Genomic DNA, 71,928 nt, shown 5'->3' on the forward strand with positions numbered 1-71,928 from the left:
CGGCTTTGGTTTCACGTTTTTTCGTTTTTGATTTAAAACAAAAAAAGGCTGGTATTTTCATTTTTCTCATTTTTTGGTTCAAACGAAAAATCAAACTAACAAAACGTACACTTACCTTTTTTTAATTAGGTTTTCTCGTTATCGGTCTTTTTATTCAGACAACAACAACGGAAAAACGGCTTTGGTTTCCCGTTTTTTCGTTTTAAATAAAAAACGAAAAAACGGAAAAAGGCTGGTATTTCCGTTTTTTGGCTTTTGTTTAAAACGAAAAATCAAACTGACAAAAAGTACACGGACCCATAACTTGTTGTCACATCAGTGGGTTGTTTTGTGGACATGTGACGCAGTGACTGACGTACACCTGTCCCGCCTCAGAGGGCGTGGCTTGGTGACGTTTCAGGACACAGGGAGGACTCTCCGAAAAACAACTTTGAGATCAAAACAATCTCTGAATAACAAGCAACACAGAAGGATCATTTGGGTATAACGGCCACACCCGAGGAAATAATTTATTTTATTTAATCAGGTGAGTCATGATGTAGATATCTATGCAGCACGGTAAAAATACTGGCCTGTTTTAATGTTTGGATGTCATTTGTCTTTTGTTCTCGAAGTGCAATCCTCTGGGCAGTGATATGTCTTTGGTTTGTAATGCATGTTATCGTTTAATTTCCACCTCTACAAATCCACCCAATGCTATTATTATGATAAATAAAAGTGCGTCGACGTGCAATCAGCTGTTCGTCCTGTAGATATCAGGTCAGACAGGGATTATGTGTGTGTTTATAGGGAGGGGGCTGGTGACATTAGATTCCGGGCAAACACTGAAGGAAGGCATCCAGACACTGACACGGGTAAACACGGGTCTGTTTATGGAACTATGTTTGTCTTGAACGATGATAGCAGACATGTACTTGTGATATAATGGTGTATTGTAGCCAGTATACATTTGATATATTCCTGTGATTATACTTTTAACCGATAAGGACATGTTGATGTCGGCATTTTATACGATCAGCTGTCATAAGTAAATATTGGACCTACATTTAACATTCTGCATTGGATAAATAGGATGATATCATAGTAATATAATACTTTGACAACTTTTGCTCATTATTTGCTCAAATAATAATGTTAAGTGTGTTTTTAATTATATTTCATGAATTGTAGCCCGTATATGAAGAGTGTCTTTGAGTACCGTAAAAACATATTTTTAAATAAAATGTATTATTATTTGTTATTTAATAAGCATTCTCCCTAAGAAGAACATGGCGTCCTCCACCAGGGGACTTTATTAACAAACATGCAGTGTATATATCGTTCACATAACACTAGAATTAATGTAAAACAGGAGAAACCCAAAAGTTATTTTTATTTTACGTACTGTTTTTTTGAGTATACTTGAAAATCGCTTTTTAAATCAAATGTATTGTTATTATTTTCCTTATTTAATAAGCCTTATTTATGTTGCCTAAGAAGGACAGGGGACTTATAAACAAACATGCAGTGTACATAATACACTTCCATAATGTTCCAGGTTCATTGTTTAGGACAAAAGGTCAGCGAGCTGCGGTTTTAGGTCACGCCTACAACTTTTCTTCATGGGAGGAGTTTAAAGCAGTGTCGCAGATTGTATCATATTTTTGAAACCAGTCAAATTCTAGCGTCTTGTATCATCATGTTCCCTCAGCTGTAACACTCGTGAGTCTGCGTCATGAAGCGACCTATAGCAGCTCAGGTTCCTGTGTTGGCGCAATGGAAACATTGTTGATGCAGAGCAGGAGTTAGGTGATCACTGGAGAAGATCTGTGGGGTTTTATTAGCACAGCCTCACCGGGGAGCCCCCTGCTCTGCTCATGTGGACACATATCCAGGCAGAGAGGAGCTTCAGGTGGAAGAGGATTCAAGGAATACACCCACAAAATCACAATTTGTATATCAATTACCCTCGCTGTTTTACCTTGAATTATTCTTGCATGAGAACAAAGAACCCAAAAACAAATAGTTCACAAACATGAGATACTTTGATATAGTTTAGCTGTATCATTAAAGAAGACATAAACATTGTTTCTTTTTTTCCGTTCACCATACAGACATTTATTTAGACCTTTTTTGTCCAGGAACCTTTGAGTGAGTAATTCATATACAAATAGTTATTTATTGTTTTGTATTCCTTCATTCAAATGTGCTAATTCTTAACATCTTGTCCCTAAATACATATTTGTATTCTATTTTTTAAGTGGACCTTCTGCTATAACTTCATAGGTTAATAAAAACCTCTGCTTTGTATTGTATTTGTATTGCCATTTTTGATATATATTTGTAATGTTTTATTTTAATTGTATTCTGATTGAGGATTGTGAACTCAGAACTCACCATCACATCCAACATATGGAGTCATCCCGCTGCCAAAACCCTTCCAAAAAGTGTGTTTTGTGCATTGCTTGATATTCTCACTATTGTTCATTCCCAGATAGCTGAGTTTGAAGATGTTCGGAAAGCTTCTCTCTCAGCTGCTCTGGAACGCTGGGGAGGATTTGGAGGCAGCGGACTCTTATGAGGAGCTGATGGAGAGTGAGGAGGGAGGATGGATCATCGTTAATCTGCCAGGTAACAAATGAACCCTTCAGAGTCTGTGGTATTCACTTCTACATCATCCACTCAGCTTGGGTGCAGTGTGTTCTGGGATGTAAAGAGAAGATGTCCTCATTGCAGAGAACGAGCCCCTGTCGGCCCCCCCGGCGGGCCCCCTGGAGAACCTGCTGATCGAGCACCCCAGCATGTCCGTGTACCAAATGAGATGCATGATGAGCGGAGAGGAGGAGGTTGGCTCTGACGAAGAGGAAGAGGAAGAGGACACCTCCAGGTTAGTCTTCATTCAGACACACTCGTCTTAGGCATTGATGTATTTATTAGTTACCACGCCTGGATGTCATCTTCCACTGAAACCTGTGACAGTCCCAAAGTGTGTTGTGTTTTCATTTTAAGAATCAAGGCAGGATTACAGAAGCTAACAATGTGTACACAGTTTCAAGAGCTCCTTTCACTTGCATGAGTCAAATACAGAAGATGAATTAGCAGCATTTGTTGAAGTAATGACCTTAAGGTTTTTGTATGTGTAGTGGTAGAAGGAGCATTCTGCGGCTTTATTTCATCAGTGTAAGTACTGCACTGTTAAAATACTCCATTATAAGTTCAAACATATCAATCAAATGTACTTTAACTATCAAACGTAGTCATTGTGTATTGCATTCATTGTAATATTAGTATATATTGTTATTGATTATGCTGATCATTTTTTAGGTATGGTTTTCTGTTGTAGTTAGTCGATATAGAACTATTAACCAAATCAAAGTATAAGTGTGCAACCCTTCATTGACTCAATAGAGTGGCACAGTGACGCGTCCTAAAACCCGGAAGTGAGTCAGCATGGTGAGTTCTTCGACAGCAAAGCAATGGGATCTCTCCATAGGGTTTAGGAAAAGAGCTGGAAATCAGGTCAGTGGTTGAGACACATTGAAGAGACGGATCACGTTTTGTTCAGCCGGATAATCTCCACATGTCTACCCTACTTTTATCATTGTATTACTACTTTTATTTATAATTATAAATCTAATCGATAGATTTATGATTTGAAGTAGGGTAGACATGTGGAGATTATCCGACTGAACAAAACGTGATCCGTCTCTTCAATGTGTCTCAACCACAGACCTGATTTCCAGCTCTTTTCCTAAACCCTATGGAGAGATCCCATTGCGTTGTTGTCGAAGGAACCCATGCTGACTCACTTCCGGGTTTTAGGACGCGTCACTGTGCCACTCTATATCGATTTTGATGTTTATTAGGATGCTGGATAACGTAACATTCCTGTGAAGGCTCGATCTCAAGAACAATTTTAGGGATCTTTTCAAATTTCTCCACAAACATCCACGTTGACTAAGTGATGAACTAAATGGCTTTTGGTTGATGAAGCTCAACGTCACTCAAACTGTACATTTTCCCACCAATGTCTAACAGTATATAGATGACGTCGCAGATATGCATGTAAACTGCAACTTGACTGGTTACAGGTGGCAAGATGTTCTAGTTTAACATCGAATCTTAAATAAGATACTTAAAGCGATGACAAATATTTAGTGAAATAAAAGGTAACATTTGTACTACTAGTGAAAAGAAGTTTAAAGTACCACACAATGGAAATACTTAAGAACAAGTGTTTCAAAACTATAATTGGGTAAAGTTGAGTAAATTGAACAGTGTTGTAAACATTATTCTAAACTATTAAACTATTATAAACAGTGTTGTATTAGTATGAATAAGATATGAACACTGGATTGCACAGAGAGCTTTAGCTGGTGAATGAAGTTCAGTGCCCGTCTATTGAAGCTCTTGGGAGAAGCGAAACAGTCTGCTGGCCACAGGCAGGAGGAAGGTTCCGTGGTGCGTCTTAGTATCCTATCAGTGAACCTACCTACTACTAACCTATCATCTAATATGCCATCAACACACGCTCTAACCCTCCCTGTGTGTGTGCAGGCCGGTGGTGGTGAGGCGGCACATCTCCTGGCGCCTGGCTGCCTGGGGGCTCCCTCTGCCCGGCCACCTCCAGCTGCTGGCTGTGCAGAGGGCCGGCGCCCAGGCTGAGAGGAAGAAGCTGAGCCGCGGAGGCCTCCACAGGCAGAACCTCGCCAAGATGCGCTTCTCCCCCACAGAGAAGCGCTACGGACACTTCAAGCAGCCCTGCCAGCGCCTCTGCAACAACTAAACAGGAAAGGGGGGGGGGGGCTTCAAGGTGCCTCCACCACAGCCCAGTTGTGCAGCACAGTGCCTTGACTCTGACATACTCAGGTTTTCAAACCATTGTTTCACCTCACACAGATCATTTAGCATAAAGCAAAGCACAATCAGATTCACCACTTCCTGTGCAGTTTGATTTAAATGTCATTATCAGCAACCTGCACTGCAGCTGAAACCACTGAGAACAATCATTCTTGAACTCCTGATGACAGTCGGTCCCTCAGGTTGGAGAGCATTAGTTTGGATTCCTTAGGTAGGGCTTTTAGGAAGTGTGTGTGTGTGTTATTCTAAACGTGTTGTAACTGAGCGAGGATTCACATATGAAAACTTCAAACCTGTAGAGTGATTTTTAATGCAATATCTACGATGCCGTTGGATTATCATGGCACAGTTTGAATGTATTATTTCATGTGCCTTAGTTTTAGATGTAACAAGTGTTTTAAAGCTCGCACCATGCCACGGTGAGCTGTACAGTCATTATGTCGGGTGAAAACCCCCGGGTTTGTGTTTTGATTACCCACTATTTTCATGTCACACAAATTGTTCATTTTAGACGAGTGTAAATACAGTCGAATATTATGTTTTTCTATGAGTGTATTTATAAAATGTACCAAAAAATGAAAGTCTTGTTTTCTTAAGCTAGTGTCTGAAGGTCTTTAATGTGGCAGCAGACACAAGACAAACACCTTCTGTTATTGTCGAAGCTCACGTATCTTTCCCATGAACCTCTTCACTCGCTCCGGGTCGACAGCGTTGGCCCAGTGGCCCCCCTCCTTGAAATGAGAACCGATGATCATCCCATTTGCACCAATGTAGCTTTCAATGTTGTCATAGGTTACCCCAGAACCAATCAGCACTGGGATCCTCACAGACTTGGAAACCTCTGCAAAAAGCAAAGAAACATCTGAACAGGGGTAACTACTCCAACTCTAAGAAATGCACATATTTAATGATACACTTGAAAAAATAAAGAAAACAATAAATGATGACTTATGGATCTTTAAAAGGGACAGTTGTTTTGAATTGAGCTTATGTAAGGTAGGTATCCATAGTGTATCCTGAAGATGTTTTTTATGCTGTCTTCAAATCCACCAGATTTTATGAATCTTTTTGAAACAATGGTTACTTTACCTTGCAGAACCTGTGAGTCGCTAGCCTACAATAACACAGACAAACAAACTGGTCAAAGTAGCCTTAGACCAGCAACCCTCGGGTTCTGTTAAGTACAACTATTTTTTTTTTTAATGGAGTTTAGTGGCTTTTGCAAGAGCACATTAGAGACAAATAACAGCTTTAGTTTCCCGTCAGAAAGAGCTGTCTCCATGCAAGTTACAGAGGTGATAATCATTTGAATATAACATACTCTTTACCCATTTATTTTTTAAGGGTGGGCCTCTTTTGTTTTTTGATGGATAAAAGCAGTACATTGCGTTGCTCTGCAAACTACGGGTGTGCTGACGCAATTTACTGCAGATAATACACCGACTATAAACAAGTACCTAAAATAACCCCACTTCAAAACATCCAAACTATTCCTTCAAAGCATACAACAACTTGATTTCCTTTCCTCACCATCACATGCACATGGATGCATCTCAAATCCACACAAACAGTTACTGTCAAATGTGGTAATCTGAGATGATTTATTATGTAGATGCAGCATGCTGTTTTTTCAGATCTGGATCCTATCCATATATGATAATGTTAATGAATGTCAGTTGCCATGGCGAGAGGAGGCTGTGGCACACCCAGGGAACTTTGGACACTTGCATGTGAGCTCCAGTATCATTCTGTCTGACCCTTGTCTGCGTGCTTGTGGTCCCGAGATAGAGCATGTGTGTGAGGGGAACAGATGGGGTGAGTGTGTGCATGTGTGTGCATGAAACCAATGCTGTGTGTGTGTTAGAGTGTTTAGAGTCGAGTTAGAGACTAAAATAGCAGGCCTGGTATCGCTAATATAAGAAGGACATGGTCCAGATTTACAACCCTCTGACTCTCTGCAGATACAAACGGCAGGGCCTTCAGCTCCCCGTGGTCACTGATTAAGCCACTGATGGAAGCAGTATTCAAATTCTAAATATATATGGTGAACATGTTAACTATAAATATCTAAATGAATCATCCCCAGTTGTTTTGTATTTATAAAAATATATGTTTAAATCTGCATATGTGGCATTTTCTTATTATACAGTCGTTTGCATACATTTCCAGAAAATAGATCTGGAAATTGTAAAAGACAGTTTCATAATACTTAATATATAAGTGTAAGGTTCTTCCAGAAGATATTTGAAAACCATGCATAAAATACATTAATCTCAAAAATAGAATAGATGCTATATGCTAGATTATAGCTAAAATCTCATTTCCATCTGCAGCTATGGGCAGGTACACACATAATAATCAACACACATTTACTAGTGCCGTAGGATGTTTTCAGCTGTATTCTTATTGTATTTTGTTCATTCTAATTGGATGTTCTTGACCTTAACTTTGCCTTTATATGATTTCCTCCGCATGTAACTGTATCCACCAAACAGCATATCAGATTGGCAGTGAGTCACCTACCTGCCAGTAATCCTTGTTCTGAAGCTATATTAGTAAAAGGTCAGCGTGAGTTGGGTATCACTCCAGGACACACAATGAGTATGATACTAAGAACATATTTTCATAGACTTTGAGCATAGACTGTTTATATATAAAGGGCTTTACTAAAGGTGAGGGTGACCTCTGCTGGACGGATGAGGCAATGACTAAAATGACTTAACATTACGGTCGACAGCACAAAATGGTTATATTATATGGTGGAGAATATCTGAGAAAGTAACTAATTGTTATTGTAATTATTTTTGACTGACACTGCGGTTGAGATATGATTCACTATATTTGAGGGATTGATCATTTTTGTATAGTTTTTCTGTACCAAACAATTTTGTTATTTTTTAAGTCTGGGGAATGTGATTTATAGGCCGGGATATCTCTGCTGCTCCACAAAACTTTATTCAAAATGGTATTTGAACACACGCATTACGACACCATGTTGATTAACTGTGCAGCCCAAGGATAGTATTTTTCAAATCTGGGGAGTTACTGCATTTAACATCAAGTAGACTCAATGATCCATTGACAAGATTAACGTCAAATCAATCCAATGGATGTTGCTAACAGATTGTGTTTCAGCCCTGTGTTGTTAACTTATAGGATGATTAGGTGCTAGGCAGCGCCTGATAAAGCGTTGATGTGCTCCTGGCAGTCTGGAGGGTGCGGTACCTCTGAGCTCCCGCGGGTCAGCCTGCTGTCCTGTAGCTGCTCCTGTGATGATGAGTCCGTCTGAGAGGAAGAACTCTGCTGCATGTGCCGTCTGTTCAATGCTCACGTCTGAGGTCAGGGCATGGGAGCTGGGGAAACAAACACACAGTGTACATAAACAAGCAGGACATGGCCGAGTAAAACTGGCTGGAGATAAAACTTTGACTGGGAAGACCATAGTTACATGAATTCCATTATACTGTAAAACGTTCTTTATAGAACAACATAGAACAGGTTGTCAATTTACTTCATCAACTGTAACTTAAGCTACACTAGTTGCAGCAAAGTGTAGGAGTAATCGATAACTTACACCTGCCTCATTCTCCACTCTTTAACAAAGAATCCTATATATACTTATATAGAATTCTAAATAAGCAAATTATACAAATTGTATTACCAAAATAATTCATATACATTACAAGAAGTATATCATTTGACTATTTTAATATATTTTCACCCTTTTTTGCTATTGTTTGTTTTTCGTTGAAGAGGGGAATTCAAATGTACAAACCTGCAGCTTCTTGACCTCTCCTGTTACATCAGGTATATTTTTGATATTTCTATAGATTTGGTTTTTTTAATAAAATATGAGTGACATGTTATCCTGTACAAGTCTTAATGGCTTTCCCTTTTTTAATTAGTTTATTTGACAACCAATGGAACGCAGATTTATCAAGGCTACTAACAAACTGAAACACCTCAAATCTCCAGATCTAATATTTATCCATCTAGTCACTATAAATCCTCTTTTCTAACAGGGGGGCTTGGTTAGTAGTTGGTCTTGCCCTTGCCTTTTATTTCAGCACACTCAGAGAAATGTTTAAGTAAACCACTAAAGTTGTTGCAGCTCTTTTTTGCATCTAAGCGGCACTTATGGTTCTAGTTACTAATACAAATGGAGAGATGGGGATCTCACCTGTGCTTCTTCTTGATGTCGGTAAAGATCTGCACATGCTCAGCTCCGATCTGTTTGCGGTACCTCAGTAAGTCCCCGGCGCAGGCGTTCAGGAGTCCTTCATCAGCCACGTGGGAAAAGACGAAACCCTCGGCCCTGATGAAGTCCAGACCTGTGAACATAGAGTAACATTTGAACACTATGATCCACTAACAAGCAGCCTCTGTGTCAGATACAGGTTCCTTTCAACCAGAGGTTCAGAAATCAAATACATTTACTCAAGTACTGTACTTAAGTACAGTTTGGTCTGCTGCACATTACTTGAGTATTTCCATTTCATACTACTTCCTACTTCTACTTTCCCCTAATCATTTGTATGATAGTTTTAGTCACTTAGAAACTATACTAAATATAATCAACATATAATTGATCATGTGTTATATAGACTATATGGATCCCTTGGGGAAATTCACAAGCTATAAGGCAGTATATATTGTAAAATGATAAGAATACAATTGTCCGTCTTGATTAATCAGTAATGTTTTTTGTACTTTAACTATATTTTCATGATGATACTTTTAATACTTTACCGCAAGTACTGTGGTATTCCTACTTTTATTGTTTTAAATGTTCTTACATAAAACACTAAAGGACAAACACACAGCATCTTATTTGACTGATAAACACACCTTAAATCATGAAACCCGACCAGACCGTAATGAGCTGATGTTAGTCAGAAAATCAGTTTACAGTTGATCTGATACATGATCGATATACCTATGTTCTAAACACTTTTACTGCAGATGGTTATGGCATTATATACACAGCACAACGATCATTCAACGATGTAAAGACTGAACCTGAAGCCAGGGCGACTGCCAGGGCCTGCTGGTTTGCAGAGGACAGTATTTGCACTCCGAGCGGCAGCTGTGGACAGATGTTCCTCACAGCCGAGCACACTGCGGTCAGACAGGCCGTCACCTCAGGGCCCACAGAGAACGAGTAAGGGATGTCATGCATGTTCTCGATGACCACAGCATCCTGAAGAGGGGTTCACAAGTAACTGTACTGGCTCGCTTAAGAAGACTTAATGTGTTTGGAATTCACACAATGTACAATAACTTACAATCCCTGCATCACGGTAGATTTCTGCCTCCCTGCAGGCTTCTTCTGTGATTCGGGACATTTTCATACAGCCCAGGGGGGTGCCTGTGATAGACATCAAATATGGAAACAATAAGTAAGAGATATGACAAATAAAAGCTCCCAAAGGTAACCAAATACCTTTACCTGAATACTGCATACAAGTATACATTTGAAATATTTGTACTTTTCTTAAATAGATTATTACTCTAATTTGCTACAGTACTTCAACAGTCAGCTCCAAATAATATGCTTTTACCTGACCATGTTAATTTGACATATGGGATTTCACAGACAAAATGATATGACAGTTTTGAAAGGAGTATTTTTTACGAAGTGGTATTGCAACCTTTACTAGATCCTGAGGCGCCCAAAGAAAATACAGTACGACCCAGAAAGTGGAAGGCAGATGTTGCCATTGTAAATAGTCTGAATAATATAATAGGCCTAAACCCCATGTTTCAGGAGTGTCTAGGTTGTCACATAAATTCATCATTGCTGGCAAAAACTTGTATATGCAGCTGGATTTTATAATGATTTGCATTAGTGCTTACAAAACAAAACACCCCTGGGAAAATGTGTAGTTTCTACTTTTCACCAGCTGAAGATTGATCTGATTTATGTGTGGGTTTTGAAATACAGACAAATGACCTTTACAACCTTTACTAGAGTCAATAAACTGAATAGTTCATTTACAACTGCTAAAATGTAAATCTTAAGGGTCAGGTCAGTCTTACCTGGTAAAGCTTTAACATGAATCATTCCAATAACCACAGATTTCAGTCGCCCAAAAAGGTTAAAAAACTTCATGTTGTCGTTTTTGTGGAGCAACCAGTTGAGCAGAGACAAATAATCTTGCTTTTTGTCTTTCTAAGCATGTGGATCACGTGACTGGCCAAGGGTCAGTTTTGTTTTTGAGCAAAATCAGTGATAATAAACTATCTTTAAAATCCATATCAAACCAGTAGTGCCTAAAACAATTATTTATCTTACATAACCCCATCACCTGAAGTAAAAAAGTATTTAGCAGTGCAGAGAGTGTGTTAAAACAAAAAGCTTTACGTGGATATAATACGGAGATAGCTGGAAATGGGCGGTAGAAGCATCCGCCGGCTAACATAGTTCTTTTTTTTACCTAAATAACTGATGCGCCAAGCGTGACAGCGCAAGACAGCCATATTTGGGGTTCACGGAACAAACGTACCTAGTTACCTCACAACATTATGGTCGTATTTCATTGTATTTTAGGCTTAAATCTAAGCACTACGGCTTTGTTTACATCTGACAGACTAGCCACGCGGTGCCCGGGCACTTCCTCTTTGGAAGCCCCGCCCCTGCAGCTGTCACCGCGGCAGACACGCCTCCAGTTTTGCCGGCAAATTTATAAACTCATTTTCCCTCCTCTTTGTCATAAAATATATCGATTATATACAAAACACGAACTCTGTACACGATAAGGATGCGAAACGATGGTGAATTGGGAGAGAGTTTGATTACAGAGAGGCGGTGAAGCTGTGAGTTTAGCGCCAAGTGAAATCCACTCCTCTCTGACGTTGATGCTTCAAGTCATCTGTTCACTACAAGGCGCCAGCTCAGAGGAACTAGCACGGCCTGGGTACACGCACACTCGGACACAGAGAGCACCACTGCATCCGAACAACAGGCTGTGAAGTTATACATTATACATATTTAATTTTGGACAAGAGTGAACTTCAAGGGCAGCATCTTGAGGTGAGTGGATAATACGAAACTGTACCATTGCATCGTGTTTGTGAAGCTAGGTGCAACTTTTATTGCTAAGCTGAATTGAATGCTAACTAAACCGCAGCAAGTTAGATACTGGATTCAAGGTTTTTATGGCTTCTCGTACTTAAATGCCTGGTGTTATTACTGTTAATGTTAAATGTTAAATTGGGATAATAGGCGTCTCAGCTGTGCCTGTCGTTCGGCCATTATGTGGCAAGCCAGCTGTCCATATTTAGTGGGGGAAATAATCGGTTTCCCATCCAAAATGCGCGAAATAAAAAAACCCGGGGGGCTTATAATACATCTTGTGTTTTCCACCGAATAGTTTCGTGAAGAAATAGCATTGTTTGGTACTTTTAAGCGACTTTTTACATTGAGTACTGTTTCCATTTCCCCGCGCCAGGCTGAGTTGGGCTTTGTCAGAAGGAGGGAGTCGAGAGTGGGGGTTGGGAGTGTATGAATGTGTTGTTTTAAACCCCAAATAACAAACGTTTTAAACACTTCTCATTCACAGGTTTACTCTGAAACTGACACATACCCCTCTGAGTATAATGCGAAGACAACGGTGAGTTTTATACGCATTTCATTCATGTCTATTTTAAGCGCGTCAATCAAAGTGTGTGACGAGAGAAAAGTTGATGGAGCTTTAGCCATCCGGCTAGTTAGCTTGTTGCTATTTGTTTTAGCCCGTATTAACATATTAGGCCAAGCATGTTAAACTGTTTATGTCGGCTCCGGAGACTAACTGCCAGTACGTGTTTGTCTTTTGTTGTTCTAGGGAAGACACAGAAGCGAAGTCTGTAGCTCCCGGGGCGTTCAAAGAAAATACAGTACGACCGAGAAAGAGGAAGGCAGATGTTGCCATTGTAAGTAGTCTGAAAGGCTCACAGAGCAGCCTGTAATGGGCCTAAACCCCATGTTTCAGGTGTGTCTGGGTTGTCACAAATGTTCATCATTGCTAGCAAGTAGTGTCTGTGCTTCATTGGAGTATTTCTTATACAACTGATATTGCTGGATTTAATAATGATTTTCATTAGGGCTTGCAAAACAAAACATCCCTGGCTGGGACAATTAGCAGTTTCTACCTTTCACCAGCTGGAGATTGATCTGATGTATCTGTGCTTCGAATCAAAGACAAATTGAACTTTAAAATATGTCCATCTTTGATCCTCAGTATTTACAAGATCCTGATGAGGAGGTAGCAGAGATGATGAAGAAGAAGCAGCGTGAATGTGAGGTAGGCATAACCCACCCCTAACTAAGTTCACCTTATATACATTTTGGTTACTAAATCTTGCCACTTGGCTTGTATTTGATCAAATGCACAGCTGGTATATAAGTAGGTTGCTCATTCCCAAAGTAATTTGTTGGGGTTATTCTGCCTTACGATCATACTTCATCAATTAAACCCATATTAAGGGTATCTATAGTTCATTTTTTGTCTGTAATGTAAACCATCCGGCTTATTGAGTTGCCCGGGCCAATACTGTGTCCTCCCCCTCTCATTTTCCATTCCTCACATCTCTGCTCTCCCTCTTTCCTGTAAAGCCGGGCTGGAGTCCTGATGCTGGTTACACAAGTCCACAGAGGTGCATCCCCACACCTGATCAGGAAGAGGACCCGCCCGTTGCCCTGATTAACGCAGGTTTCCCCCACTACAACTTCCACAACGTCTATGTAACGCCTGTACGGTGCGCGCCGCTTCCTGCCCTGTGGTGAGTACTGTTTTTAGAATAATTATCTTACAGCAACCTGTTTGATATAATATAGCACTTGTCTTTCTCTGTGGTCCCTTTTCTGAGGTTGTGGCTAATAGTTGTTGTTGCTGGCCTTGTGGTTAACATGTCTGCCCATAGAACATCATACTACTGCTTAGCACATGTTGCACAACAAGGGGGACGGTCATGAGTTAAATATTTGATGTTTTACCAATTTATTTTGATCCATCTCTGTTTTGTTATCAGCTGGGCCAGTAAGGATGTGGTGTGGAACAACATGTTGGAGAAGGACAAGACGTACGCCAAGGATGTCCATGTGATGGAGAAACATCCTCACCTACAGCCCAAGATGAGAGCTGTTCTCCTGGACTGGCTCATGGAGGTGTGTACTATGTCCTTGTAACTAGTCTAGAATTTGTCTCCACCTGGCTTCCATTTTGATCATTTACGCATTATAGGTGGTGAAAGGAAAGGCTGTGTGTATAACCAACTACTGACTTGCCTTTTCTGATTGAATTGGCTAGACGGCAGGATAATACAAAAGCTAGAACCTTAAAGAACATCATACAATAAGTTTCATGACTGTAAAACGCCCGACAACACTAAGGCCTCTTACTGGTTCTGAGCTGGACAATTAATCGAATTATTGAGAAAATACAAATGTGTTTTTTGTGTTATCTGTAAACACCCTGTGGCACAAACCATCGAGTAAGTAAGGGATAATCAAGGTCCCTCTGCTTCGTCCCGGGCTCCGTGTTCTTTTTCCAATAATGACTGCCTCGCTGCGCATTAACCCGCTACACGGCCACAGACCAACGACTTGGCTCCCAATATTAATTGAAATTATTTTATTGACTTGAAAATGATCGTATTGCTTACGCTAAGAAAATAAAACTCCATTCCACGGTGCACCAAAAGCTGGAACTCCGACAACAACTTAATTTAAAAATGAAGACGGCTCTGATTGATGTCCAAGTCTGTTTACAGATTATTTTCCACAAACAAGTCCTTAAACACTACAGAGCACATAATGTGTTCCCGTCACGGTTTTTCTGTCGATTTATCTGACGTCCAGCGCTCCGTCTTTTAACCCCTTTCCTTTCTCTCTTCATCTTCCTTAGCAACGGTCATTATAGTGCTTAACAGCAGTCTGTACACCTGTTATATTCACCTCTGAAATGTTCAAATTGACCAATCAGAATCGGGTATTCAACTAAGCCATGTAATAATATTCAACAGTAGCTTGCCAGGCAGGAAAAAAAAACAACCAACTGTGGCTTATGAACATCAATGTAATGGAGGTAAATAAAGAGATGCAATGACTGGACTCCAGTCTCTGAAAGAGATTAACCAATCTGATTGGATCTTTATCGAGTGCGATTAGGCCGATCTGCTTTAGATTTTAGATTTCTCCTCATATCAAAGTGTGTGTATATATATATATATATATATATATATATCTCATTTATGGTGCATGTCCTCCAAAATCTAAATGCTTTTCAATCACTTCTAAATCTTGCTTTTGTTTGGGTGTTTTTTTTTTTTTTTAAATAAAGGAAAATAGAATAGTAAAGAGGTAAACATGGCTGTTCCATCTTACAGTAACAAAACGTTGTCATGAGATGAGCTTCTCCTGATGGGTACTATTTCATCTTCCTGATGTCACTTCATGTCCATAGTGCCATCACATACATCTCTAGTGGTTAAAAGTCATGGGGCGGCCCTATTCCTGCATTAATGTTCTGTTTGTGTTTTTAGGTGAGTGAGGTGTACAAACTGCACAGGGAGTCTTACCACCTCGCCCAGGACTACTTTGATCGCTTCATGGCCACCCAGAGAAACGTCTTCAAAACCACGCTGCAGCTCATAGGCATCACCTGTCTCTTCATAGCTGCTAAAGTAGAGGTGAGAAGGGTTGGAGAATCCAGGAGAAAATCAAACCCTCTGCTTCTATAAGAACCCTGTGGTTATTTTTGGCCTTTTGTTGTGGGCATGTGTTGGATATATCATTGTACTCTCACTGCCCCCCAAAGTCTCCTGCAACATCTTCCACTCGTTGGTTTGGTATGAGTGGTTCTTATAAAGGTCGTCTCCTGTGTTTTTGTGTCCCTCAGGAGATGTATCCTCCCAAGGTCCACCAGTTTGCCTACGTTACAGACGAAGCCTGCACCGAAGATGAGATTCTCAGAATGGAAATCATTATTATGAAGGTAAAAACACACACACACACTTAGCTCACTGACATCAGTAGGATCTGCTCTGTATTTGTCCAAATATCATATAGCCAAACTAACCAACTGATGATATTTTGGTTTATTTCGCGAACATAATAAGTGTCTTGTTAAAATATGCCTTGGTTACCCAACAGGGTTCGTACGGTCATTGAAAACCTGGAAAAGTCATGGAAATTCAAAATGCAAATTCCAGGCCCTGGAAATGTTATGGAAAACAATATTTTTCCCAAAGTTTTGGAAAAGTCATGGAAATGTAACTAAAGTTGTGTCAAATATAATTTACATTTTATCTAATCGCCGAAATAATCTGCGGTCGCGGGCTGTTATGTGCCATCATGACGCGCATGGTGTTATTTTTTAATATATGAAGTCTTCCTGCCTGTCGGCTGAACTCTGCTGCTCCGGGATGAGGGTCAGCTACATTATCTACGGTGCGTTCGTTAACTGTGCGGAGTCACTGTGGCACAGACTGCACTGTGGCACAGACTGAGCCGCTGGTGAACAGCTGTTAGAACGGGCTGTTCAGGTGTTCAGAGCAGAGCGGCAGAGCGTGATGTGAACTGGAACGTTTTTCTGTCGCAATATTATTTAAGGAATCGTTGAGCTAGCTAGCTAGCATACATTGTCACTATCTGCTAACGTTAGCTTTAGCCTTCGTTTTCTAATAGTTTTTTTCATAGGGTATAAACAGAGGTGGTATAAATATAGATATTTACTAGAGTAAAAGTAGAAGTACTCAGATCTTGTACTTAATAAAAGTAGAAGTACTCAGAACTTGTACTTGAGTAGAAGTAGCCTACTCAGATCTTGTACTTTAGTAGAAGTAGCCTACTCAGATCTTGTACTTGAGTAAAAGTAGAAGTACTCAGATCTTGTACTTAATAAAAGTAGAAGTACTCAGAACTTGTACTTGAGTAGAAGTAGCCTACTCAGATCTTGTACTTTAGTAGAAGTAGCCTACTCAGATCTTGTACTTGAGTAAAAGTAGAAGTACTCAGATCTTGTACTTAATAAAAGTAGAAGTACTCAGATATTGTACTTGAGTAAAAGTAGAAGTACTCAGATCTTGTAGTTGAGTAAAAGTAGAAGTACTCAGATCTTGTACTTGAGTAAAAGTAGAAGTACTCAGATCTTGTACTTAAGTAGAAGTACTCAGATCTTGTACTTAAGTAGAAGTACTCAGATCTTGTACTTAAGTAGAAGTACTCAGATATTGTACTTGAGTAAAAGTAGAAGTACTCAGATCTTTTACTTGAGTAAAAGTAGAAGTACTCAGATCTTGTACTTGAGTAAAAGTAGAAGTACTCAGATCTTGTACTTAAGTAGAAGTACTCAGATCTTGTACTTAATAAAAGTAGAAGTACTCAGATATTGTACTTGAGTAAAAGTAGAAGTACTCAGATCTTGTAGTTGAGTAAAAGTAGAAGTACTCAGATCTTGTACTTGAGTAAAAGTAGAAGTAGCCTACTCAGATCTTGTACTTTAGTAGAAGTACTCAGATCTTGTACTTGAGTAAAAGTAGAAGTACTCAGATCTTGTACTTGAGTAAAAGTAGAAGTACTCAGATCTTGTACTTGAGTAAAAGTAGAAGTACTCAGATCTTGTACTTGAGTAAAAGTAGAAGTACTCAGATCTTGTACTTGAGTAAAAGTAGAAGTACTCAGATCTTGTAGTTGAGTAAAAGTAGAAGTACTCAGATCTTGTAGTTGAGTAAAAGTAAAAGTACTCAGATCTTGTACTTAAGTAGAAGTACTCAGATATTGTACTTGAGTAAAAGTAGAAGTACTCAGATCTTGTACTTAAGTAGAAGTACTCAGATCTTGTACTTGAGTAGAAGTACTCAGATCTTGTACTTGAGTAAAAGTAGAAGTACTCAGATATTGTACTTGAGTAAAAGTAGAAGTATTCAGATCTTGTAGTTGAGTAAAAGTAGAAGTACTCAGATCTTGTACTTAAGTAGAAGTACTCAGATCTTGTACTTGAGTAAAAGTAGAAGTACTCAGATCTTGTACTTAAGTAGAAGTACTCAGATATTGTACTTGAGTAAAAGTAGAAGTACTCAGATCTTGTACTTAAGTAGAAGTACTCAGATCTTGTACTTAAGTAGAAGTACTCAGATCTTGTACTTGAGTAAAAGTAGAAGTACTCAGATCTTGTAGTTGAGTAAAAGTAGAAGTAGCCTACTCAGATCTTGTACTTTAGTAGAAGTAGAAGTACTCAGATCTTTTACTTGAGTAAAAGTAGAAGTACTCAGATCTTTTACTTGAGTAAAAGTAGAAGTACTCAGATCTTTTACTTGAGTAAAAGTAGAAGTACTCAGATCTTTTACTTGAGTAAAAGTAGAAGTACTCAGATCTTGTACTTGAGTAAAAGTAGAAGTACTCAGATCTTGTACTTAATAAAAGTAGAAGTACTCAGATCTTGTACTTGAGTAAAAGTTTAGGTGTTCAGAGCAGAGCGGCAGATAGCTAGCTAGCTAGCTATCTGCTAACGTTAGCTTTAGCCTTCGTTTTCTTATAGTTTTTTTCATAGGCTATAAACAGAGGTGGTATAAGTGTATATATATATATATATATATGGTGCTAGAGTAGAAGTACTCAGATCTTGTACTTTAGTAGTAGTACTCAGATCTTGTACTTAATAAAAGTATAGTACTCAGATCTTGTAGTAAAAGTAGAAGTACTCAGATCTTGTACTTAATAAAAGTATAGTACTCAGATCTTGTAGTAAAAGTAGAAGTACTCAGATATTGTACTGGAGTAAAAGTAGAAGTACCAGAGTGTAGGAATACTCTGTTACAGTAATAGACCTGCATTGAAAATGTTCCTCAAGTAAAAGTATTCTCATCAAAATATAGTGAAAGTAGCCAAAGTAAAAGTAGTCGTTGTGCAGATTGGTCCATTTCAGAATAATATATATGATATGTTTTATAATGATTGATCATGAAAGTGTTCTCAAAGCTGGTAAAGGTGCAGCTAGTTTGAATGACTTTGTATACTGCAGGGTAGCTTGTGGATTTACTCCAGGTGGAACTAAAGTCTGATTTAACACTTGATTATATTTCACATCATTAATCCAGATCTGTTAAGTAACTAAAGGTATTCAATACATGTAGTGGAGGAAAAATACACCATTTACTAGTGATGGTGAGATGAAGCTTTCCAGCCAATTGGTTCGCAAAAGGGTTCATCTCATGAGGCTTCATCATAGGCTTCATTTGAACCAAGCAGCAAACTCTGGGGAAGAGCCGGGACCCAATACGGAAGTGCCACACACTGCAGTTCATCTAGTGGCCAGTAGGAGCAGGCTGCAGAAGGGAGCAATTTCCATAGACCCCCATGTTAAAATGCCCAACTTTACATCGTGGTTCAAAAAACCATATTCTCTGTATAGTTAGATTCCCCCTTCATGACTACTGTGTGGGGGGTGAATTTTTTCTCAACTCATCTGTTTAATTAATATTAAGCCTTAAATCTTTTGCATAAATTAGGGCGTGGTCACTTTGATGGACATGTACATGCCTCACTGTCAGCTAACAGCAACTTGTCCACTCTGCTAGGCTACAACCATAGAGGCTACAACGTTAGTTAGTTGTAGTTACTGTACTTGACCCTTTAGCCGTGTTCGTGGTGATTGTGCCTTTTAGGGAATATTGTTACAAATACCAGACAATTAAAATGTCGTGCTGTGCACTTGAATGTACTAACAGAACTTCCAAGAAGTCTAAAATGATAATATTATACATGTTAACCCCGTTCGCAGGTGTTTGTGTGCTTGGTAGCTTAGCTTGCTACTTATTAGCCAGCTAAGGACGTAACCCTTTATGCATACATATACATTTTAGTTTATAATTCAGCCTTGGGTAAGACTTTTATAGTCTATGGCTATGACGCCCATAATGCTAAACGGGAGCAAATGTTAATAGGGGACCCAATTATCCCAGTGGTGGCCGCCGGAGCTAACGGAGCCGCAGGGGGCTAGCTCCAGCCGGCGTCCCGGAGCTAGCCCACTGCGGCTCCGTTAGGTCCGGGCGGTGGAGTCCGTCTTTTCTCAACGTGTGAATGACAAGCATTAAGAATAACAACATATAGCTAATTCTCTTGCAGATTGTCTCATTTGATTATGAATGTAACGTTTATATAGGGGAACTACACTGTTAGCAGTAACTTGGTATGCATGTATTTCATGTTAGCTTAGCTTCTTGGCCTGAGCTAGCTCTGTTTACTTCCAGTTCGGAGGCAGTAGGTCCCGCCTCGGCCCGATTAGACTCTGACGTCACAGTCGAGCCGTTAGTGGCCGACTCCGCCTACTAAGGGCTTCTCGGCAACTCTGCAGAATCCTATGGGTGATGTCACGGACACTACGTCCTTTTATATATACAGTCTATGATTTGAACACAAAGTGTGTAAAACAGGCAGATTGGACATCTCAACAGTGTGCTCTATCTCATACCGAGTTCCCAATGAGTAAAGCCTTAGAATAACTCTAAACAACGAACATTAAATCATGTTTTCATGTCAACAATATTGTTTTTATTCCAGTTGAATGATTGTGATTGAAAAGCCTAAGGAGGCTGGTAAACATTGCAAAGAGGGATTTGTATTCCTTCATAAACGTAACCATGTTGTAGCCTGAGAAAGGCTAAACCATATCAAAGAATACATTTATTAACTACATTATCTCATTTAGCTGTAGCTTTTATAAACAACAAAAAATACATATTGACCAGTTGTTGAACCAGGGAGCCTGCGGTTGTGAGTCAACTGCTTTCTAGCTGAGCCACAGCACACACGCTGAATCTCACTGAAAACACTGCAGCATATTTATTCCTGTATTTATTCATTTATTTATTCATGTTTTTATTCCTACATTTATTTATGCTTGTATCTATTTATACTTATGACATGTTCCGACCTCTAGAGGGTCTGAGCTCTCTTGATTCCATCGTGTCACCGGGCCCGGGTACAGGAGGGGTTATATGGTTCTTATTATACATCCATGGGTAATATGAGCGTTGTGGTTCAACCGATCTGAATCGCTTCCTGAAGCAGTCACATGGTATCGACAGGCAGCGAGGCTTCGTTTGTCATCGATGACGTCACTGGCCCAAAACGATACAAGCCTCGATACATGCTTCACAAAAAGCTTCGGGGAGTACTCGACACACGCTCCGAAGGCTCGGCGCAATACGTAACATCACTACCATTTACCTCTGAATTGTAGAGGAGTAGAAGTACAAAGTAGCAAAACATTGAAATACTTAAATAAAGTACAAGTATCTAACTTGGTTACTTTATACCAGTGGCTATAAAGATAGAAAGACTAAGCCTTGCACAGAGGCAAGACAATACATTTTCAAAATGCTCAACAGTGCTGCCAAAATGAAAAACTGACAGCTGCACAATTCAAATAAATGCTTTGATATATTTCTATTAGATGTGACTCTTTCTGTTATTATTGTCTGCTGCTTTAGTTGTTCTGACTGCTAAAATCGGGTCGGGGGTTAGGATGCTTGTCACCTTTTTCATACCTGATGAGTTTGCATCCCTGACTACAGTTGCTTTAGCGTGTAGAAGCTAGTAAGCCACTATTTGATTTGTTTTAGATAGGCACAACATGTTTCATATGCAGACCTTATTTTCCTGTTCCATGTTCAAATAAAACATTTTCAGTGGTAATTTTTTTTTGGTCATGGAAAATGAGGTAAAGGTCATTGAGAAGTCATGGGAAAATCATTGGTGAAAAAGTGTATGCTGTGTGTTGTGTTCTCTTCCATACTCTTGTATTATTTTACAAATACATCAATCCCAGGGTTGTTTTTAATAACTAAAATAAGCACTGAAGAATACTTGCAACGGAAAATAATACAAACGCATCCTCCTGTTATGTTCAGCGTCAAATTGACCCTTATTCAATTTTGAAAATCTACGATAAATACTTAATTTTTTTTGTATGAAACTTCTTCTACTTGCCTTAATTAGTGCTATAAACAAGTCAAATGGTTCATGTCATGTATTTGGAACCCCCCCCTGCATGTTTATATCACAGAGAAGCCTCCACCACTCGCAAAGAGTTCAGACCGAACCAAAGCTATTACAAACGCCAAATATCCTTATGTTGCCATGTTAGCAAAGCGCTACCTGGCTGTATCTGCTACCTCTGTCCCTAGAGAGGGTGTTCTCCACAGCAGGAGACATTGTTAGTGCCAGCAGATCTGCCCTTTCGGCAAGCAATGTGGACAAGTTCATTTTTCTTTAAACAACATGAAAATACAATGACAAGCAAGTCCTAATGTCAAACTGGCTGCTTAGGAACTAGTACAGTACAGTTCAAATACAGATTATTTCAGTTCATCGAAATGCTGCACCTTAATGTTTATTTTATTATATTTTGTATTTATTTGAGTGAATACATTATTCACAGTTTAATAATAATTACAAAAAAACTAAAAATATGTTATTTGTTCTGTGATAATTTTTTCTGCTGTACCGAAAACGTACCGAACCGTGACCTAAAAACCGAGGTACGTACCGAACCGAAATGTTTGTGAACCGTTACACCCCTACTGACACACACACACACACACACACAGACACAATAAAATACTTTCAATACAAATCCTTATGACTCATTTGGCTTGATTCTAAGTGAACGGGTCAATTTGACCCTGAAGAGAAGAAGTATCTTGTCTCTATTTATCAACATCAACTGATTGGAAAAAAGTTAGAAAATGTAATTAGAAATGTTTATGTTGTGCAAAAAGGTATTTTATATCAAGGTTTTTCCAATGTAAAACAAATATTAGAGAAATGTGTTTGAATTAGTGATGTGTCGGTCGCGAACGAGCCGTCTCTTTTAAGTGAACGACGGGAGCCGGCTCTCGCCCGCGAACGAGCCGTTTTTTTTTTGCGGAGGGATCTAGATCGGCATGAAGGCACATTATGCAATGTGCACATTATCCCGCTTATTACATGGCCACATTCTCAACAAAGTAACGACATGACTCCCAATATGAATGGAAATGCTTTTATGGATTCAGAAAATGATTTTAGTGATTTAAAAAATAGTTGTATTGATTTCAATTGACATGCATCCGCTAAGAAAAGTAGTCCGTTGTTACTGTTTGAACTAACGTAGCAACGGCAGGAACTGCTTCGATAGTGTTTTTGAGGAGCTTTTTGATTACAGATTTGAAAACATCGTTGCTTGCTTTAAAAGTAGCACAATTCATTATGTCAAACCTTGGAAAGTATCTAGATATCCCTGCCCTAATGCCAAAGTAACTGCACACTGAATATGTGTCGCCGTTTGATGTCTATGTCTGGACCGCTGCGTAAAAAGGAGGGTTTCTGCCCCGTTACTTCTCTTCTTACTTCTATAAGAATAAAACACGGAGGACGGAGATCTCTTTTCCTCCCCCTCTACAGACCGCCCAGCAGCTGATCTCAAAGCACACTCCCCTCTCCTGCAGGGGGCGTGGTCAGCTGCAGCTCACAGAATCAGCCCTCTACAAAAACAGCTCTGGAAAGAGCAAATAGAGCGAAATGAGGCATGGCTAAAATGCAGGATCTTTTTGGTCTATATAGTCTATATTTTTTTTATATAAAAAAATATATTTATATAGGTCGATACAGTAACCCCTTATCTGTTTTGTGTAGCGTGGTTCTACAAGCAAGTCAATGCATTCATTGGGTGCTATCAAAGAGTTACACAGGTCTGTAAATGCAATGAAAACAATTGGCCACAGCAAATCATTTATATTAAACATGTAATTTTTACTTTTGAATACTTCAGTACAAAGGATGTATTGAATAATTTAAGTGATATATGTGTACACATATAAGTCATTAGTCAAAACAGGGCTACATTTGATTTAATTAAAAGGTATAATAAGTGGTAAACTGAAGAGCCGTTTGGGAGCCGAAAGAGCCGGCTCTTCTTGGTGAGCCGAGCCAAATGATCCGGCTCACCAAGAAGAGCCGGAATTCCCATCACTAGTTTGAATGTATATGTTTTGTGAAAAACAAGTGACTTATTCTAATGGAACCATGATCTGTGAATAACACAATTGCACTACATATTGATAGTAATAAAAGGTACAAACTAAAAATCAGGATTTTTTTGGGTTTCTGACAATTTTTGGATAATTAAACATGCACTGAGTCAAATAGACCCAGGAATATCATTGCTGTTACAGAAAACTGAATATAACGGGATGGGTTAAGAAAACTCTACTGACATATGGTTTTAAAAAAATATATATAAGTAAAAAAAAAAAAGTTTTTTTAATAATAAATGACTACCCAAAATAGTAAAAAGTACGAAGCTCCCTCAACTCGTGTGATGTTAAATTACAGAACTGGAACAGGCTAGTATGTTAGACTAAGAAGATGACATGAATATTGTAGAAAATCAAATGCCATTTAACCAACCAGAGGTCATGTTCTATTGGTAAAAGGATTCAACTGAATTCCCAAATGTGAAAGATACCTTTGAGATGTGGCTGGCCTTTACAAAAACGGCTAAATGTATAAAAACGAAACTTTAGAAAACTGGCAAGCACACAGTTTTTAAACCAAAAATATAATGAATAATCAAAAGTATTTGAACCTAGTCAATCCAGTTGAATCTTAACACGTTAGGTTGTCCTCTCGTTCTGTTCTCCCCCAGGAGCTGAACTGGAGCCTCAGCCCACAGACTCCCATCTCCTGGCTCAATGTGTACATGCAGGTGGCTTACCTGAAGGACACCGACGAGCTGCTCATCCCCAAATACCCCCAGAAAACCTTCACACAAATCGCACAGGTATGCTGTTTGTGTGTTTTTCATTTCAAGTTAATCTAGCAAGTGGGTATTTCAATAATACAGAAAAAGGACAAGTGTGCACACTCACTGAAAGCTTAGTCTTTCTTTTAGTTTGACAAATATTTCAATTCTGGTAGCGCTCAGGAGTGGCTTAGTGTGTTTCTTGTAAGCATTATTACTAGGGCTGTCAAGTTAACGCAAAAAAAATGAACGCCACTAATTATTTTAACGCGATTAACGCATGTGTATTTTTCTCCACGGCCGCCCCGTAGTTTCAGAGCGCATCGAGTTTAAAATACCATCTACAAGCTGATGCTGACAGCCCCGCTCCTGTCGTCCGCTTGCGGCAGACCACACTTCCACGCTCACCGGCAGGCACCGACTGGCCATCGGGAGGACCGGGAGGGTGTGTGTGTGGCTCGAGAGAGAGAGAGACCTTACGTGTATTGTTGTTGTTACATCTGGTGCTAGCTAGCTGCGCTAACGGATATCAATCAATCAATGTTTATTTATATAGCCCAATATCACATTTGTTACATTTGTCTCAGTGGACTTCACAGTTTGTACAAAATATCAGTATGACAATACGACACCCTCTGTCCTTAGACCCTCGCATCGTACAAGGAAAAACTTCCAGAGAAAACCCACAGTTTAAAGGGAAAAATGGGAGAAACCTCAGGGAGAGCAACAGAGGAGGGATCCCTCTCCCAGGACGGACAGACGTGCAATAGATGCCGTGTGTAAATTGAAAAGATAATACATTTGCAACATAGGTAGTCCAAATGTTTGGAAATGCATGTGTGTATAATAGGAAGATGAATCCACGAGGATATCCGTCCAGGACCTATGATCCAGGACCACAGCCACGACTCAAGATCCAGGGCTCGCGATCCAGGACAGAGGAGCGCAGGATCATCCATGACTCCGGATCCCGGCGTATATAGACACCAAAAAGAAAGACATTTGGGGAAGCTGGGTTAATCGGAACATGAGAGTACACAGGTATAGACAGAGAGAAGGAAGAAGTAAGATGTCCCCCGACAAACTAAGCCTATATCAGCAAAACTAGGGGCTGAATCTAATCAGCCCTAACTATAAGCTTTATCAAAAAGGAAGGTCTTAAGCGCACTCTTAAAAACGGATAGGGTGTCTGCCGTCCGCTTGCGGCAGACCACACTTCCACGCTCACCGGCAGGCACCGACTGGCCATCGGGAGGACCGGTAGGGTGTGTGTGTGGCTCAAGCGAGAGAGAGACCTTACGTGTATTGTTGTTGTTAGCATCTGGTGCTAGCTAGCTGCGCTAACGGATATAAGGAGCTGTTTAAATGAAAACAGAGGAGCGACATTTCGCCGACAACTGCACCGAGCACTTGACTTTATGCAGGAAGCCAGACAGTGGGACATTGTACGAAAAGTCAGCACACTCAGCACGGATAGTGCGCGAAACATACTTGCAGGCAGCTCCCGTTCGAGCATATGCCTTGAGTTGCACATAGCTCCAACAATCCATCAGTGTCTACACACACACACTTTGTATTGTATTATTGAATGAGAGGTTCCAGGTTGAATTGAGGCAGATATTTGTAATGTTCAGAGGTTGTGTTTAATATTCATGAGAATATTTGTCATTGGTCAAATGATAATAAACATTAGCATAAAGTATATTTGTCCACTCATATGTTGTTAAGAGTATTAAACATTTGAAAAATATCCCTCTAAGGTACATTTAGAACAGATCAAAAATGTGCAATTTAATCGCAACTAACTATGGACAATCATGTGATTAAATATTTTAATCGACTGACAGCCCTAATTATTACATTGAATTTAGCTGTTGCTTTTAATCAAAGCGACTTAAAATAAGTGAAAGAAAGCATACAAATAAAATCTCAGAACAACAAGAAAAGTGCTGGTGCATTGGCTTCCAATGGGCTTTTAAAAAAATATATTTTTCCCAGTACATTAACTCTGCCTTCTTTGAAATGTATTTTTTTTTAAATGGCGGACCATGCTGTTACCTGTAATGTTTGACAATGACGCTTCAACTGGCATGGACAGTGACCTGAAATAAACATGCACTTCCCCTTGTTTATTTGATTAGGAATATTGCTGGAGTCATGTAATAAAAATACTTCTGTTTTGAAACCTTTTTTTCAAAGAAGCGACAGAGCTTAAGATTGAAATGCAAACTTAATTGAAAGAAAATCAGTCAATGTAGATGAATCTGTCATCATTTGGTTTTAAGGCATCACTGACCTGCCTGGATGGTAAACTCATTCAGAAGTCGCTTCATGTGTTCTTTGGATCATCCTACAGTTGAGCTCTTTCTAAATCACATCCATTGACTCTCACATACTGTACATCTAATCGGTTATTGTCCCTCTACGGGTTGCTGCCCCTCGGAGTCCCCAGCTCTGCAGTGTAGCTTTAAAGAGCAAATGTGATGGTTCAGTATCATTTTGAGGCAGGCTCTGATGTTTCATTTTGTTTCTATTTTTCCCTCTAGTTATTGGACCTGTGTATTCTCGATGTGCATTGCCTCGAGTTTTCCAACGGCATCCTCGCTGCCTCAGCCCTGTTTCATTTCTCCTCTCTGGAGCTGGTGGAAAATGTCTCAGGTGAAAAAAGAAGCTTCTCCTGAACTCCTCTAGCTTTACTCTTCTTGAGCAAAAGTGATCCTAAAGCATATACTTTATCATGTCCTCACTTCATCCTTCTGTGCTTGCAGCTCTGAAGAGGGTGGAGGTGGAGGAGTGTGTGAGGTGGATGGTGCCGTTCGCCATTGCGCTGCAGGAGGTCGGCGGTTCGTCTATGAGAACATTCACAGGAATCTCTGCAGATGACATGCACAACATCCAGACCCACGCCTCCTACATCACATGGCTGGTAAGAGAAAGTGTTTCAATGTTGGAACGTTTCACAGGCAGGGAGAAACTAGGGGCTGCCCCCCCTCATAATGTTCAACAGTCGGCAGCTTATTGTTCAGACATCCATCCATTGTATTGACTACCATCAATCATTTTAAAGCTAGTAGAAATGGTGATGACACTGTTTCTCTCTAAACGCTCATCAGTGAAAGTCATGCTGTAGAAAGTGTGTGTGCAGCATTAAGTAGAGTTAGAGCTGAAGTTATCTTGCTGCCTTTACAAACTTCAAAATGTATTTATCGTCTGAATATGGCGATAATAGTTTCACATTCTGAAAGCAAAGTCTTTGGGGTTTTGATTGCTTTACAAAAGAAAGAAAAGTAAATCCATATTTGATCTCGGAATGACTGATTTTATAAAAATATCCAATTTCATCCTGAAGAAGTGTTCTCTAGTCACAGTCAATGTAATCCTTGTATTTGCTGTCTACAGGACAAGGCCTACTCCTACCAGGATGTGGAGTTGCAACGTCACGGCAACTGTCCTGTACCCTCGGGTGTCCTGACCCCCCCGCAGAGCAGTGAGAAAACTGAAGAGCTGGTCCCGGTGGACGCGGCGGTGCTGAAGATCAAACCAGGATTCAAACTCCATCCCCACAACGACGCTGTCCAAAGCAGCGACGCCATCACTGAAACTGACCAGACGACGGCAAATCCGAAATAAATGTCTAACTTCTGGCTGAATGGAGAAGAAAAGCACCTGTTGTGTTGACTCTGAACAGCAATGATGGATTCTCAGTGGGAAAACATTCATGGAATTCGTATTTTTTCCTTTTTAACTCAAGCCAATTTGGGAGCACACAGGACAAAACACTGCCACCCAGTGGACAGCTTTTATCCCTGCAGGATTATTTAACCCTTCAGTCAAAGAGCAAAGGATCTGTTACGGATGCGACGGCTCGAGAAGATTTTCAACGGCATTGCACCCAAATGCTTACATGAATTACAACCACACCTACACATTTGTTGGTTGCCAATTTGTTTTCCTATGCAGAGGCCAAATTGAATGGACATTTTTGTATGAATTCTCTACTTTATTAAGTGTGTGTGTGTGTTTGGGGTGTGGGAGATGATTGCTGTTTTTAATCAGTGGCCTCATTTGCCCAAAAACTTTTCCTAGGGTCATATTTGTCCCTCTGCTGCTATAAAAGTGGGCTTTGCATGATGGAGAGTGTGTGTGTGTGTGTGATGCAGTGTGTTTTGGATGAACTCTTGCCATGTTGTCGTTTGCTTAGGGACCAGTAGCTTGGCTACCTAAATGGACGAGTGAACCAGCCAGGCTTCAGAAGCTAAAGTATTGATTGTATTTAACTTTTATTTTTATCCTAACCTGCGGTTTTTCTCCCCACCACCAAAATGTTTATTTGACTTTTTTAAATAAAATGCTGCTACATATTTCAATTAAAAACTCTTTAAGGACTTTTAACAATGTTTGGTTATTTTGGGGATTTTGTTTTGTTGTGACGAGCCTCTCTTCTGAACTCACACAATTGTTCCCAAAAAAAATAATTAAAATATTTTGGGTGTTAATGTTTAATTTACGATGGCTGCAACCACGAGTCACTATTATAATCAATTATTCCTTATTCATGCAAAATGTGTAGATGTGTTGGATGGCCAAAATAGGATCTTTTAAAGACATCACCTTGGACATTTATTATTTTCTGTAATTTTAGAACAATCAATTCATTGTCAGATTAACCAAAAGTGAAAGAAATCATGAGTTGCAGACCTGTGTAGGTTGAACTCTTTCCATGTACCGTCTTCTTTATTACTTATGAAGTCATAGATACACTGGCTGAATTCACTAGATGTCAGTGTGTCCTTCTCAGTAAGAACATGGAACATGCTGCCATTATAAAAACAATAATCCATGAACAGAAGAAACAAAAACAACCCACTTGGTTTACACACTGACGGCAAAAGTCAATATTCTATTCTAAAGAATAAATACTTATGTCTGCTCTAAAGATTGTTTCTCAGCTCCAGTTATCTCCAGAGGTCAGTTTGGAGGCGGCAGCAGAGGTCAGGAGGTGGTATACACAATAACGACGCCTTATTGTACTCACTAAATACCCTGCACGATTATGGCCAAAATGATAATCACAGTTATGTTGATCAATATTGAAATCACAATTATTTATCACTAATAGTTATTGGTTTATTTGAATTGCATTTTAAAATATAAATAAGCAGAGCACTCATCCTGTTATGTGAAAATTAGGGCTGCAACACATGACATTAAATACATTAATAATTCATTTTTACTGTAATGTGTGATATGAAAAATTACTGAAATAAATACAGAGAAATTCAACATACATTTTGCATTTCAAAGTTAAATGTATCAATTCAATTGAGCTCAATATTAAGAGGCTAAATGAAGGGGATGGACACGTGTGCAACATATTTTTGACTTATACTATGACTTTCAAATGTTGTCACATGACTTATTTCATGATTTATTTTACATAATATACTGTGAATTCTTTTGAAATGCATTTATATTACTTTTTATCATAATTCCATTTTCCTAGATTTTTGACATAGCGGAGTATCATGTTGTTTTGCTAAAAAAAACAACTATGCCGTTTATTGCTGATTTTTCTGATATTTTCAACATATTATATAATATGCCATCTATTTCTGATATTTTCAAAAAACTACCATACAGGTTTTTTGAATATTTCAGTTTCATCATGTCATTTTTCAAAGTAATATATGACTTTTTTCATGATATTTTACAATATACGAAAGTATTATATTGTAGTAACTACACTATATACCATTTTATCATATTTTCCAAAAATAACAATTCGACATAGCCTACCATAAATAATGTTCATGTTTTTCGACAAACTATAACTTGACTTTATTCATGATATTATTAAAATACTATATTATGACTTTCTTCAAAAAACGATACTATGACATTTTTCATACCTAATACTATGATATTTTCATTATCTTTTAAAAATGCTTTACCCTATCTTTTTATTTCAATAATGATGACATACTTTACGATGACTTTTTTATGCTTTCCAAATTCTATAGTAAGACATTTTTCACGACATTATCAATGTCCTAAATTATAAGCTGTGGACCTATTTCGCCTGACAGCACAATTTACATGATGCCGTTTAAACCAATTTAAATAAAGGGTGGTGCCGGCCGCCAGCGAACCGAGCCGGCCGTCAATGGCCCGCTGACGACCAGACGTTCTGTGATTCTCCAGAACATACAGATGGCCAGTCCGCCCCTGTTTAGCATATAATTTGGGCTTTCAACTAAAGACAGCCACGCAAAAACTGCGGCATGTCTACAGCTCCTTATGGGTAGGCTACTGCAATTTGTGAAATGCCGGAGCGGCGTTCCGGTGAGCTCCGGCAGAACTACACCCCTGGTCGTTTCACCACGGAGCAAAGCCGCAGAAAGTCGACTGGAGTTAAATAGAGCTCCCTGATGGCTCCCACAGGATTGTTGACATCCTCGTGGATTCATCTTATTATTATAGACACATGCATTTCCAAACATTTGATTTACCTATGCTGTAAATGTATTATCCCTCCTCTGTTGCTCTCCCTGAGGTTTCTCCCATTTCCCCCTTTAAACTGTGGGGTTTCTCTGGAAGTTTTTCCTTGTACGATGTGAGGGTCTAAGGACAGAGGGTGTCGTATTGTCATACTGATATTCTGTACAAACTGTGAAGTCCGTCTGAGACAAATGTAACATTTGTAGCGATCACTTATTAATACACTGGGTTACATAATTCAATCATGGAACAACAGGTTGGGGGTATTGTTCCCAGGGCCGGCCCTAGACTTATGGGGGCCCTAAGCGAGCTTTGGCTTAGGGCCCCCCCCCTTCACTACACACAACACGGAACCAACTTTTGTCTTATGATGTTAGCATAAGCACACATATTGTATAAATAACCATGTAAACACCGTGGACCTAACCTTCTCTAGGGGGGTCCGGGGGCATGCTCCCCTGACCCCCCTAGAGGTCCGGAAAAATATATATTTTTAAATATTGAAGTTAAAAGCATCAATCTGGTGCACTTTGAGAGCAAAATTAAGAGATCTATGGATACATCTCTCAACACCCATATGAAACAGAACTGTGAACAGATTTTTCTTTATGGATATTTTACAAATCACTTAAACTGTATTCTTGTTTTGTCATATAGTATTTCATAACTGTTTTTCCTTTATTCTCTCTGGCTGTCCATCTCATAATGTTCACATAGAAACTAGCTGTCAATAGGAATATCATTCAGAAGAATTATAATTTCTTGCAAAACTCTGTCATAAAAAGAGGTTGCACATTTAAATTCAGGTGTTGTTATGGCAACGTCAGTGGCCAAACAGCCACATTTACTGCTGCAAATACGTTCAAACATGCTGTTGACACGCAGTGCCAACTATGCCACCATTTCAGCTGACTTTTTCTCAGAAATACTGTCACATAACATCCATATATGTCAGTGCTAGGTTGATGCTTAGCTAAGCTAACTATTAAACACTTTAACTGACAGGACTCCGGATCAACTGTGTACTGTGAGGTAGCTTCTAGCATCATGTCGAACAGTAAGTCAACATTTCCCAGAGAGCTTTCTTTGAAATCACCAGGGGCCTCATTTATAACGCCATGCGTAGGATTCACGTGAGAAGGTTGCTTACGTAGTAGAAATCCAAAAAATAGGTACAGACATTTTCCGATTCACCAAACATTGCGTACCAGCGAGGAAAGTGCAGGTTCCCTTTATAAATCACAATCAACTCGAAATGCGGTGCCGCTTTTGCGGGCATCACGTAACGCCCATATTTGCCTATAAATAGTCAGGGAAACGCCCATTCATTCATTCATTTTGACTGACTTTATGAAGAAGATCGCAGGAAATGACGACAGAACAGCTAAAAAAGACATCTCACACCGTGTCAGATTTTGGTTATTTTAGGTAGGTGGAGACAAATCATATTGTTTCGTGGATGCAGTTTGAACCAGAGTAGCAGCATGGAGGTCGGATCGTCACCAAAATAAATAAATATGTGGTCCGAAAAAAGTTAATGACAAAATACACATAACCTTCCTCAGCAACAGTCTCACGGCATTTCATGTTATAGTCACAAAATGAATCTATTGATTCGTGTTCACCAACACGATTTCGCAATTTTTTTCGTGTCACACAGAACGATTTTAAAAGCTATGTAAATAATAACAAATTAGAAGGAAAAACAGATAAAAAAAAATACCGATTTCAGTATTCTGACACAGAACGATTTTATAAGCAGGGGTGCACATAACTTTTTTGCCCTGGTTCTCAAAGGAGCACCTGGAGATGTTGCTTGGTGCTCATCCTTAAAATGAAATAAACCGTAACTTTTGAGGGGGTCTTGACCTTATTTGCCAGACACACGCGCTGAACACAAATGCAGAGGTGAACACAAGACAACATTAGCACGACCAGTAATCCTACAAGCTGTCATCACTGCCCAGAGATGTTCACAAGTCTTTTTTTGCAAGTCCAAGTCAAGTCTCAAGTCTTTGGTCACAAGTCCAAGTCAAGTCTCAAGTCTTTGTGGGGTGAGACTTGATCAAGTCTCAAGTCTTTGGTCACGAGTCCAAGTCAAGTCTCAAGTCTCTAAAAAATAAAAGTCTCATGTCTCTTCTGGTTGTAATAAGCCTTCTATTGTCTGCTGCTATCCAGTCTGTTAAGAATACTGCACAGCTATATCTAAGAAATTCAAAGCATTTACTGTATTATTATCACTCCTATATCTATTAGCATACAGTATCAGTACTGATTAGTTGTTTGTTATATGATCACTTTAAACAGGCTATTGCAATGCAATATGAGGAAAAACATCACACTTTAGCTAAATGCAAACAACTTATAAGCAAAACACTTCAGAATCAGAAATCAGTATCACAAATACTTTATTTATCCCCCGCAGGGAAACTGTGTTAAAAGTACTTAAAAGTAAACATTTGTTCTGTGTCATTTGCAACTAAAAAACTATTGCTGCAATATTATCTGAAATATACTGAACTGGTGATATTAAAACATGACCTGTTCCAAAAGAGATATCTACCATTAACATCATTTACCAGCCAAATGCTGGTAAATGATGCAAGTGGCTGGTACTGTATGTTGCACGCACCAGCCACAAATAACAATGGCAATCTATTGAGTGGCTGGTAAAATTTCAACATTCACTAGGCTAGCCATTTGGCCAGTGGACAAAAATGTTAAAATTTGACCTCTGCAACCGTATTGTTTAATTACACTGGGTCTCTAATTACATCTTTTAAGTCTACTATAAACATATTCCTCTATCCTCTCACTCAAACCCAGTGTAATGGTAACCTGATAAACCTGTAACATTAACGTTACGTGGTCAACAATAAACCTGTAACCTGCCTATAAACCGACAGATGTATTTATGTATGTAACTATGTATTTTTCTACGTTTAACGTTAGCCAGTGATGATTAACGTTACCGACCTTTTTTATGTCATGTCAAGAGTTAATGTCAACGCCACTCAACGCAAACAAGTGTGACAAGCAAACATTCACTCATCTTTCCAAATATTCAGTTACAAAGCTAGTAGCAAGCTAAGTTAACATTACATAGCTGATGCTGAGCTAAACATGTTTGCTAACCGTCCATATGCTTTAATGTGACTGACCTCTCCGGGTGAGTTTTCCAGTGCCTGATGAAATTTGACGTTGTTGCACCAGCATCCTTGATTTGATGAAACGTGTAACCGGGATGAAAAGGGTGTTACATTTACTTAATTATGAATATTGTTACATCAAGGCCGAAAATTAGGATGAGCCCCAACGGTCAAAAATGTTTTTTTCCCTCCCAGAGCTGCCAGCGCAGCGCCTCCCCAGATCTGGAGCCCTAGGCGAAGATCTATAACACCAGAGCTACGGGCCGGCCCGGAGTTCATATGCAACTCGCAAATATCTTTCTCTCTCTCCTCTCTTCTCTCTCCTCTCTTTTCTCTTCTCTCTTTTCTCTTCTCCCTTCTCTCTCTCCTCTCTCTTCTCTCTCTCCTCTCTCTCTCTCAATGTTGGTACGCAAATGCGCCTTTTTTCAAATGACCCGGTGCTCTTTTTTTGGCGGAGGTGCGCATGTGCAGCCCTGTTTATAAGCAATGTTTTTCTATCGGTAGTATGTTTCGTGCCTGCACCAAATAATAACAAATTAGAAGGAAAAAAATATGACAAAAAATACAGATTTCAGTATTCTGAGGCTCTTTGCCCCATTTATTTTCCTCGCGGACGGCAAAAAAACTCTGACATTATACTATTTAAAATAAAAGGGATAGGGTTAGGCTTAGGGTAAGATATTGAGTAAGAAAATGTTTTTATGAACCACACAGCTTCTGGTCGTCCGGACAAAAAGACGTGGCGCAGGCACGAAACATACTACCAATAGAAATACATTGCTTTTAAAATCGTTCTGTGTGACACGAAAAAAATGCGAAAATCGTGTTGGTGAACACGAATCAATAGATTAAATTAATTTCGTGACTATAACACGAAATGCCGTGAGACTGGGTTGTCCTCAGGCAGTGTGTCAGTGTGTTTGTACCGGGGACAGGAGACACCCCCTTGATGAGAAAAATTATCGGGGAATCCCTCTGGAGTGGAGTCATGACGACTGGATCTGAATTATTTTATTTTATTTTGTGGTTCATGTCCCAGCTGTCAATCAGCTGTGCGCAGCGTCTCCACTGCAGCCTGTGCATCTTAACCCCACCACAGCAACTATATCCACCAGTTAAAGGAAATAAAACAAATGTGTTGTTATATCAGCAGCACAATTGACCAAATATATGGTGTTCTTAGTTTCCATACCTCCTGTGTTTTATGAACGACTTATCAAGTCTTGGCAAACGGCATAAAACATGATTAAACATGATAGTATATAAAACCATGCTCGTATGCTAAACAGTTTAGACGTACTTCGATCCTTCTGTTTACCGTATAATTGATGACAATACATTTCCTAACATTAAGACAACATATTCGAGGTGGTTTTCAATAACATATCCGTATTTATTCATAACTTTATTTCTAAGTTATGTTTGTGTGTGCACTGAGGAGTCTCAAACAGGCGTTTGTTTAATCATTTTAAGATTGGCTTTAATCAATTTTTGCAAATTAATTCTTCATATATGATAAATGAGAGGTAACATTTTATTTATGGTATTATTTTCACATATTTCTCTCCATTCTTCCTTCTGCCAACGGTGTCGCAGTTTCTCATCTCTCCCGTTTTCGTGCGTACGCATGGATCAGAGTGTCAGTGGAGGACCGTCAAGTTTGTTTTTTATAAATCGCAAAGATTGTTTAGAAATTGGCGTACGCCATCTTTTGAACGTACACCATGTTTATAAATGAGGCCCCTGACCAGTCTATGGACAAGACCCAGCATGGATCCAGAGATGTGAGTGACTTAAAGCACATTGTTCTGCCCCCTTAAGTCATAGCTGTAATGTTTAATGAAGGTTTCACATTGTTCATTGTTGTTATAGGACCTTTATTTTGACGCTTTAAGTTAAACAGGAAAACCGGTTACAGGAAGTAGGAGAAAATGAACTGAATAGCATGCCAGTAGATCTACTCATTTTCCCGATGCAACCTGAAGAATAAAAGGGTCAAGTCCGTCAGAAAGCAATGACTGTAGTGTAAGGATTAGTAACATGTATTGTGTGTATTTATGTGATGACATTGGAGATGTTTAAACACAATGAGAAAATGCGTTAGCACTCGCGCTAGCATATGCGTTTTTTATAGTTTCACTCGGTTTGAATGTCAGTGTACTGCAAATAAGTAAATAAAGGAGCATGGCTGCTCATTCCCTGGCTCTCAAAATAGTTTGACTGGCTGTTTAATCTATGTTCACACTGAGACAGTACAACACAAAGAGAATAGTACACACATATCATAAAAAAATAAAAAAGCATGAACAAACTAGAGTCCACATGGATGATGCTATGCGACTAGCCATGTTTAGGAAAGTAAACACTGCTGTCCAATGAGGGCTACAGGATAGGGATCAGTAAGCATAATAAGGAGGTTGACAAAAACAGGCACTAAAATAATAGACTGTATCAAGTGCTGTGTGCCTTTGAGCTAGCCCTGCGTTGTAATATGACATATGTTTTGAGTTTGTGTATTAGTTTGCTTACATTTTGGTGGGGCCCCCCTGGAGAAAAATGCACCAGCCGCCACTGCTGTTGACACAGATAGATGAGCCCTCAGGGAAAGGGGGGAGACCTGGTACAAAGACCAAAGCCCAGAGCGGATACGCAACATATAGGGACAAAGGGGATACTTATGCCCCTTTTCCACCAAACCGGTTCCAGAGCCGGTTCCGGGCTAAAGCCTGATTAGCTCTGGTTCTTCCTGTGTCCACCGCAGCGGAGCCGGCTCCAAGCACCGAAAACCGGTGTTTAGCTGACCCCACTCGGCTGCCTGGCAAGAACCAAGAACCAGTACTTTCCGCTTACGTTGGAGGGGGCGAGATTAACCTGAGCAATAACAGTTAATGTTAAGTACGGCAAATTAAAGTTGTAACAAGCAGCAGCGCTGAGCAAAGTGACTAGAACGTGACCACACTTTATAAAGTCAGGCAACACTAACCAGGCTTTGTGTGATTCTGTTTATTTGTACCATACTTTGAACATCCGTTCGCTGTTATTGATCATTGTGGAGAGCAGGCAGACGTTTTCCTGTTGTTTTGTATTATAGCAGCTATCTTATAGCGGCTGAGAAGGGCAATCGACAATTACAAAGTGTGAAACACTTTAACAAAGCTTGAGATACATTTACATTTTCTAAAACAAATTTACATTTTCTAAAACAAAATTACATTAGCAAAACACTTTTACCAAAGAAAAAACAATTTAACATTAACAAAAACAAATTAACAAGATGCAAAACACTTTTACAAAGCTAGAGACAAATTTCCATGCTCACTTCCGATGTTACACGACTGCTCCGAACAAAACAGTTTCCCGGTTAGTGGCATCACGCACGTCACGAGTAGAACACTTATAATAATACACTACTTATATGGCTGATGTCGGACTCTGGAGACAGAATCGAGTGATAGTGAGTCGTCAATAGACTCGGTGCACTTTCAAGAAGAGGAGGATCTTATTGAAGAGGATGCCGGTGTGGTGGAATCAGATCATGCGGGCGAGTCTAACGTGGTGGAACCATACCAGTTTGAGCCACAGTATTCAAGTAGCGGTAGAGATACAGACGGGAGCGAACTAGGGGGGTGATGATCCTGGATTTGGAGGAGATCCGGTGCGGCAACAGAACACAGACTGTATACATTTGACTTTAATTCATAGAGATTCTCAATAAATAGTAAATCAATAATAATACATCGTAATGTAGCAGGCACCCTTGGCTCAGGCAACAGAACACAGACTTGTATATACATTTGACTATAATTCATAGAGATTTTCAATAAATAGTAAATAAATAATAATAACTCTGCTGAAAAAAAACAGCTTAGATCAATTTAGCTGGTCAGGCTGGTGTCAATTGACCAGCCAGTAGGCTGTAATGGTTGGCTGGAGAAGGGTTTTGGAGACTTTAGCTGGCCAGGATGGCTGGTTTATCCATCTATCACCAGTTTATGTTTATTAATTGTATTACATCATGCTGGAAGCTTACCAGGATTCCAGGTGACCAGCATACATTAAATACTGGTATGATTATTTAAACAAGAGAACATACATATATTACAAAGATTCATTGTGTCATGTAATCTGGTATCTACCAAAATAAAGACATTGTATAGTGTTCATAACAGTATTTTAATTTAATAAATAGCTAGTTAATATAATAAAATACACAGTAACAATACAATAATCATACAAATAACAACCAACCTGCAAATCAACCTATACATCAAAAATAAATATATTATCTAAAACCGGTGCATTTGATTTAAAATAAAAGTAATAAATAGAATTCAATATTTAAATGGTAACAAAAACAGTAACACTATATATGATAAGAAAAAGGCAACAAAGAAAGTGTTTTTGGTTTTTCCTTGTTCATGTCCATAATGTTTCCCGTTGTGTAGCGTCCAGCCTTTCCCAATCTGGCCTGCATTTCTGTCTGTTGAAGCCCCTTCTTGAAGCAAAATGAAAAGAAATGTACAGATATAAGTACACTGTAAAAAGAAAACTTGACATTTACGTTAACATTTGGGCTGCTGTGGTTGCCAGAACTTGATCGTTAAATTATAATACATTACAAATTACAGTTGGTTGGCATAGACGTTACAGTCAACAATTGCTTATGGTGAATTACAATGGCAAAAACAAATAGAGCTAGGCTGAAGTCGAATAGTCCATTTAGCTTAGGAACCTTCCTAACGGAGTGAAATGACCCGGAAGTACGTCAGTGGCAGCCATGATAAGTGCCGTTCGAATTCTCTAGATCAGTGGTTCCCAACCTGGGGGGCGCCAAAAATCGCAGGGGGTGCGCCAGGCCTCAGATGATTTGAGGCCTAATATCATATTTAGACGTTTTTTTTTTTTTACACATGATTGTAAAAGCCTTGTCTCTACATTACAATAAAGCAGTGATCAATCCGGCCCGCACGACGGGGATGACAGTGGCGTTAGTGCGTTCGCCCCCCACAATAGACAGTAGACTGCATACTGCGTAGCCTTCCCTGCCCTGAAGAAGAAGTGTTCCTTCGTTGTGAAGAGTCTGCTTTATGCGCTCCGCAGCAGTAGCCCCGCTGCGACAGAGTCCAACAGAGAAGCAGGAGCTGCGGGACAGTAGCCTCGAAGTGATCCTTCGTTAGCGGGAAGAGTCTGCTAAGCTTTATGCACTCTGAATGTACCTGAGCACCCCCCCCCCCCCCAGTCAACAACTTAAAAATTCTGGGCTATATATAACAATTGCTGGCCCGCGAAAGTGTCTATTGGATAAATGTTGGCCCTTCGACAAATGTAGTTTGTGATCCCTGCAATAAAGTATACAAAATAATTGATTAATTAATTTTAATATTAATTCAAGTTAGTAGTTAATAAAGGCATAAAGACAGAAATGCATAATTTTTTCTAGAAATGTTGTGACAGTAGTTGTAGCATTTTGAGACTTTTAAACTTGAATTACCGCTGTTGCCTTGTCCGTTTCCCCCCCTTGTGTGTGTGTGTGTGTGTGTGTGTGTGGGGAGGGGGGGGGCGCAACTTCGAACAGGAGTAATTTGGGGGGGTCTCTCAGGGAAAAAGGTTGGGAACCCCTGCTCTAGATGATAGGAAAGGAGGTTTCAAACTTTCTTTATAACCTCCTTTAGCTTAGGAACCACTGGACCTCCCTTTACGAAAGGAAAGGAGAAAATGCTGCCCCACAATAATAATAATAATAATTCCTTACATTTATTATAGCGCTTTTCCAGATGCTCAAAGCGCTTTACAAATACACATTACACATATCATACAGGCAATGGTCACCACTGTGGACAATACCCACAGGAGCAAGTTCAGGTGAAGTGTCTTGCCCAAGCACACAACGGCTTTACAGACGCAGCAGCGGCGGGTTTCACCCCTTGATCTGATGATCATTGCACAGCGCACTGCACCACACCGCACCACTTCCTGCAATGCCTTGCAGTCGCAGCACTTGCCGTCACACAACATTCGGCCGTTCACGGAAACAACCGAGAAATGATATCATGAAAGTTACGGTGCTTATTAAGCTTTTTAAAACGGTAAAGTGCTTTGTTTTGAACGTTCATCCGTATTATAATCAAAAAGAGAAATATGACGTTAGTTTTTACTGAAATGATCAAATAAAGCTGTGTTTGTTCAACTTTTAAAAGATGTTTGAATGGTGATATACACAGTGATAGGTGTTAAGGACTAACGTTTATAATAAATACATTTGTATTGATTTTAAGATCTTTTCATACAATCATACGTATTGGGATCATTTGTATTCTTGTGTACCAGAGGGAGAGGGTGGCGAGCATAAGTTTCACTTTCCTTTTTTATTTCAATTCCAACTTTGGTCATGAAGAATATGTTTCTCTGTTGTCCACGTTCATAAAACATAAAACAACAGCATCAGAGCACGGTGCAGAGTCTCTAGATGAGTTTACAGTAGTCCCTCGTTCTTATTAAACATCCATGTTGTAGTCGTTTCACACGTGACGTTTCACACAGAGGTCAAGGGATAGACGATAGGGATAGACATTAGGAGCTGATTTTTGGACTATTCAACTGCAACCCTAGTGTACACGGTGCAGCTGTATTATCTGGGAAATAGAAGAATCGGCCGGTATTGGCAGACAATCAATATCAAATTAATCATAACCATACAGGTCATCTATTGGCCCATATATAAACGATGGGCTTTCGTAGCGTATCAGCGCGCGCCAGCCGAGATGATCCGGAAACAGTCTTTTAGTTTGAAGCAAAACAAACACATCTGGCTCGTATTCCTGCAGCTTCCACACACACACATTCTTCAGACTTCTCTCTCTGCTCCCCTCCCCCATCTAGTCTCCTGTCCTGCAAACCTGCACCACACAATGCTTGGAGCAATTTTAGTCCTCACATTTATGAAAGAATAAAACAGAGAAATCAATATAAAACACAAACACCAGTATAATTGAGCAGTTACTATACAGCCTTATGGCTCCTGCAATGCATACACACATGAATATATAAAAACACACTTCTTATATATCAGGGGACATTAAGATGAATATACCAAAAATACGCTGTATCAAACTTTCACTTCAAACTTTCAAGTTACTTACATTTTCCCTCACAAGACAGGCAGATCTGCAATAATTTCAATGAGAGTGTCTGCAATTACCAAAGCTGTTCTTTCCTCCACATCTGCAGCTTCTGCAAGGACTCGCACCCGAGGTCCGTGTGCCCCAGGCGCACCGGCCATCCCAAGATCCCTGCCCTGCTTCAGAAACCCCCTGGCGGGAAAACCTTCTGAACATCCACCCCTCCACTCCCATTAACATTACACATTTAGCAGCCGTCCTTTCTACTCACCCAGATCCCGTGTTTGTAGACTATCTACTCTCAGGGCTTTCCCAAGGCTTCAGGGTAGGCGTCCTCTCTTCCTCCACCGTGACTTTCGTTGCAAAAAACGTACAGTCTGCCATTAAAGAACCCGCAGTTGTTTCTCAGCTTATAGAGAAAGAACTCAGCAAAGGGTACATCATCGGCCCTTTTCACTCATCCCCATTCTCAGTGTTTCGCACTAGCCCAATAGGAGTAGCCACTCGCAAGTACTCAGAGAAGAAAAGGCTAATTTATGATCTGTCTGCACCCCGCTCCGGCCCTTTTGCCAGTGTCAATAGCCTCATCCCCTCAGAACCATTCTCCCTTCACTACGCCTCGGTTGACAATGCAATTAAGCTCATTAAATTCGCAGGCCAAGGAGCATGGCTCTCCAAAGCAGACATCACTGATGCTTTCAAAATCATTCCCATTCATCCGTCCCAGTGGAACATGTTCGGCATCAGGTGGGAGTCCAAGCTCTACTTCGCCGTCCGCCTCACTTTCGGGTGCAGGAGCAGCCCATGCATCTTCAATTCCTTCTCCGAGGCACTCTGCTGGATCCTGCTGAACGTTGTCAGAATCCCATCCGTCCTTCAGCTGCTGGATGATTTCCTTCTCATAGACCCCCCACGGGATAACTCAGGCGCTTCATTGTTTAAATTGAAAAACTGTTTCCAGGAGCTAGGCGTCCCCCTATCCCAGGAGAAAACCATAGGCCCCGACACAAGTCTGGAGTTTCTGGGCATCACACTCAACTCCATAGAGATGAAAGCGTCTCTCCCAAATAACAAACTGCAGCGCATACGCGACATCACCAAGTCCTATTGCGCCCAACACATCATTACTAAACAGCAGCTGCTCTCCCTCCTCGGGCACCTCAATTTCGCTATGCGAGTCATCCACGCTCATTCATCTCCCGCCTCCTGGACGCAGCATCAGCCGTTAAAAACCTCCATGATCATGTCCCTCTAGACGAAGTATGCCGCTCAGACCTGCGCTTCTGGTCCCTTCTGCTCGACCAATGGAACGGCGTCACCTTCTTCTACAATGACATAGTACACTCCTCAGACTCAATGAGGCTTTTCACGGATGCCGCCCCATCCGCTGGTTTTGGGGGTTTCTTTCAGGGAGAGTGGTTCGCAGGTCCCTGGCCCCTCTCCTTCCCTAATCATGCCACATCCTCCGCCCTGCATGAGATCTACTGAGGTATGAGGTATTTTCCTTATACCTTCTCCCCCTTGGACTGATTTTTAGAAAATATGGCGTCTCCTACCACCTTTATGCGGACGACTCCCAATTATATCTAACCCTAAGAAAAAACACTAGCTCTCTGATGCCCCTGGTTGACTGTCTTAATGACATAAAGGCCTGGATGGCGCTAAACTTTTTAAATATAAATGAGAGCAAAACGGAGGTAATTGTGTTTGGACCAAATGGTGATGTCCCTTCCATTGACCTGGGTTCCCTGCAACAGTTTGCAAAACCCATGATCACAAATCTGGGTGTCAAAATCGACAGTGCTTTTAAATTAGATAAACAGATAAACTCTGTGGTTAAATCCAGTTATTATATTATAATGTTATGTTCATTGTGAAGCACTTTGGCAAACCCTCTGTTTTTAAACTGTGCTATATAAATAAAGTGGATTGGATTGGATTGGATTACCCAATCGCAGTAGCTTGCTACGTGTGGGGCCACCTCTGGCTCCGGAAACACATATCAGTGTTATGCGATAACCAAGCAGTAGTCGGGATCATTAATAAAGCGCGCTCTCCATGCCCCGATATCATGCCATTCATGAGAAGCATCACGTGGTTCTCCATCACCCACAACTTCATAATCTCAGCCCGTCACGTTCCCGGCCACCTCAACGTAATCGCTGACTCCCTCTCTCGCTTTCACTTTCAGACATTCCGGAACCTCTGCCCAGAAGCCAGGCCGCAACCAGTCGGGATTCCCCCTCTACATCTCCTCTCCCTCTTCTAAGCACGAGCCCCTTAGTTAGGCACCTCGAGTCCGCCAGGTTATTCATGAGGAATGGCTTAGCCGCTTCCACTCTCAAAACCTATGATTTCGCCTAGAGAACCTTCGCCATGTTTTGCTTTTCGCTAGGCATCCCCCTCAAACCTGTTCTCATCCACACTGTTTAGAGTTGGTGAGGTCCTGATAATTTATTCCGGTAAATTATTCTGACCTACTAATTGACCTGACCGAAGTTATTGAGTCTATGTAAGTTTACTGCTTGGCTCAGATCCACCAAGGTCAGCAAAATCTCACCTCTATTAACTCCCCGAAGAACCAGGTTCAATTAACTGCTGGTTCTATTCAGACAACTCTTTTTAATCTGTTTAAGGGATCCCGAAGGATTTTGGTATCAGTGAATGAGGTGTGGTCCTACCTAAACATGAGTGTGGCAGGGTGCACTCTTACCTTTGAAGCAGGAGAGGAGAGCACAGATGTCTTTTAAGTTGTCCCAGTCCAAACGGGTGGGATCAGTTTATTTGAAGAAAAATAGGTCCAAACTAATACAGGGTTTTTACCTTCTCTCTTTAACACATTATAGTCATACGAAACATATCATGCTGGGGTTATATTTTTATCTAAAACCTTAATTCATATTTCTCCCATTAAAGTCTTCCGACGAAATTCAAAAGGAATTTCCTTGTGATGGCGTAGGTTTTCTAATTAGATCTAAAATCCTGATACATTTAATCATGTAGATCCTGTACGTATAATAACGTCTTTCCAGGCAGGGCAAACTAAAATCATTAACTCTAAGATCCTGTACGTATCATAACGTCTTCCAGGCAGGGCTAACTAAAATCACTAACTCTAAGATCCTGTACGTATAATAACTAGGGCTGTCAAGTTAACGCGTTAATAACGCGTTAACGCAAAAAAAAATTAACGCCACTAATTATTTTAACGCGATTAACGCATGTGTATTTTTTGTCCTCAGCCGCCCCGTAGTTTCAGAGCACATCAAGTTTAAAATACCATCTACAAGCTGATGCTGACAGCCCCGCTCCTGCCGCCCGCTTGTGGCAGACCACACTTCCACGCTCACCGGCAGGCACCGACTGGCCATCTGGAGGACCTGGAGGATGTGTGTATGTGTGGCCCGAGCGAGCGAGAGAGAGACCTTACGTGCATTGTTGTTGTTAGCATCTGGTGCTAGCTAGCTGCGCTAACGGATATGGAGCTGTTTAAATTAAAACAGAGGAGCGACATTTCGCCACAACTGCGCCGAGCACTTGACTTTATGCAGGAAGCCAGACAGTGGGACATTGTACGAAAAGTCAGCACACTCAGCACGGATAGTGCGCGCAACATGATTGCAGCGTCCAGGCAGCTCCCGTTCGAGCAAATGCCTTGAGTTGCACATAGCTCCAACGATCTATCACACACACACACACACACACACACACACACACACACACACACACACACACACACACACACACACACACACACACACACACACACACACACACACACACACACACACACACACACACACACACACACACACACACACACACACACACACACACACACACACACACACACACACACACACACACACACCATTTGTATTGTATTATTGAATGACAGAGGTTCCAGGTTGAATTGAGGCGAATATTTGTAATGTTCAGAGGTTGTTGTGTTTAATATTCATGAGAATATTTGTCATTGTTCAAATGATAATAAACATTAGCATAAAGCATATTTGTCCACTCATATGTTGATAAGAGTATTAAAAACTTGAAAAATATTCCTCTAAGGTACATTTAGAACAGATAAAAAAGGTGCGATTAATTTGTGATTAATCGCGATTAACTATGGACAATCATGCGATTAATCGCGATTAAATATTTTAATCGACTGACAGCCCTAATAATAACGTCTTCCAGGCAGGGCTAACTAAAATCACTAACTCTAAGATCCTGTACGTATCATAACGTCTTCCAGGCAGGGCTAACTAAAATCACTAACTCTAAGATCCTGTACGTATCATAACGTCTTCCAGGCAGGGCTAACTAAAATCACTAACTCTAAGATCCTGTACGTATCATAACGTCTTCCAGGCAGGGCTAACTAAAATCATTAACACTAAGATCCTTTATGTATCACAACGTCTTCCAGGCAGGGCTAACTAAAATCACTAACTCTAAGATCCTGTACGTATCATAACGTCCTCCAGGCAGGGCTAACTAAAATCATTAACTCTAAGATCCTGTACGTATCATAACGTCTTCCAGGCAGGGCTAACTAAAATCATTAACTCTAAGATCCTGTACGTATCATAACTTCCTCCAGGCAGGGCTAACTAAAATCATTAACTCTAAGATCCTGTACGTATCATAACGTCCTCCAGGCAGGGCTAACTAAAATCATTAACTCTAAGATCCTGTACGTATAATAACTAGGGCTGTCAAGTTAACGCGTTAATAACGCGTTAACGCAATTTTTTTTTAACGCCACTAATTATTTTAACGCGATTAACGCATGTGTATTTTTTCCTCGGCCGCCCCGTAGTTTCAGAGCGCATCGAGTTTAAAATACCATCTACAAGCTGATGCTGACAGCCCCACTCCTGCTGCCTGCTTGCGGCAGACCACACTTCCACGCTCACCGGCAGGCACCGACTGGCTATCGGGAGGACCGGTAGGGTGTGTGTATGTGTGGCGAGAGAGAGAGAGAGACCTTACGTGTATTGTTGTTGTTAGCATCTGGTGCTAGCTAGCTGCGCTAACGGATATAAGGAGCTGTTTAAATGAAAACAGAGGAGCGACATTTCTCCACAACTCACTTGACTTTATGCAGGTAGCCAGACAGTGGGACATTGTACGAAAAGTCAGCACACTCAGCACGGATAGTGCGCGTAACATGATTGCAGCGTCCAGGCAGCTCCCGTTCGAGCATATGCCTTGAGTTGCATAGCTCCAACGAACACGAACACACACACACACACACACACACACACACACACACACACACACACACACACACACACACACACACACACACACACACACACACACACACACACACACACACACACACACACACACACACACACACACACACACACACACACACACACACACCATTTGTATTGTATTATTGCATGAGAGAGGTTCCAGGTTGAATTGAGGCGAATATTTGTAATGTTCAGAGTATGTTGTGTTTAATATTCATGAGAATATTTGTCATTGTTCAAATGATAATAAACATTTGCATAAAGCATATTTGTCCACTCATATGTTGATAAGAGTATTAAAAACTTGAAAAATATTCCTCTAAGGTACATTTAGAACAGATAAAATATGTGCGATTCATTTGCGATTAATCACAATTAACTATGGACAATCATGCGATTAATCGCGATTAAATATTTTAATCGACTGACAGCCCTAATAATAACGTCTTCCAGGCAGGGCTAACTAAAATCATTAACTCTAGGATCCTGTACGTATCATAACGTCTTCCAGGCAGGGCTAACTAAAATCACTAACTCTAAGATCCTGTACGTATCATAACGTCTTCCAGGCAGGGCTAACTAAAATCACTAACTCTAAGATCCTGTACGTATCATAACGTCTTCCAGGCAGGGCTAACTAAAATCACTAACTCTAAGATCCTGTACGTATCATAACGTCTTCCAGGCAGGGCTACCTTACCGAGAGCTATTTACCCAGCTCTGAGGGCCAGAGCCCACCGGGAGAGAGTATACCAGGGGGAAACCCCCTCTCTCTCGCGCTCTCTCCAAAAAGCCAGTCTCTTTATGCTAAAAAAACCGGATCGAAACCCCAAAAAAAACCTCCTCTATTCCCAACCAATGAAACAAACTGGGCATGGCCACTGATGTACAAGACTGGACATATTCTATTGGCTATGGCATAAGACACACCTTCCCATGTTTGTGTAAAAAAAAAGACATGACCAGACATATTCTATGGCTATGACATAAGCACCTTTTTGAGGCCTCAATGTATTTCTCCTTAAGGCAGGAGCCCCCCTCCCTGTGTACTGCTGTGAGAAAAAAGGGGAAGAAACTTCCCTCTTCCTTATCAGTGACACCCATAAATCATAGACCTTACACACTCAACTTAAACAAACCACTTTGTTTTTTACTGCAAATATAGAAAAACCTAAAATATGAAGCATTTTCATTGTGGGTTATACAAGAATATAATTGATTATAACTAACTTTCGTTTTAAGTATTCAACATACTATGAAGCTCTCAACAACACCGTGTGTGCCTTCATGAGCTACTGCTTCACCGACCGGCACCTTAAACCCCAATATATTCGGGGCTTGGTAGCCGGGGTCCAGTTTAACGTTCGTTGCTATGATCTCAGTTTTCCTAGTTTATTCTCTAACCAGGCAGTCAAACTCATTTTCAAAGGACTAACTAAAGCTTCTCCTCCTGCTCCAGACTGCAGACGACCCATTACCCTCTCCATACTGCGCCTCATGCTTTCTAAACTTAGAGAAGGGATATTTTCTCCATATATAGACTCACTACTCGATGCACTATTTCTTTTAGCTTTTTACGCTTTCCTTAGGCCCGGCGAATTCTCCACAGCTTCCCTCTCGTTCAACCCAGTCTCACGGCATTTCGTGTTCACCAACACGATTTTTAATCTATTGATTCGTGTTCACCAACACGATTTGCCCCTTTTTTTCATGTTGCACAGCACGATTTTAAAAGCAATGTATTTCTACTGCCTGCAGCACGTCTTTTTCTTCGGTCGGGTCGTGGGAGACCGGAAGCTGTGTGGTTCATAAAAACATGTCCTTACTCAATATCAAGCCACAGTTATTGCTTTTATTTTGAATCGTATAATTTCTGACTTTTGTTGCCGTCTGTGAGGAAAATAAATGGGGCTCAGAGCCTCAGGATACTGAAATCTGTATTTTTTAAATCTTTTTTTCCTTCTAATTTGTTATTCTTTTCAAAATAACACACTGTTATTTACTCACCAATAACACACAATTATCCTTGCTTTTATTTATTGGTTTAATTCCATAATCTCTGGCTTTTTTGGCGTCCGTCAGGAACTGAATTTCAAAATAAAAATAACCGGAAACAGACGTAGGCCTATAAGGGACATTTCGAGCATCATTGCGATTGTCAACATTTCTGAGTTTAGGATGGCCGAAGACACTACACTACCCATAATCCCCAGCTATCGTTTAGGACTACAGTCCCGTAAGGTTACGCAGAGCGTCAAACAGCTGTGTGAAATGGAACGAAACCACGCCAGACTATCCAAAACTGGAATCGAACGCCCCCCCCAGAACTACACATGCTGGCTATGTTCATAAACATGCGTGACATTTCATGTCGTATAACCATGCTCACAATCATGTGCATTTCAATCCTATTCATGTCATCATCTCCTTCCCTGTTAAACCCCCGGTGCATTCCATGTCATGCATGCCGAGTCTCCTTTCCCGTTAAAAACCCCGGTGCATCCCATGTCATGCATGCCGAGTCTCCTTCCCTGTTAAAAACCCCGGTGCATCCCATGTCATGCATGCCGAGTCTCCTTTCCCGTTAAAAACCCCGGTGCATCCCACGTCATGCACGCCGAGTCTCCTTCCCCGCTAAATACCCCGGTGCATCCCATGTCATGCATGCCGAGTCTCCTTCCCTGTTAAAAACCCCGGTGCATCCCATGTCATGCACGCCGAGTCTCCTTCCCCGCTAAAAACCCCGGTGTATCCCATGTCATGCATGCCGAGTCTCCTTCCCTGTTAAAAACCCCGGTGCATCCCATGTCATGCACGTCGAGTCTCCTTCCCTGTTAAAAACCCCGGTGCATCCCATGCCATGCACGTCGAGTCTCCTTCCCCGTTAAAAACCCCGGTGCATCCCATGTCACGCACGTCGAGTCTCCTTCCCTGTTAAAAACCCCGGTGCATCCCATGTCACGCACGTCGAGTCTCCTTCCCTGTTAAAAACCCCGGTGCATCCCATGTCATGCACGTCGAGTCTCCTTTCCCTGTAAAACCCCTACATGCATTTTAGGCACTGCAGCTTCTTATACATTCATGTGTCTCCCCCTGTATAACTCTCATCATTTCCCATAGATATCTGCATCCAGCCCACATGGTAAGAAACCTGTACATTTAATTTCTTAATACTATTTCTTTTTGGGGGGTTTCATCGGATCGGTTTTACCCTCCCGAATGATACTTCCTGCACAACGGGGCCTAAATCGCCAAAATTACCACTACATTCATTTGTTCATCCGTGCAATACATATGCATCACTCAAAACCGTCTCTCCTGATTGAAATGAAGCTTAGCGCAAGTTCAACCAGGAAGACCGTCTTTCTCATTCATGAATACGTTATTACTCTCTCTCCTCTCAATAAGTGACAGGGGGCCTCACTCTTCAGTCTAACCAATCACTTCGCTCTATTTCCAAGAGCCTATCATAGCGCTCTATCAAACCTTTTTAATCTGCTCTTTCCCAGCTGACAGCTGACAGCTGACAGCTGTTATTTCAGGTGACTCGACACAACCCTCCTCCACCCCCTTTTCTCCTCCCGTCCCTCTGAATCCAGGTTCAAGCTAAACCACTCCTCTTCAGACCGACCCCAACTATCCATTCACCACCACCAATGTCTAGACCCCAGGGGGGTTTCATCGGATCGGTTCTACCCTCCCGAATGATACTTCCTGCACAACGGGGCCTAAATCGCCAAAATTACCACTACATTCATTTGTTCATCCGTGCAATAAATATGCATCACTCAAAACCGTCTCTCCTGATTGAACTGGGTACCAAAGTGCTTTACCTGATAGAACACGTTCCACACGGAGCAGCAACCATCCGGCTGGGCCTTTTGTTGCATATCATCTCCTCCCTCTTCTCTCTGGTGTTAGGTTCCAGTAGATCTCTACTATCCAATAAAACTGAAATTCCCCAAAAAAATCATATTAAAAAAGTTAAAAACAACAACTTGCTTTTGGCATTGAAATGGATTAGAATCTCACCCGATGTCAGGAAGGTCAGGAAGTCGTTCCCTTCAACCGCAACCAGTCATAGGAGTTCAAATGAACGATGAACGATGACAAGAGCAGGAGACTTACATTTTACAATTATATTTTGTATTCATACCAGAGCAGTGTGTACACGTACAACATGCAGAGAACAGATCAAATCCCCTGACAGACATCACACTTTGGTGATGTCCTCATCTGATAATGTTTCATTTTTTAGCAGCAAAGTAACATTACTCAAAGTATATGTCGGACCCAAGTCATTTACAGTATTGTAGCGTTCGACAAAGGGAGTCGGAAACAGGCTTCAAGTTATTGGGGTTTAATAACTCCTTTGTTCTCACGTTCACAGGTTACAGGTTGCAGGTTCATCCTCACACTGAACTCTACACCCCAACTCACACACATATAGCAGGGTCAACGTCACAACTTCCCCGCCCTCCCCCCTCTGCTCCCCCAACCACAGGCCCGCACCCCGACCAGCATCACTGTGCAGCTCTGTGATTGGCAGAGAGACGGGGGATGCTTGAGTGACACACTCAGCACCCTATACAGGGTCGCTACAGTATGTTTTGCATCTCCTCAACAATGGTCTCTATCATTGAGTAGAAAAAAACTGTCCCTACAATTTCAGGTAGATCAGGGTTGCCCAACCTTTTTTGCCTTGCCTTGCCTACTTTTAAAGTTGCCAGTCTGCCGAGATCTACCAGTCCAAATAGAGAGGCGTAGCCATTACTGACAGCCTACCAGGTAAATACACACGTCTACTTGTATAAAACTGACCTTCGTACGATTAATACTTCATAAAATACTGCAGCTCCTTTATCTTACCTCTTTCTAATCTGCACACATACAAGTATTTAACTGAAGTTACACAACAGTGTTGTTGATACAGAGTTGGAGTTTATTCACACGTCACTACAGTGGGTAATGTTTTCAAGAAACATTGAACAGTGCTGCCACATATGACACAGGGAAAAAAGAAAAGACTCTGAACCCTTTCTTTGCCATTATATAAAAATAGTGTTGCTACTAAAGTATAAATTAGGCTTACTAATAAGACAACTCAGATCTGAAGCTACACAGGAATCTGCTGCCAAAGTGCAATAAAAAAGACACAATTAAAGGTGGGGTATGTAATTTATTTCAGAAACACTTTTTGTTATATTCCATGGAATGCTCTTAACATCCCGATAGCAATAAATATATTAAATGCTTTGACAATAAATACATAAAAACATTTCATCTGTGGAAGCCGTAGCGCTGTAAAAAGCACGACCAATCATTTTAGCCGGCCTGGCTAAAATAACTGGATGGCCTACCTGCCTGTCAGCCTTCCATCTGTGCACAAACTTATCTTGTGCCCTCATTGGTCATGTGCGCGTTCGTGTGGGAGGGGCTCTGTTATGACGTTATATTTGTGCCTCTATCCTGAGCACGCAATGAAACATGTTGAGCATAGAAAATGCGATTGAGCGCGCACTTGAACAGTTTTGAGCACAGAGAAATATATGTTCTCTCATAAAACTCCTGCTCCGTGCGCAAGCAGACCGCTGCACGCGCTCTCTCTCCCCCGCTCGCTCGACCTCTCCAGCCTGCGCGCGCGCTCAGCTTTGCCTGCGCTCGCTCAAGTTGTCACAGCGTTACAAATGTGCCACAAAACCAACCAATCGGAGAACTCGAGAAGGTCAATTCTGATTGGCTGGCCGTCTCCAATCATATCTTCTATCTGAGATAGGAGAAGAGAGAAATGTTCGGTTGCCATCAGGCTGTTGACGTTCATATTATCGTTAACATTTACAGGACATGACAGACTCAAACGAAGAGATTACTACGCCACAGTGTCAGGTGAGTTATACATTTCTAGTTTTCTGATATCACGTTATTGTTTGCAATACCTTTGACGAAAACTTTTATCCGATCGTTTCAGATAAGGGTGAGTTTGCTAGCCGGCAACATAGCTAGGCTATATGGGTAGTTTAAGCAAACAGCTAACAAACCGTAGCCTAATATTGGAGCTAGTATCATGTCGAATTGTTGGGATTTCAACTGGAAATATGATCATGACATGTTAATGTTACATCCTGAATTGATTGTGATCGCTACAATTAGATCGCTAGATAAAGAATTGTGGAAGCTTTATGAAAAAAATAAAAAGATGACTGATTGTAGTAGATTTGTTCTTGTAATTATTGACTCAAATTTCAGAAATGCTTTTTATTTTTCTGTATTATAGGGCTGTAGGATTAACATTATATGTCTTCTTATCTTGAGACATCGGCTGTTGTGTGAGTAACGAAAGTTTGACTCATCCTTCTCTAGCAATCCCAGCTGGCACAACATCCGACCATGTCGAATGAACAGCAACAAAATGTCACAGCAAGGCCACATGTAAGTAGTTTTTGATTTGGTTGTATACTGTGTCTTATGAACCTTTATGAAATTCAGTTTGTACGTCTGTCTGTACATTATTAGCTTGTGAACTAGCTATCTTGGTAGGTTGCTAATGCTATCTAATTTAATGTTTGAATAACGCTGTAGTATAAAGTTAAAGCCTGAAAAAGGAACTTTGGCGATATATCGGTTACATATAAAATCTAATTGATCAACTACACATACAAACCCAAAGTACAATGATCTCTGATAATTTTAATGTGTTGTTGATGTTTTAGGCAGTGTGCAACATCTCATTGGCTATGGCTGACATTTTTAAGGAGGGAGGAGTAGATGTAATTTTGAGGAGATAATTTAGCTTGTTTTATGGATAAACTTTGTCAAACTAATTATTATTTGATATTATATAAGGGGTAAATGTAACGTTATTACTAGCTTCCACATCTCATAGCTCGTTATCAGTCACCTATATGACTAACAACGAGTCCCTCTTCTTAACTAATCTGAGCTCTGTCTGTCCAACAGGACATATTGAGACAGCAGTTGATGGAAAGACTTCTCACCAAACTGCAATCAGCCTTGAACCAGCAACCACTAAATGTGGATTATTTGGAGTTCATGAGCTGATTATGTTTGAATCGTTCCATGAGCAGATAGGAGGTGTATCAGAGATTACAGAAGCAATACGAAACCTACATCATGTTGTCCGGTTGGAAATTAACGCAAGCTCTATGCCCATTGTAGAACAGGAAACAGAAGTTGGTCCAGGTTCTGGTCAACCCAAAATTGTGATAGAGAGAGAAAAACTAACACATTTGCTGAACACACATCTGCCAGTCTCCTGCATTGCAAAATGCCTCTGCGTTTCAAGAAGAACGATTTACAGGAGAATGCAAGAATTTGGCTTGTCTATAAGAGGATCATACAGCACAATGACTGACCAAGAACTTGACAACGTAATTTTAGGTATTAAAAGTCAGATGCCAAATGCTGGTTATCGAATGGTTCAAGGCCATTTGGTTTCAATGGGCCTCCGTGTTCAGTGGTGGAGAATGATGGCCTCTATGCATCGGGTTGATGCTGCTGGGATCTTCAGACGGATCACAGAACTAGGGTGTGTTGTGCGAAGAAGTTATTCCGTGCGAGGCCCTCTCTCCCTGGTCCACATTGACACAAATCATAAACTGATAAGGTAGAGTAAAATATCCTGTTTGTTTATGCAATTACCTACACAGTGAATGTTGGGAGTATATAATAAGAACAACCTTAGTTATATAGTAACCTTTTTCCCTTTTGAACAGGTACAATATTGTGATCTTTGGTGGAGTGGATGGCTACTCAAGGAAGGTAATTAATGTGTTCTTGCTTATTATTGTTAAAGAAATGCAGCTTAAAGTACAAAGCCTCTTGTGACCAGCAGTTATACTTCTGAAATAACACTTATTTGCATATTTATAGATTATGTTATACACATCTTAAAACATGTCTAGGGGGGGAATCATCAATATTATTAGCTTGATATAGATTGTTTTTTGTTTTGTATAATTAGAGCTTAAAATGCATATTGTATGAAGCGACATAGCTGACCTATGCATGCAATCATAATCTGCTGCTTAAGACATGTAGTTCTTATCGTTAGTTTGATCAAAAAGTGTATATTTTTTCTCCTGCTCCTTGGAATAATTATTTAGCTAGAAGGTAATGATTCCTGTTTAGATCCAATTATTATTATCCAATCTGGTTATACTTTTTTAATACAAAGCATCTTAAGGGAGCAATAATGTATTGCCTTAAAGAAAATATATCTGAGTAAGCTGTAATAAATCAAGCTGCATTTTAGTATGTAAAATATAGGCCTACCAAGTTGATATTTTTGAAAATTACCTATATAATAATTGAAATACCAAATCCTGTTGATGGTTCTGTTGAAACACTATGTGTAAAGATGTAGGACGTGCCTATCTTTCTTTTATTGTATAATACAACACTCAAAGCTCTAAGGCTAGCCATAGCTGCAAGTAGATGTCAACTATTTCATCTGGTTTCTATGCAGATCATGTACTTGGATGCTGCAACAAATAACAGAGCATCAACTGCATACTCATTCTTCCTGAGATCAACCCAGCTTCATGGCTTACCATCAAGTGGATGTTTTTTTACGTTTTTTTTAAACTAATTGATTACACTAATATACTAGAAACAATATCTTTCATTTCATCTACTGAAGTTAAAGTAAACCTTGTTAAATTAATTATTCAATTATTTATTATTAAAATGTATTTTGATCTTAGGGTAAGGGCGGATCAGGGAGTCGAAAACGTGGACATCACACAATACATGTTTGCCACACGGGGCACAGGAAGAGCCAGCTTTATCTCTGGAAAGAGTGTCCACAATCAGAGGTTAGTTGTGTTTTTATGTCTTGAAATGTTGACTGTATAATTATTAGTAACTGTAGCAGTTTGGTTGTTCAATGAAAGCACAAATAGCTGTATAAATCCAAGTAAATCAATTAAAATGTAATTCTAGGATAGAGCGACTTTGGCGTGACGTCTGGGTTGCAGTCAGCAGCAAGTACCATGATGTTCTTCACTCTCTGGAGGAAGATGGTCTGCTTGATATCTCTGATGTGGTTCACCTCTTTGGTGTGCACTACATCTTTGTCCCTCGACTTCGAGCAGACCTTGACGCCTTTATCCAAGGATGGAATAATCATCCTCTAAGGACAGAGGGAGGTCTCACTCCTGAACATCTGTGGTGTATGGGACATCTACAAGATCTAGACGAAGGGGAGAGACTTGAGGTAACAGTTATAGAGTTCCCATTAAATATATTTTAAAAAACAATTGAGTTGCAAAGGTGTGTGGCAGGCAGATATATATAGTTTTGAGACATAATAGACATGAATCAATGTGAGCTTCTGTCTTCAATTGTGCATAGATATGCTGTAATTCAATTGTTTCCATCTACAAACCTTACAGTTCTGTTGCATTGAGTGATGAGAGTCAGATCTGACAGATGTATAACATTATTGGAAACAGCAATCTGTTCAATAAATAGTATTTCTAGAATAATACAACCTTTATGTAACATGTTTATTTTTAAAATCACACGTTACATAAGCGTATGAAAATACTTCATGTACTAAACTTATTTTAATGGTTTTCCTGGATCCTTAGGAACTTCAAGACCCAGGCATCAACTGGGAGAGTACCATACTGCAAGAAGACTCGAACGGGGCAGTTGTGGTTCCTGAAGTTGTGTGCCCCCTGGATGACGAAGACCTAGAAGAACTTCAGAGAACTGTTGATCCTCTGGAACATTCTCAGTCACATGGCCGTGACTTGTACACACGATTCTTGCACAGTGTGTACAATGACAATTGAACGTGAACTTGTAAACTCACACATTAGCTGATTACAACAACCTTGGTTAACATATCTGTTGAGAATACACAGAGCCAAACCATTGCTCCTTATTTGCCTTTCTGCTTGTCTGATGTTTTGTTAAAAAACGTTGTAACAATGTATGCTTTCCCAACTAATAAAAGCATGACCAAGCAAGGAGGCAGAGGCAGAACGTCCAAAAATGTAACCCGACGTGGGCATTTATTGACATCCTGGGCACAAAGTTCACAGCCTCAATCCTGCTGTTCTCCTTGCACACATCCTGCAGCCACAAGGATCTCCCAAACACTACCAGCCTTCTCAACAGACAGGGAAACAGAGCCTAAATACACACACTCTAATCAGCACAACAAGACACAGGTGAGGGGGGGAGGAGACAACATAGGGCACCAGGTGCACACAATCAGCAACAGACATAACGGGAGGGGGAACACTTTTCAAACACAAACTTATAACTGAACAGAAGTACACAGCTAGTACAGAGCTAGTTGTTTTAAACTCTGGAATCCACCACCATATCTCACTGCTTCACCCATGATTCGTCTAAAGTCAGTGTAAGTGCTGAGATGCTTTACTGGAAAAGTCACCGTTTTAGTGCACGCACTCACAATTGGGTAACAAATTAAGTGATCTCCTAGCCGCTCCTGCAGTCATGGTCAAATTTGCATGTTATTTTGAAATGTCTCTTTTCATCAGGGAGGATGGGGATGTGGGCCTGCCCCGTCATCCACTGGAGCACGTGTGGCACTGCAAGAGGCTCCTTGTCACCAGCTGCACTGTCTGTCTCCCCATCTGTGACGGATGTATATTTTAAATAACACAAATTTAAGAAAAGCAAATATCCAAGAACATTTATTAGGTATGTGCTCAGTACATTAAAATCAGTAAAGCATTCATTCATATGTGTACTGCATTCTACAGTATATCATACCTGACATTTCAACTTCCTGCAAGAAATCTTGCAGGAAGTTGATCACCTTCCTCTCAGTTCTCTCCTTAGACGTCCCTTTTTCGCTAAAACGTGGCTGGCAGTTCATCATGATGAAATCTGCATCTGGCTATAAAGAGAGTGAATGCAGATGTAGTTTAATATCTTGTAAGTGTTCAAACCAAAGCTATTAAGGCAATACAGAATGAAAAGTACAATACAAAAGAAGAATAGAGTCTAAAAATAAATAAATAGTGGCAGTTAAAATTATTACTTTGGTGATCTTCCCTGGAACAAATAAGGAGTGACAAGCTTCAGGGTTTCTAGCCATCTGATCTGATCCACATACTAGTGCTGGGGGGAAACGATTATTTTGAAAACGATTAATCGGGCGATTATTTGATCGATTAGTCGACTAATCTAACGATTATTTTTCTGTTGTTCAATTCATAAAAAACGTAATGTAAAAAAAACGTAATGTAAATTATTTTTTTTCACGATACTGTGTCTCAGGGGATCTTAATATTTAAGAACCTATTAATGTGTTATACCAGATTAACGGAAATAATCTCAGCTAATTGACGATACAAACCATGTTTACCAAAACAAAACAAGTCTCATAAGAAGCATCTAAATGACCCCTGAGCGAAAAATGCTAACGGACATTGGCACAGAACTCAAGATAAAAGTACCCTTATTACTTATCGTAGCTGCACATACAATATATCCGATTAAAGCTGAGACTCCACATATTATGTAGGTATATAGTAACATCACTGAGTGATCCGGACTCGCGACAGGGGAAGCAAATACAGTCATCACAACACGTACCTTCACAGAGCTTCTAGGGAGATCGTCTCACCACCGTAGCTGTCAATCTGATCAAAAGACGTGTTCAATGGCATTAAAATGAGAAAAAACGCGGCTGAATCGGTTAATCCATAGGTTTTTAACGTCTATGTATAAAAAAATGATTGAATTTATAATCCATAATTCCATTTTTATGTAAAAATCGGAGAGCAAATGCTAGCTGCTAATGGTAGCCACCACAGCTAGCTGCTGCTTCTGCTAGGCTATGCAGCAGTCTCAGTGAGATATAAATATATAAATATATTTGCGTTTTGGACTAACTTTAAAATATTCCCATGCTTTTGAAGACCTCGGGCGAGATGTTTTCGTTTGGGGGCTTCGTGCGCAATCCTGTGAGGAGGAGGTGGTAGCCGTTTCAGTCTCCATTGTGTTTGAAGTGCGATTGCGAACTGCTTGTTGCTTTGGGTGACCCACGTGTGTGTAGCGACGCGTCGACGCGGAAATATGTCGTCGACGATATTTTGAAGTATATTTTCGACGATGTCGACGCGTCGCTACAGCACTACCACATACAGCTCCATGCCCTTTCTGAGTTGCTGCAGCATTGGAATCAGTCTTGTTGTGGAATGTAAGACAATTGCTCTTTGAAGAAAAGCAGAAAGACATTTAACACTGGTTTGAAAAATAAACATTTTTAAATTAATATTATACAACTTACCGAATGATGCTGTCTTTATTGTCCAGTTTGAGCTGGCTTGTATATCCACAGTTGACAATTTCATCAGCCCACAACATCAGAGACTGCTCATCTGCAGAATCTTCGACCTGAGAATGTGCAACATTGGAATAAAGGACAGATTTACAATAGGTGTTAAAACATAGATCTAATTCATATCTAACAATGCTCAACAGAGTACTCACCTTGCTGATGAGAAGATCGGATTCTATATCAGAAACATCCTCCTTTGAAAGTGAATGAATGTCCACCTCTCCTGTGCAGAGGAAGTTGTAGCACCACACTTTCAGAAAGGCAGGAGGTGGGCCACCTTGTGCGATGCTTACTGACATTATTTCACCGATAGTTCTGTGTGCAAGGTAGAGAAAGTGTCTGTAAAAAAACTCCTTACATAAATGACAATGTGTACAAAAACAGTATGTTACCAACCTGAAGTTGTCATTATCAAGGTCTGTCAAAGAGTACTTAGGATTTTTCCCCTGGCTCCCAGCTCCTTCAAAGAATCTGTTTTCAATACCTGAAACCATGTCTTACAGAAAAAAAGGAAATAAGCAATGATCCTTTGGTTTTGTTTAATATCAAAACAAAACAGTTACATGAACTTACCAGTGAAAAACTATTTCCTTATTGCTCCAGTGTCAATGCCTGCCTCTCCTATGTAGACCACCTTAAGAGCACTGGCAGGAGATGCAGTTTTTTTCTGTTTCCACTGGAGAATGCCCCTGTCTGGAAGGCCCTCTCTGTCCACACACAGTTTAAACTCTGTTGTGGTGTCAACTTGGTGTTCAAGTAAGCGCAATACATCTTCCGTGCTTAAGGAAGAGGACAGAGAAAATATAACATTATCCCAATTTTCCAAACATTTTGTATACATTATTGCCATATAACTGCCCTATTATTATGCTGAACAATATTTGGGAAAGAAAGGGCTATCAAATGGCGTGATTAGTGCACCATGTGCTATGTTTTGAATAGCCTGTTAAAATAATTTGAGAGCTAGCTTTTGGGGGAAACATTAAAGCATGTGGATTGCGTGATGGTGCTCATCATTTATTCTGTATTTGATATAAACTCATGCAAAGGTCATTTTAATAAAACGTACCTTTTTGGATTGCATACTGGAGGTTGAGCAGCTGTACTTGGACTATTGTTCTCTGCTGCAGGAGTCCCTATACATTCAAAGCTGCACAAACAATATGCAGTTTAAAACACAAAACACTGAATATGTAGACATTCTACAGGTGGTACATCTATAAAATATAATGTTTATGATACAAAGAGCAGAATAAGGCAGATCACCTCTCTCCACATAGGCTAGCATGGACTGTGATTTCATCATCTGGGAATTCTTTGGTGCAAATTGGACACACCACCTAAAGTTTTAAAGAAATATGCTCCATGTTACAAACAGCTGAAACACTAGTGCAAAGGGAACTAAAGTGATTGTGCAGTTTAGTTGTGTGCTGTTTTACCTTGCAAGCGTTCTCCATGATACACAATTCATCAGAGGACTGCAGATTAACAAAAAAGTCATTTATTTCAATAAACAATTGATATTTTCCTCGTCTTTTTCTAAAGGCAATTTACCAAAACAAAAACAATTTGCTCTCACCTCATCAACAGTCTCATCAGAGGACAGTTTTCCACTGCATGTCCTAATGTGTACTGCAAGCATGTGCAAAGGCATCACTTCATGACATTGGAAACATGTCTTCTTTGGCATTTTTGCAAAGCAATGCGAGTCAGCAGGCAGTGGAGAGATGTCCAATGTCTCCTGAAGTGGTACTATGTAAAAAGTGGCTTTGCCACCTGCTGACATAGCTCGCAGAGCTTTGACAGAATACCCCTCTGCTTCTGGTGGAATGACAGTGAGCTTTCGTCTACCACTGCCACCTTCATTGAGAGAAAGAGAGAGAACATGTTTTGTCATTCTGCCACCTCTAATGCTTACAACAAGTAATCAATACCTCAGAAGGGTTCATGCACACCAACAAGTAATACAGTAATATGACAACTCAACAAAACAAAATCCCACAAACCTGTAGCCTTATGCAAGAGCCATCCTCCACATAGACCCTCCATTTTTGGAAATGTGTCAGCCAGGAGCCTTAAAATCTTGAGAGAGAGAGAGAGAGAGAGAGAGAGAGAGAGAGAGAGAGAGAGAGAGAGAGAGAGAGAGAGAGAGAGAGAGAGAGGAAGAAAGAGAGAGAGAGAGCGAAGCGAGAGATATAGAGATGAGGAGATCATCGCTCTGCGGAACTTCTATCGCTATAGAGCGTATTCCCTTCTCTCTTACGCTACATATAGGCGACCTGAACGTCCCATAATTGACTTTAATGATAAGTCAAACAAATGGACTGACAAACTATACCTCTGTGTGATCACCATCTTCAGGAAGAGTCAGTGTTTGTCTTCCCATGCCTTCCTGGAGGAGTACAAGCTCCTCAACGGTGGCAACGGTGTGTGGGCGATATTTGTTGGCAACAGATACAAATGTAGAGCAGTTGTTTTACTTGTTGTCTTAACAAGATGCTTGGTGGCAGTCAAACACCTCTTTTTACCACGATGGAAGTTTGGTTTGAAATATCCTGGAAAAGATCAGTGGAATAAATTATATGTTTTATATTTGTTTATAACAATCAAGTGTTGCATACAAAAATCTAAATAGTACATGTTGGCTATATATATTTGCCAATGCTATTACAAACCAAGTCTTGTTCAAGTCCAAGTTCATATTTTTAATTGAATCATGTCAGCGATGTGACTACTGGACTTGTTTGATGTTCTCATAAACGAGTCATGTTTGTTATAGAACTTGGTTTAATAACCTTGATAGTAACGGAGCAACATTACATACACCTGGTAGTTATCACAACACTACTCGCATGCCGCATGTAGATCCCTACATCCGGTACGGTGTCTGCAGAAGGACCAAAGAGACCAAATGCGAATACTCTACATCCCCTTTCTTCAGCTCTTCCTACAGTAGTGAACAAAACTGTTATACTGAGCACATATGACAGAACATACAGAATGCTGCAAATTTACACATTATCAAACTATGTGTGCATTTAGTAACTGATGAACACAGAGGCTATCTCAAAGAAGGAGTGCAGCATTTAACTCAGTAATTACTACAGTAACAAGTAGATTACTAAAATAGAATACATTTGCACTGTGAAACAAAACTTTAAGCCTCAATATGGCATAACTGTGTGAACTAACAGTTTAGAGACATTGTTCTCAGAGTGGTATGCTTATGCATACATGACAAAGCTTCAGTCTCTGTATTTGGGATTAGGCTTGATAGCACGGCCTGAGCGTGTCCTGTAGACACTCTCAGGAGTGTCTGACAGCAGTTTAGCTGTGGGAACATCAGCCCTCATGTGTTCACTGTTCAGTGATTCCTGTGTGTTACAATCTGTGAACTCAAGTCTTGTGTCCTGATGATCAGTGTCACTTGTGGAGGTATGTGACGGGACAGGCTCTGCTACAGGCAGAATATGCCTACGATTCCTTCTGTACAGCTTCCCGTCTGAGTGGACGACGTATGACCGGGATTCCTTGCAAATCTCTTGAATCATTTCAGTCCTGTTGTAACCTTGTGGGGTCTGCATCCTAACAACCTGTCCTTCCATCAAAGGTTGTAGTGGTCGGCTTGACTTATCATAGCACTGTTTTTGATACAGTCTCTTGTTTAGAAGTTGGGCTTTTACCTCTTGTGCATGGCGCATGTGTGGCTCAAGCAGCTTCACCGAGACTGGGAGTGTTGTACGTGTTTGTCTCGACATCAGTCTCTGTGCAGGAGATCCTAATTTTGCGTCACGTGGTACATTCCTGATGTTTAATAGGTTGAGAAAAACATCAGTTCCATCTCTATGCGATTTCTCCATGAGCGGCTTAGCACTGCGCACAGCCCGTTCAGCTAGTCCGTTGGACTGGGGATACTCAGGGCTGCTGGTAATATGAGTGAAGTCCCACTGTGAAGCAAAGTCTTTAAAGTGCTGGCTAGTAAACTGGCTCCCATTGTCTGACATGAGGGTGTGAGGTGTTCCATGAACTGAGAAATATATTTTCAGTTTTGCAATGACTGTTGCTGCAGTGATATCACGAAGCATGTCTATCTCATACCAGCCTGAATATGAGTCCACTAGCACTAAGTATTGCTGATTGTGCCACTCAAAGATGTCAGTTGCTACAGTTGACCACGGCAGGCCTGGAACTGGATGCAGATGGAGTGGTTCTTTCTGCTGGTGTGGTTTTGTGCTGTTGCACACAGAGCATGACTGTATTTCTGTGTGAATGTTGTCTGTCATAGTTGGCCAGAAAACAATGCCAAGTGCTCTCCGCTTTGTAGCTTCTTCACCAGGATGTCCTCTGTGCATGATGCTGATGTATTCTTTCTGTAGTGACAGAGGAATAACTACTTTGTGACCCTTCATTATGAATCCATTTTCAACAATCAGTTCGTCTCTGAAAGGAAAATACGGTCTAATGGCATGTGGAAGATTATGCTGTTTAGCGGGCCACCCGTGTCTGATAGTGGTGCTGAGTGTTTGCAGTCATGTCTTCAGCGGTGTGCCTCTCTAACTCTTCTAAGCGAGAAGAAGATATGTAGTTAACAGTCATCATGTCGAAGTTGTCCTCTTCTTCAGCTTGCTGAACTGTGGAGCTGCGGGGAGCTCGCGACAAAGTGTCAGCCAGGAACATTTGCTTTCCGCATTTGTACACAAGAGTGATGTCGTACTTTTGTAGTCGTAGCATCATTCTTTGTAGTCTTGCAGGTGCTGTGTGTATGGGCTTTTTTAGTATGGTGACGAAGGGCTGGTGGTCTGTTTCAATAGTGACTGGTTTACCATAGATATAGTCATTGAATTTTGAACATGCAAAGACCACTGCCAACAACTCTTTTTCGATTTGAGCATATCTGGTTTCTGTTTCAGTTAGTGTACGCGAAGCATACGCTACAGGTTTTCCTTCCTGCAAACACGCTGCACCGAGTCCGTACTGTGAAGCGTCACAGGTAAGTGTCACTGGCTTGTCAACGTCGTAGTATAGCAACACCGGTGGGCAAGACATGCGTTTCTTTAAATCTTCAAAAGCTTTCTGCTGCTGTTCATGCCATGTCCATTCTGTGTCTTTATGTGTGAGCTGCCGTAGTGGAGCTGATAGCTGGCTGAAGTTTGGTATGAACTTTCCAAGGTAGTTGACCATCCCCAGAAATCTTTGTAAGGCTGGGACGTCTGCTGGCACTGGCATCTCCTTAATAGCACTTGTTTTGGAAGGATCTGCTTTGAGTCCTTCACTGGTGAAAACATGGCCGACATAGCCAACTTGGCTTAGCCTGAACTTGCACTTGAGGGGGTTAAGCCTTAAGTTTACCTCCCTGACCCTGTTGAGCACTTTTCTCAGGTTGGCGTCGTGCTCTGCAACATCTTTACCTGCAATAATGATATCATCAACGATTATTTCACAGGGGTATCCGTCGAAAATCTGTTCCATGGAGCGCTGGAACACCTCGCTGGCAGAATTGATTCCAAATGGCATTCTTAGAAATCTGTAACGACCAATAGGGGAGCTGAAAGTGGTTAACATGGAAGACTTATGGTCGAGTGGAATCTGCCAAAAAGATCTCTTTGCATCTAATACAGAAAACATAGTTGCTTTTGACATGTGTGTGGCGACTTCTTCCACAGTACGCATAGGATGGTGTGGTCTTTTCAGAGCAGTGTTCAAGTCTCTTGGATTAATGCATATCCTGATTTCTTGTTTGTCCTTTTTGCTAGTGGCTACTATAGAGGACACCCAATCAGTGGGCTCTGAGACAGGAATGATGACGTCCAGTTCCTGCATCTTGTCGAGTTCAGCTTTGACTCTGTCTTTCATAGCCACAGGTATGCGATGTGCAGGACGAACGACTGGTTTTACATCTGGGTCGAGAGTCATGGAGTACGTCACAGGTAGCTTTCCAAGCTCATCAGAGAAGAGATCGCTGTATTCTGTTTGGATCTCAACTGAACAATCATCGTCAGTGGGGCTTAATTGATGAACTGCTTCACTGAATGAAACTGGTCCCATCCGTCTGCACGCTCGTAGCCCAAGCAGTGGCAGGACATCCTCTTCTACAATGTAGAATGGCAGTGTCTGGACTTTTCCCACTAGGTGGCACTGCAGTCTGACTACGCCCGCAGTTTTGATTTTGCTACCACCATATGCAACAAGATTAGTGGATTTAAAACACGTCTGTATTTTTTCATCTCCTTTTATCACATTGAATGACATTTTTGACATAACATTGCACTTCGCACCAGTGTCTACTTTCATCTCGACTACTTACTTGCAGTGTTACGCCGTCAACATAGAATGTTTCATCTGTAGTTGTATCAGCTTGATCAGGTTCTAGTTGATGAACTATCCTCCTGGGCCCTTGCTTGTTATATGCTTGTTGTATGGAATTGCAACACTTCTTGAAATGGTTCCACTTTTTGCAGGTGTGACACTGTTGACCATTTGCTGGACAGTTGTCCCTCTTTGCTGCATGACTACCTCCACAGTTGTAGCAGTTGGAAATAGAGCTAACTCCATTTGCCTGAGGTTTCCTTTTGTTGTCGTATTTTCGTGTTCCTCTCTGGTAAGTCTGAACTGAATCCACATTTGTGGCAGAGTGTTGTGGCATAGCTAGCGTTTTATTGTGCTCTTCAGTCATCTCATGGATCTGACATATGTTAACAGCCTTGATTAGTGTTAAATCACAGTCTCTCAGGAGCACTTTCCTTAATTTGTCATTACTGATACCACAGACCAGTCTATCTCTGGTTAGTTCTTCATAGAGATTCCCAAATGTGCAGCTCTTTGCCTTGATCCTTAAAGCACTGACATACGATTCAATTGACTCACCAATTTTTTGATTCCTTGTATTGAACTTGTGTCTTTCCATAGTGACATTTGTTTGAGGGTTACACATTTCCCTACATTTTCTTTTCAGACACTCCGGGTCTTCTTTAGACTCGGCATGAGTGATGATGGGCGCATCCTCGCCAGGACCCCTCACTTCAGCCGCATAGACGAAAGACCTCTCGCGCTCGATGGCCTCTGGTCCCGCTATATTGAGGAGAATGTATGCTCGTGTGCGTGCTGGCTTGTCATAGTGTGCCGCCGCGATGAAAAGGTCATATTCCTGTTCGAATACTCGCCAGTTCTCTGCGATGTTACCGTAAAAGACGAGTGGGTCGGGTCTCCGCAATCCTTCCGCCATATTAGCTTAGCTGCATGCGTCGTGGTGGAGCAGGCTTAGTTGTCCTCTCAAACGTCACCCAGACGTGAAAAATCAGCCGAAAAAAAAACTCCGGAGACTTGACTTCTGACACCATGTTTGATGTTCTCATAAACGAGTCATGTTTGTTATAGAACTTGGTTTAATAACCTTGATAGTAACGGAGCAACATTACATACACCTGGTAGTTATCACAACACTACTCGCATGCCGCATGTAGATCCCTACATCCGGTACGGTGTCTGCAGAAGGACCAAAGAGACCAAATGCGAATACTCTACAGGACTTATAATTATGTGGCTGACATACGAACCTTGCCATCTCTTGCGGCACTGTCACTGGCACTACATTCCTAGGTGCAGGAGGCTCTGTCTCCATCGGCCTTCCTGAGCCGCTTGCGGCCATAGTGTTAAGCAGCAAAGACACCAGGTTTCTGGCTGCTGACTCAACTGCAGCATCACCCTAAATCAATTCAGAATGTAACATTAACATGATCATATTTTCAGTTAAACTAGAACCGTCAAGGTACAATGTTCTTTTATTTATGATACTAGAACACAGGGTTAAGAGTGCGCTTTTATTGCACAGTGATGAAACGTATACCAATAGAATATGTGGACTCTCAGCGTTCATATGACATCTAGTATGTGCTTGTGCAGATTGCATGAAATATCGCTACCGTGAGTTATGTGCAAAGTGTCTATCTATCTCTCTATAACTCTATCTATCTATCTATTAGGAACCGCAATAAGCAACAGGCGTTGCTTCGCACAAGATCAATAGCGGTTTTTAGCGCGAAAATTCAGTGATTTTCGCGCTAAAAATAAATATTACCCGCTGGCGCTGATGGGTATAAATGGCAATTTTTTGGGCCATTTTTTCAATCTGACTTCATATTGACAATGTTTGTCTAATACTAGCGCTAATATTAGGCTACGGTTTGTTAGCTGTTTGCTTAAACTACCCATATAGCCTAGCTATGTTGCCGGCTAGCAAACTCACCCTTATCTGAAACGATCGGATAAAAGTTTTCGTCAAAGGTATTGCAAACAATAACGTGATATCAGAAAACTAGAAATGTATAACTCACCTGACACTGTGGCGTAGTAATCTCTTCGTTTGAGTCTGTCATGTCCTGTAAATGTTAACGATAATATGAACGTCAACAGCCTGATGGCAACCGAAAATCTCTCTCTTCTCCTATCTCAGATAGAAGATATGATTGGAGACGGCCAGCCAATCAGAATTGACCTTCTCGAGTTCTCCGATTGGTTGGTTTTGTGGCACATTTGTAACGCTGTGACAACTTGAGCGAGCGCAGGCAAAGCTGAGCGCGTGCGCAGGCTGGAGAGGTCGAGCGAGCGGGGGAGAGAGAGCGCGTGCAGCGGTCTGCTTGCGCACGGAGCAGGAGTTTTATGAGAGAACATATATTTCTCTGTGCTCAAAACTGTTCAAGTGCGCGCTCAATCGCATTTTCTATGCTCAACATGTTTCATTGCGTGCTCAGGATAGAGGCACAAATATAACGCCATACTATGTAAGGAAGTGGCAGATTTTTTCCGGTTGTGTATTTTCAAATTCTAGCGCACTCGAGCTGGTTTCTCCAAAATTACCTACCCCACCTTTAATATAATCAAACCCTTTTTTTGTGCATTTTAGTAGAATATAAAAATAAATGCCTTTTAAAATAGGATGCAAGCAACACTAGTTTCTTAACCTGAATTGATAATAGACTATAATCAATTTAAACAGAACAGATCTTAATGTTTGCATTTTTATACCATTTTGTACAATAATTATAATTAATAAGTTCAAACAAACTAAAACTTCCGTCTCGTAGCGTTCGTGCACTGTTTTGAAATGCCGCTCCTAAATTACCCTTCTTCGATAAAGCCACGCTCGCATTGCAGATGAGACGGATAGACTTTGAATTGGAATAGATACAAAAATAATCATCCTCCCACTCGGAGAAAAAATTATATATTTTGGGCTTTTTTGCTTCTGCCATAATTGTGGTCTCGTGTGTGTGCGGACTGTCACTCCTGTTGCCACGGACAACGTCAGCAAACTAGTGCCCACTGCCCACCAGCCACGCCCTGACACATGAAGTCACGCCAATCACAAAGCTTTGATGCGTTCAAGTGCATTATTCTGGCACAGGAAGATTATGTTATAGGCAAGCGGCAAACTGTGGGGTAGAGCCGGGACGCCAATACGGAAGTGCCACACACTGCAGGTCATATATTGGCCGATAGGCGATGGCTGCAGAAAGGAGCAATTTCCATAGACCCCATGTTAAAATGCCCAATTTTACAGCAGAAAAAAACATGTTTCTACCCCTGGCTCCATACATTTTATTATCGATATAGTTAGATTCCACCTTCATGATTATGAATCTGTGAGTGAATTGTTTTCTAACGCGACCCTTTTATTTATATTAGGTCTTAAATGTTGTGCATAAATTAGGGCGTGGTCACATTGAGTGACGGCTCTGTCAAGTGACTGCTGCTGCTAGCTTCTTGTCTCTCTGCTACCTGCTCCGTGAAGCTAGCTACAGGGACTCTGCCTGGTCAGTTCATCCAGGGAACACAACTTGACCCCGGCCGTGGTTGTTTGTTCTTCATGCTTATATATCGGACTATTGTGACTCGCTCTGCGGTTAAAACAGACGGTGCATGAATGCGGTAAGTGAAATTCGAGTGCTTTATTTATGTGTTAATGATTTTAATCAGCTACGTAATGAATGGTAAGGCTTGGGTTAGCATGTAAGCTAGTGGTAGCTACATCGGTGCTAACGATGCTAATCGTAGCCTCCAAGTTAAAATCATAGACTGTATATATAAAGGTTAAAACGAAATAGACAAGTGTTAAGCGTTAAGTGGGATAATACTGTTGAACAAACGGCTTCTGTTTGAGGTTGATAAAATAAGGTTACATCCTTGTAACTTAGAGATATTTTATTATGTAGGTAGGAACTGTATGCATCGCTAAGATTAATTTAAATTGGCTATGCTCAAGTATGTAGACAAGCTAATGTCGAAGTAGTGTATGTGAAATCAACCTCACAATAAGATGTGTGTATATTACAATTATTAATGTCATATTTCAAGATGATTACTTAGATATTACAATATGGTTGGTTGAGCTGGAGTTCATTATCGAGCTTACACGTTAACATCACAGTCATCTGAAGAACGAACCCAAACCTTGTTGTTTTTATTAATTGCATTACCAAAGAGCCAGAGGTTAAGAGCCACATGTGTTCTATGTTACTGCAAAGAGCCACATCAAACACACAGTCACTGATACCGCTTGTTTCAGATTTTGGTTTTCTGGAGACAAGATTTCAACCACGTCACTGATAGGGTCAAAAACACTAAACTCACAACTTAAAATGAAAGCGTTTAGTTTATTTAATAAAAGAGCACATGTTCAATGTGAAAAGTGACAGTAGTTATAGATCAGGGGTCTCAGACTCCATTTACCTGGGGGCCGCTGGACGTAGAGTCTGGGCAAGTCTGGGCCGCTTCAAGTATTCCGCAAAAAATGTATTAAAAAATACAACATTAACAGTTCTTCAACATCTTCTTAACATGAACGGTTCTTCACAACATAACTATTTACAGTTGCTCTTGCCTACTCCTTGCTGGTAGAGACCTGGCAGCGCTTCCTCTCACACAGCTGAGCCACATTTGGTTTGAGGGAGGAAGCAGTTGAAACCCTTAGTATTACATTACATTACATTGCATTTAGCTGACGCTTTTATCCAAAGCGACTTGCAATAAGTACATTCGACCAGGAAGACACAACCTTGAAAAAAACAGAATCATATAAGTACATCAGGTTTCATAGAGCCAAACATTTCAAGTGCTACTCAACTGGCTTTAGATAAGCCAGTCCTTTATTAGTATATACGTGCTTTGTTAATAAATCTATCGCTCGAAGTGGAGTCGAAAGAGATGAGTTTTCAGTTTGTGCCGGAAGATGTGCAAGCTATCTGCTGTCCTGATGTCAATGGGGAGCTCATTCCACCATCTTGGAGCCAGGATAGCAAACCCACGTGTTTTTGCTGATGGGAACTTGGGTCCCCCTCGCAGCGAGGGTGCAGCGAGTCGTTTGGCTGATGCAGAGCGTAGTGCACGCGCTGGGGTGTACGGTTTAACCATGTCCTGGATGTACGAAGGGCCAGATCCATTCGCAGCACGGTAAGCAAGTACCAGTGTCTTGAAGTGGATTCTAGCAGTTACCGGAAGCCAGTGAAGGGAGCGGAGGAGCGGAGTGGTGTGGGAAAATTTAGGAAGGTTGAAGACCAGACGAGCCGCTGCATTCTGGGTGAGCTGCAGAGGTCGGATGGCACATGCAGGTAGACCAGCCAGGAGGGAGTTGCAGTAGTCTAGGCGTGAGATGACGAGAGCCTGGACCAGAACCTGCGTCGCTTTCTGTGTCAGCTGGGGACGTATCTTCCTGATGTTGTAAAGCGTGTATCTGCAGCAACGGGTTGTAGCAGCGATGTTTGCAGTGAAGGACAGGTTGTTATCTAGGGTCACACCCAGATTCCTTGCAGTCTGAGTCGGGGAAATAACTGAGGTGCCGATGTTGATTGTTAGGTCAATAGTGGGACAATCTTTTCCCGGAAGGAAGAGCAGCTCAGTCTTGTCAAGGTTGAGCTTGAGGTGATGAGCAGACATCCACTGAGATATGTCAGCTAGACAAGCAGAGATGCGTGCGACGACCTGGGTCTCTGAGCGGGGAAAGGACAGAATTAATTGGGTGTCGTCAGCGTAGCAGTGGTATGAAAAACCATGCGGGCTAATGACTGATCCGAGCGAGTTTGTGTACAGGGAGAAGAGGAGGGGACCAAGAACAGAGCCCTGAGGGACCCCTGTAGTTAATTGACAAGGGTCAGACTCAGACCCTCTCCAAGTAACTCTGTAGGTACGGTCTTTGAGGTATGAGGTGAGGAGGGAAAGTGCAGAGCCTGAAACTCCAAGTTTTTGGAGAGTGCGAAGGAGGATCTGATGATTCACCGTGTCGAATGCAGCAGACAGGTCCAACAGGATGATGACAGAGGAGAGGGATGCAGTTTTGGCAGTGTGCAGTTCCTCAGTGACAGCAAGGAGGGCAGTTTCTGTGGAGTGACCTGCCTTGAAACCAGACTGGTGCGGATCCAGAAGGTTGTTCTGATGGAGATAGCAGGAGAGTTGTTTAAAGACAGCGCGTTCAAGTGATTTAGACAGGAACGGGAGTAGAGAGACAGGCCTGTAGTTTATAACATCTGACGGGTTGAGAGTGGGTTTCTTTAGGAGAGGGTTTACTCTTGCCTCCTTGAGACTGTTTGGAAAGTGACCAGAAGTTAGAGAAGTGTTGATGAAATGGGTGAGAAACGGTAGAATATCAGGAGCGATAGTCTGAAGGAGGTTTGAAGGGATGGGGTCCAGAGGACAGGTAGTATGGCTTGAAGATGTTCATCAGTAAGTCTGGACCTGTACTTTGACTTATTGAAGTTCATGGCGGAGAAGAGCTGTTCACTAGAGATGTTAAGATTCACCGATTCGCATCGGTGCACCGGCATAAACTTTCAAGATGCGAGTGCACCGGTTGAAAGAGTGCACATCGGCTACAGTTTGGGTTGAACCGGGTTGAACTCGCGATGCATCGATTGCGTAGCGTCTTTGCATCGGTAAAAAACCGATTCATTCATATAA

General features: G+C 40.9%; 5 protein-coding genes across 7 annotated transcripts; 4 read left to right on the forward strand and 1 right to left on the reverse strand.

Annotated features, from left to right (window-relative positions):
- The first annotated feature begins 336 nt into the window (after nt 1-336).
- si:ch211-260e23.9 (tumor protein p53-inducible nuclear protein 2) lies at nt 337-5,420 on the forward strand. The gene is made up of 4 exons (XM_034198837.1): nt 337-526; nt 2,474-2,610; nt 2,716-2,866; nt 4,537-5,420. The coding sequence occupies exons 2-4, from the start codon at nt 2,490-2,492 to the stop codon at nt 4,763-4,765; spliced, it is 501 nt and encodes a 166-aa protein (XP_034054728.1). The 5' UTR covers nt 337-526; nt 2,474-2,489; the 3' UTR covers nt 4,766-5,420.
- A 19-nt stretch (nt 5,421-5,439) lies between these two features.
- zgc:162297 (uncharacterized protein LOC555865 homolog) lies at nt 5,440-11,063 on the reverse strand. Its single transcript, XM_034198836.1, has 6 exons — nt 10,879-11,063; nt 10,125-10,207; nt 9,859-10,039; nt 9,020-9,170; nt 8,065-8,192; nt 5,440-5,680 (listed from the first exon to the last, which is right to left on the reverse strand). The coding sequence occupies exons 1-6, from the start codon at nt 10,949-10,951 to the stop codon at nt 5,490-5,492; spliced, it is 807 nt and encodes a 268-aa protein (XP_034054727.1). The 5' UTR covers nt 10,952-11,063; the 3' UTR covers nt 5,440-5,489.
- A 450-nt stretch (nt 11,064-11,513) lies between these two features.
- Nucleotides 11,514-29,000, forward strand: ccne1 (cyclin E1). 2 transcript variants are annotated; one of them, XM_034198833.1, is made up of 12 exons: nt 11,516-11,872; nt 12,402-12,452; nt 12,666-12,753; nt 13,062-13,124; nt 13,436-13,602; nt 13,852-13,987; nt 15,364-15,510; nt 15,720-15,815; nt 24,510-24,644; nt 27,152-27,263; nt 27,374-27,531; nt 28,005-29,000. In XM_034198833.1, the coding sequence occupies exons 2-12, from the start codon at nt 12,439-12,441 to the stop codon at nt 28,233-28,235; spliced, it is 1,347 nt and encodes a 448-aa protein (XP_034054724.1). In that variant the 5' UTR covers nt 11,516-11,872; nt 12,402-12,438; the 3' UTR covers nt 28,236-29,000. The 2 variants fall into 2 exon arrangements, with proteins under 2 accessions (XP_034054725.1, XP_034054724.1); XM_034198834.1 differs by lacking the exon at nt 24,510-24,644 and having other exon boundaries at nt 11,514-11,872.
- Nucleotides 29,001-35,976: 6,976 nt separating this feature from the next.
- Nucleotides 35,977-42,858, forward strand: LOC117534627. The gene is given in 3 exon segments (XM_034198871.1): nt 35,977-36,036; nt 41,480-42,551; nt 42,554-42,858. Coding segments are annotated over 3 exon segments (1,437 nt in total).
- Nucleotides 42,859-52,409: 9,551 nt separating this feature from the next.
- On the forward strand, nt 52,410-56,663 carry LOC117534633. Of its 2 annotated transcripts, none has more exons than XR_004567277.1 (7): nt 52,410-52,523; nt 52,998-53,066; nt 53,595-54,261; nt 54,371-54,416; nt 55,123-55,471; nt 55,599-55,872; nt 56,249-56,663. XR_004567277.1 is itself a non-coding variant. In XM_034198885.1 (7 exons), exons 4-7 carry the CDS (start codon nt 54,400-54,402, stop codon nt 56,453-56,455), a joined length of 609 nt encoding a protein of 202 aa, XP_034054776.1. In that variant the 5' UTR covers nt 52,410-52,523; nt 52,998-53,066; nt 53,595-54,261; nt 54,371-54,399; the 3' UTR covers nt 56,456-56,663. The 2 variants fall into 2 exon arrangements, 1 of the variants encoding a protein (XP_034054776.1); XM_034198885.1 differs by having other exon boundaries at nt 55,361-55,471.
- The last annotated feature ends 15,265 nt before the right edge of the window (nt 56,664-71,928 follow it).

This window comes from Gymnodraco acuticeps, unplaced genomic scaffold, assembly GCF_902827175.1.
Source record: "Gymnodraco acuticeps unplaced genomic scaffold, fGymAcu1.1, whole genome shotgun sequence".
Taxonomy (NCBI): Eukaryota; Metazoa; Chordata; class Actinopteri; order Perciformes; family Bathydraconidae; genus Gymnodraco; species Gymnodraco acuticeps.

Bases quoted from the DNA above. Each gene is read 5' to 3' on its own strand.
- si:ch211-260e23.9 (XM_034198837.1), top strand. From the start codon at position 2,490: ATGTTCGGAAAGCTTCTCTCTCAGCTGCTCTGGAACGCTGGGGAGGAT. The intron at 2,611-2,715 runs GTAACAAATGAA...TCCTCATTGCAG, and splicing joins GATCATCGTTAATCTGCCAG to AGAACGAGCCCCTGTCGGCC. The intron at 2,867-4,536 runs GTTAGTCTTCAT...GTGTGTGTGCAG, and splicing joins GAGGAAGAGGACACCTCCAG to GCCGGTGGTGGTGAGGCGGC.
- zgc:162297 (XM_034198836.1), bottom strand. From the start codon at position 10,951: ATGAAGTTTTTTAACCTTTTTGGGCGACTGAAATCTGTGGTTATTGGA. The intron at 10,208-10,878 runs GTAAGACTGACC...TGTCTATCACAG, and splicing joins TCATGTTAAAGCTTTACCAG to GCACCCCCCTGGGCTGTATG. The intron at 5,681-8,064 runs GTACCGCACCCT...TGCTTTTTGCAG, and splicing joins TGACCCGCGGGAGCTCAGAG to AGGTTTCCAAGTCTGTGAGG.
- ccne1 (XM_034198833.1), top strand. The intron at 13,125-13,435 runs GTAGGCATAACC...TTTCCTGTAAAG, and splicing joins AGAAGCAGCGTGAATGTGAG to CCGGGCTGGAGTCCTGATGC. The intron at 27,532-28,004 runs GTAAGAGAAAGT...TGCTGTCTACAG, and splicing joins CCTCCTACATCACATGGCTG to GACAAGGCCTACTCCTACCA.
- LOC117534633 (XM_034198885.1), top strand. The intron at 55,472-55,598 runs GTTAGTTGTGTT...ATGTAATTCTAG, and splicing joins AAGAGTGTCCACAATCAGAG to GATAGAGCGACTTTGGCGTG. The intron at 55,873-56,248 runs GTAACAGTTATA...CTGGATCCTTAG, and splicing joins ACGAAGGGGAGAGACTTGAG to GAACTTCAAGACCCAGGCAT.